This window comes from Sciurus carolinensis, chromosome 16 (genome assembly GCF_902686445.1).
Source record: "Sciurus carolinensis chromosome 16, mSciCar1.2, whole genome shotgun sequence".
Lineage (NCBI taxonomy): Eukaryota > Metazoa > Chordata > Mammalia > Rodentia > Sciuridae > Sciurus > Sciurus carolinensis.
The window spans coordinates 46,858,405-46,930,493 of NC_062228.1; the positions used below are offsets into that span (position 1 = coordinate 46,858,405).

The 72,089-nt window shown below is 39.8% G+C and overlaps 4 pseudogenes; 3 read left to right on the forward strand and 1 right to left on the reverse strand.

The window, feature by feature from the left end:
- The first annotated feature begins 10,176 nt into the window (after positions 1–10,176).
- LOC124966090 (lysine-specific histone demethylase 1A-like) lies at positions 10,177–12,628 on the forward strand (annotated as a pseudogene).
- Positions 12,629–17,938: 5,310 nt separating this feature from the next.
- Positions 17,939–24,753, forward strand: LOC124966091 (elongin BC and Polycomb repressive complex 2-associated protein-like; annotated as a pseudogene).
- A 2,445-nt stretch (positions 24,754–27,198) lies between these two features.
- LOC124966092 (fructose-2,6-bisphosphatase TIGAR-like) lies at positions 27,199–28,033 on the reverse strand (annotated as a pseudogene).
- Positions 28,034–32,390: 4,357 nt separating this feature from the next.
- Positions 32,391–48,273, forward strand: LOC124966093 (sal-like protein 4; annotated as a pseudogene).
- Positions 48,274–72,089: the final 23,816 nt, after the last annotated feature.

A 72,089-nucleotide genomic window follows, 5' to 3' on the forward strand; every position in this document is an offset into this window, starting at 1 on the left:
AGAAATGTGGGCTTAAGTCTAATTTGTTTCCTAGAAAAATAAATACATAAAATAAGGGAACTTCCTTGTTTTCAGAAAGAGGAAAGAGTTGAAATTATTATAAGTATAAAAGGCAAATGAAAAGGAGATGGAGTGGTTTTGAGGATACGATAAAAATATCTTGGTAGGAAGTTATGCATAAGTGAAAAGGATACTTTGAAATCTTTCCTGGCTGCAAAGGCAAGAGAAGTGAATAACAGTACCCAGCAAGATTGTGGGTGTGATTATATTCATGGGTACGCTGGACTTGGACAATGGACCAAGTGACAACATAAACCTTAGAAATAGCATACTTGTTTTTGCCAAAATCATGACAAACTCATCTCTATTAAAATGCCAACATTGTGTTTAAGTTTAGATACAGTTATGCATGTAACGATACACACACACACACACACACACACACATACACACACACAATTTAGAACTATAAAGAATTGTCAGTGTAAAGAAATACTATGTATTTTAAGATGCCTATGCAAATCCTCTGTTCTTGACTTTGTTTAGCTCTTAGATCTTACCACTACACTTGCTTTCATTAGGGATCTTAAGACTGTGATATGAGCTCCTCTCATTAGGAGTTAAATTGTCACAAACCACACTTTGCACTTTCTAAGCAGACAATAGTATGTTCACAGACTGTGTCTATCCATTATTCCATATAAGGAACCAAACATTTAAAGATGAACTGAGAATTCAAGATCGTTCCTTTCCTAATTTCAGTTTCTTATAGCCATTTAGATTGTTTATTATTTATGTAACATTTTTGTGTCCTGATACTACATGCTTATTGTAGAACATTTAGGAGACATATACAACTATAATAAAGAAATAATATCACTAATAATCCACTATCCAGAGACAAATATGGTTATATTCTGATGTGTTTTATCTAGTACTGCTTTTTCTTTTCTATAAAATTTTTTCTCTAGTACTGTACTTTTTTTATTGTTTTTACCTTGTAATTTAACATTCCTTTATGCACACTTTCCTAAGTTGTGAAAAAATTTTTAAAACTTGTCTTGATGATCATAAAATTTCACCATATGGCTACAACCATACTTTAATTCTTCCTCTGGTATTAAGTATCTGAATATCCCCAATATTCTGTTATCAGAACATTCTTTTTAAGATGAACATTCTTTTAAAATGATCTTTGATTTTTTCCTTAGATTAGAATTCTTAAAATTGGGCATGATCAGTTCTTAGAAAAACTTACTATATTCCTTTCCCTCAAAGTTGTACCAATTAAACTCTCATCAACAGAATATGAGATACCTGCTGGTTCTAAAATTAAATACAATAATTTTAAAATAAACTTTTCTTCTTTGGGAGGTGAAAAATGATTATCTCACTGTTGTTTGCATTTGATTATTAATTAGACTAAAAACTTCAATATGTTAATTGGTTATTTGTGCTTCTCCAGAAAATTGTCTGCTCTTATCCTTTGCCCATTTTTTCCTATTTCTTTGCCATTTTATATATTTGGACACCAAAATATCATCCTTTGTTTCCAGTAGTAATTAATACAACCTAAGAGTTACAAAAGATGTTTATGATAGCAATATAAAGTACCAAGAAGGATTTTATGAAGAAAATATTCAGACTTCATTAAGGAAACTGATATATGGAAAACTTGCTCCAGTTGCCCTTAGGAAAACTTAATACTCTATAGATATAATTCTCCTTTATGTTATAAACTAAATGTAATTAAAAAACATTTATGGGACTTTTTGGGACATCAACAGCGAATTGATTCTAAAATTAAAATGAAACAATGATGTACCCAAAAATTTTCAAAAAAATTGAAGTACAAAATGTAGTAGGGTAGTGAAGAGATCCATTGGAAACCAAGATACATCAACAAATTACAGCAAATAGAAAATAATTATATTGAAACAGGAATAGACAAATAATTCATTAAACAGAATAGAAAGCCCATCCCAAACAACTTTTGATAAATAACATGGCTTGCTTCACAAATCAGTTGGGAAAAAACCAACAACTACAACTTTATGATGAGGGTTTTTTTTTTTTTTTTTTTTTTTTTTTTTGGTACTAGGGATTGAGCCTAGGGGTGCTCTACCACTGAGTCAAATTCACAGCACTTTTAATGTTTTAAATTTTGATACAGGGTCTCTCTAAGTTGCTGAGACTGGCCTCAAACAAGATCTTCCTCTTAGTCTCCCAAGTGATCAAGATTATAGACATGTGACATTGCACCTGGCTAAGTAAGTCTTGAAATAAGGTAGTATAATTTGTACAACTCTTGTTCTTATTTTTTGGTACAGTTGTAGTTATACTGTCCTTTTGATTTCTACATAATTTTTATAATCAGATTTTCAATGTCTAGGAAAAAAAAGCTTGCTGGGATTTTGATCATGATTGCAAATGAATAGATCAATGTGAGGAGAATTACACATTAAAAAGATTGAGTTTCCCAATCCATGAAAACAGTGTATTTTCCCATTTATTTAGGTCATATTTAATATTGATAACCAATATTTTGTAGTTTTCAGGGTATATTCATTGCACAAATTTGTTAAATTTATTCCTAAGTATTTCACATTTTGATGCTGTTGGAAATGGTAATGATTTTAATTTAAATTGCCAATTGTCCATTGTTGGCATACAACTAAATTTGTATATTGACCATGCAGCCAATGACCTTACTAAACTCATCTATTAGCTCTAATGGCTTTTCTATAGATTCTTTAGAATTTTCCACACATTTGATCATGTCATCTGTAAATTAAGGCAATTTTATTTTTCTTTGCCAGTTTGCATTTTATTCCATTTTATTGATTTATTTTCACTAGTTAGGACCTTTACTATGAAGTTGCATAGAAGTGATGAGATTAGACGTCCTTCCCTTAGCCTGGACCCTTGGGGGGTAAACATTCAGTTTCCCCCATTAAGTTTGATGTGAACTGTAGGCTTTTCATAGATATACTTTATCAGGTTAAGGAAATTCTTTTCTATTTCTGGATTGCTGAGAGATTTTATCATAAATGTGTATTCAATTTTGTCAAATATATTTTCTACAACCATTTAATGAACATACAGTTATTCTCCTTAATCTCTTCTTGCAGAATTGTTTTTAACAGTGAAAAATTAGAAACATCAATGTACCTCAATAAACAAATCATGTTGGGCTGGGGAGATAGCTCAGTGGGTAGAGTGCTTGCCTTGCAAGCATAAGACCCTGGGTTCAATCCCCAGCAACACACACACACACACACACACACACACACACACACACAAATCATGTTCACATAATGAAGTAGTTTATAGAAAAATGATAAAATATTTGTATAGATATCAACATTGATAGATCTCAAATATTCAATACTTAGTCAAGAAACAGGATGATACTGTACCATTTGTTTTATTGGGGGGTATACTCAACTTTCAAATACTCTATTTTAGTGGAATCCCTAAATAGCCTGAAACAGATAGCACATGAGTAATTTTAACAGAAGGGGTTTAATTTAAAGAATTGTTAACCAGGTACAGAGAACTGAAAGCAAAAAGGAGACATCAAAGATTACGACCCCTAGGGATGGAAAAACAAAGGGAAAAGTTCGGAATTTTGAAAACTAAGAGACTTGTAGGAGGGCCCTCATGGCGCATGGACTAGTACATCTGAGGAGGGCAAGGGCTGATTGGTGGTACTGGTGTTTTTGAGCTCAAGGGAGCATAAACTGGTTCTTGGAGTGTTAGAAAGATTTGTAATTTGTAATCAACTGCTACTAATGGCATGAATCATCACTGCTGGAGTAAGGAAGCATTGGTAAAGTAATGCTAAAATGCATATAGGTAAATAGAAAGAAGCATTGATCTTTGTATCTTCCCCAGCCCTCCAGAGTCTTTTATTGGCACAGTCAATATAGGGAACAGGTGATGAAGGAGAAATGTGGTTATAGAGTTTCAGCCTCAGCATCACAAAGTGACATACAGAAGACTGAGATTGAGGAAAAAAGTTTTATAACTGGCACTTCCCTATTTTGTCTTTGTTTTTTTTTTGTTTTGTTTTTTTTTTTTTTTTTTTTTTTTGGTGACAGTGTCTTGCTTCTCTAAGGGGATCAAAAATACTCTCTCCCTAGTTTTTATGGGTAAAGGGTGACCCAGGCCATTTGGAGGGACTTTGAATCTTGAGAGGGTGATGTCACGTCTCACAAAAAGTTGAAAAATTACTCATAGTTGAAATAATCATATTGAGAGTCCAGAAGTAGTGATGTTTAATGTGCAGAGGGGGTTGGACCAGTGGTGGCACCTAATAAGACTGTTCCTCTGTCATAACTTGCCATGCCTCCTATGGTCTGGTTGCCTTTGCATGTGCCTGTCTTAGGAGACCATCTCTATTCTTCCATTTTATATGCTAATAATCTAATAACCCATAAATTTTTCTTCTGCTTACTTTCAGCCAAGCACTCAAGCTGATAAAATATTATTTATGTGAATGTTAACAAATGAGTGTAAGCAAATACTAAAAATACTGACTTTGTTAATATTAAAGTTGCTAATTCTGGGTAATAGAGTTAGAAAATTTAGTTATTTTGTACTTTTATGTTTCTAAAAATATTAAAAATTAAAATTTAAGCTAGGCCTGGTAGCATATGCCTGTAATTCCAGTGCCTCAGGAGGCTACAATAGGAGGATTTTAAGTTAGAGGCCAGCCTCAGCAATTTAGCAATGTTTTGAACAATGTGGTGAGAACCTTTCTCAAAATTTAAAAATTTAAAAATTTAAATTTAGCAACCATGTAAAAATTATTTTAAAAATGTCACAAGAGGCAGAAATCAACTAAATGCCCATGTATCCTTCTATATTTTTGAAAAGATTCATTTAACTCTAAATATATCTGAAAATTAATTTGTAGATACAAGAAGTTTATGTCTGGGTGTTTTGCTACAATTAGTTCTTCCAATACCTAACTTCCTTGTGCCATTTACCAAGTAGTACTAACTTGAGTTAGTTTTTGAAAGTTGTTCTGCATTCCCCTCCCCCTCCTCCTCATTGAATGCAGGGGTGCTGTACCACTGAGCTACATTTCCAGATTTTTTTTTTTAATTTTGAGACAGGGTCTTACTAAGTTGCTGAGGGTCTTGCTAATTGTTGAGGCTGGCCTAGAACTTGTGATCCTTTTGCCTCAGCCCCCATAGTCACTGGGAATAGAGGTGTGCTCCAGTATGACCTGAACTGCTCATTTTTTTCTCTGTCTTTTAGTAAATAGGTTTCAATAAATTGTATTAGTGCCAGCCAGAGCTACAAATGGTTTTAAACCTCAAATTCTAACCATTTATTTATTTCTGTATTCTCTTATTGCAGGTTGGGTTCCCTGGGGAGCAGGCTAGGAGACAGAATTTAGTGGGCAGGATGTTTATTAAATATACTCTTGGGGTCAGCATGTGTGGAAGGGAGGAGACAGAAACAGGAGTGACCAGAGAAAGAAATTCACCTGTGAAAGGGGCCCAGTGACAGTTTAGGCCAACCTCAGAGGGAGCTGTGTGACTAAAATGACCCATTAAAGCTGTCCTGTGCTGGGCCTGAATGGTTAGGACTTTATACCTCCTGTCCTGGAAAGGGTATGCCTTGCAGCCCAAGAGTCTCTGTGCCACTGAGGGTGTTCCTAGAGAGGCTGAAAGCTGAAGGCTACCTATTGACAGCACTCCCCACAGTTGAAGCAATGAGCTTTCCTCTGAAGGCATCTTGGGTGGTGAGTTCCAAGTCTAACATATGTTGTAATATTCCAGAAGTACTTTCTACATGTCAGACCTCTGCTAGGGCATGTTCACATTTGTTCTATCACGAAATTCTCACAATGCTCTGAAATATGTATTGTGTTTTATACATGAGGAAATTTGGCTTGTCTATGTTTTTCGTGATGAAAACTTGGCATGGGGCAATATTTCACAGGTGGCCAACTGATTGCAGTAGTCTTCCTGCTTCAGTAGAGGAAGAGAGCCAACTCTTTATTGGGGAGTGCTGAAAATTTGGACTGGATGTTCTGCTTTTAACTTCCTCTTGTGCTACATTCACAATTACCTCTTGTGGTAATTCACTCTTCTCTTCTTCCTCTCATTTTCTTCCCCCATATATATTATATGTATGTATGTATATATATATATATATATATATATATATATATATACACATAAACACACACACACACACACATATATATATATATACACACACATTGATGTATATATATACATATACTTATCTTCAAACAAGACTAGTAAAAGTTACAGGTAATTCTCATTTGTCCTTTCCTTCTGAAGTTTTTGCAGTGGAATGGGTTGCCTTGACATGATAGGTATAACCAGGTTTATAACAAAAGAACTGATGTACTGTCCTCTGACTTGTTGCCCCAGAATTACTTCCCTGCCTTTCACAGAATTTCTCTTTGATTAGCAACTGAATGTCCTAGTCACATGGAACACAGAGGTGACTCAGTTTATTATCTGATGATCCAGAAAGTTAACATGAGCAGGGCAGTGCTTAAGTGTCATTAGAAGAAGCAAATAGGTACCAATTAGAACTTTGAAAGACACTTCTGCTAGGGGAATGGTGGACACAGTTTTCTTTGAGCTGTTAGATAGGAAGACTTATGAAATTCAGGTTTCAGAAGAAAACAAATAGGAATGAGGTCAGCCCAAGACTGCATGGAGCAGGAGAAAGAACTGGAGAAAAATTTTAGGACTGTCTCCCTTATCCACTTACGAGGCCAAACCTAGCTCTCTGGGCCTGTTTTTCTCTTTTTTTCTTTTTGGCGGTGGATGTGGGTACTGGGGATTGAACTCAGAGAGCACTCAATCCCTGAGCCATATTCCCAGCCCTATTTTGTATCTTATTTGGTCACAGGGTCTGAGTTGCTTAGTGCCTTGCCATTGCTGAGTCTGGGTTTGAACTTGTGATCCTCCTGCTTCAGCCTCCCAAGCTGCTGGGATTACAGGCGAGTGCCACCACGCCTAGTTTTCTTTCTATTATTTTCTCTTTTTTTCCTTTTTTGCAAAAGTTCTACAAAGCTCCATCTCTCTGTAGTTACTTGAATAGAGAGGTAGAGCCAATAATTAAAAAACTATATAAAAGCATAAAAAGATGAAGCAAAGTACAGGAGTTGTGGTTCAGGGGTAGAGAGTTTGCCTCACATGTATGTGGCACTGGGTTTGATCCTCAGCATCACATGAAAATAAATAAAATAAATGTACTGTGTCCATCTACAACTAAAAATAATTTTAAAAAGATGAAGCAAAGTATTAAGTGTTCCTATTACTTAGGTTTTTTTTTAATCATGTAAAATAGCCAAGTTGGTTTCATTTCAAGATTTAATGATCATTTCAACTGATGCTTGGGAGGAGGATTCCTCAATATTTCATAAAATGATTGCCTTAAATCAATTTTCTTTTGGCAAGTTTTATAAAGTTGAGAGCCTTGAGGTGGCTATCTTTATACTTGAAAAGGTAAAGCTAATCTCTTTATAATGAAAGGAATATTTTGAAGGACTTGTCACATTATAGAGAATTATAAATTCCTGGAAATAGTGGTTTGGGTGTCATGTTTACTAAAAATATTTTGTTGGCCCAAATAAAATGGTGAAAGCATAATTCAGATGAGCAGAGGCACAAGAGGTAAAATTAATTTTGAATTAATAAAGAATTAGTAGACTTTGCTACAATAATTGAAACGAAATGGATACCTCTACTTTTTATTTAGAAAAAGTAATATCAATGAGCTCAAGGGCATTAGTGTGCATCATCAGATTTATTAGCTCCAAATTTACCAACTTTGTGTCTTTTATTTAAAAAAATCTTTTTTTTTCCCCTGATAATATCCACTAATTACTAGGGATTGTTGAACTGGTACTCATACACTGAAAAAATATATATTTTTGGTTCTGGGGATGGGGATTGAACCCAGATTACTCTACCACTGAGCTACATTCCCAGTCCTTTTTATTTTATTTTGAGATAGGTCTTGCTAAGTTGCTGAGGCTGGCCTCAAATTTGTGATCCTCCCACCTCAGCCTCTCAGCTTGATAGAATTGCAGGTATATGCTATCCTGCCCGGCTAACTTTGTGTCTTTTTGAGAAACCTACTGAAGCCTCTTGAGCCTTAGATTCTGCTGTTTTGAAATGAAGAAAATATTAGTACCTTTTAATCCTTTTGAGGATTAAAAGTGCCTGCACAGTGCCTGACACAAAATAGGAGCTCAAAAACAGAAAACTATAAATCTGAAATAAATGTGTTCCTTTTTACAAAGCCTTTCTGAAAATGACAGCAATTACTGGGAAGAGAGCTGCAAAATGAGGACATCTGACAGATGTAACTAATGTCATCTACAAACTCAACCACGCAGATTTTAGCACAGAAGAGAAGCCAAGACTCAAAATTCCCTGTTCTAAGTCATGATGCCATTTTATGTGAAAACTTGAAAGCTTCATTACTATTTCCTGTCACTTTAAATATTTCACTAATTACTACAGCCTCTAAATTAACAAACTTTTGTCTAGACTTGTGAGTGTAGAAATCATCTTATTTTTATAAAGATTTTAAATTGTCACATCACACATACAGCAGGATATTCATATAACTGATTCTCTTAGAAAAAAGGTTAATCAAATGCTCTGTTTGAAAAATAGATAGAAAACAGTCTTTACTGTTTGTGCTTTTTTAAATGCTTTCCTGGCATTATCAGTTGGTTGACTCAAATATGACCTTATCCTGTGGGCAGTGAACCAAACCCTTTTAGTCTAACTTAAGAAATTGTGTGTGTGTGTGTGTGTGTGTGTGTGTGTACAGGTGTGCATGTGTCTACTCCCCCTTTGAGGGCACTTTGATTATTAAACTCTATAGTATACCATGCTATACCTACTCTGAATTATCCAGAATGGAAGATTTATTTTGGTTCCTTCCTTTTTCCTTGTTGCCTAAATAGTTTTTGATGTAAAAATATGCATGTATGACTGTGGGTATGAATAAAATATTATAATGACACCTCATCTCAAATGAATGCAGTGATGTAGCAACCTGACCTTTCAGGAACTTAGTGCAGAACTAATAAATAAATAAAACAGAGCTCTGAGTAGCTAAACTAGATATCACCCAATCCTTGCAAAAACGCAGATGCACCTTCTACTAGGAATGCTTTCTGGTCCCGTCTTCAGAGTTTATTTGTACTTAGCACACTATTCTTATCATGAAGGTTATCTGCCTTCATTCCTATCCACAACAGTTCACAGCAGATTAGAAGCAGCTAGTTAGAAGTGTCATTTTGGAAAAGTGCATTCACAGAGGGAATGGATGTTGAGAGGTCACAGGAACAGGGTGGAGTAGGGGGAGAAAATAGATAAAGCAGATACAAAGACTAAAATAGGCAAGTGAGTTGGGATCATTTCATGTAGGGAAAAATACAATCAATTTTATATAGAAGAGAACAATTATTAGAATTCATATTCTTTTCAAATCCCAAAACAATAAAGGAAAGATTATGTGTAGATGTAGAAAATTCAAGATGGTGTGTAATAAAATTTCAAAAGATTTCAATCTGAATTAATTTAAAAATTTTTTAAAAATGGGTTCATTGAAGCATAATTTACATGTAAAATTCACACTTTTTAGGTGTATAATTTTATGAATATTGAGGAGAATATACAGTTGTGTAACTATAGTATAGAGTCCGTTAAGTCTGGCTTCTTTTACTAAGCCTGACGCTTGAGACTCGTCCATGTGAACTGGTTAAAATGAAAAGGTTTGAGCTTTAAACTGGAAGAACTAGCTCATCATCTAAGGTTTCCCAATAGCAGATTTGCTGTACAGAGGATATAAAAATAGTGAGTTCTTTTGAAATAAACCCACACTAGGGGAAAACAGGTAGTGACAGTCACCATTGGTGGGGAGAGTAAATTGGTACAAACTTTCTTATCCTTCCTCAGTTTTTCCTTCTTTCTTTTCCTTGTTTAACCAACACACCAGAAAACCTATGATAAGTGCCCGGCATTCAGTCGGTGTTTAATAAATCCTTATTCCGGTGCGTATGCGGCGGCGGCTGGAGGCGCTTGGGGAGTGTGAGGCGCGGCCGGCGGCTGGGGACCCCCGGAGCCACAGACCCAGCGGCTTTGGCGGCCCAAGATGTTGTCCGGCAAGAAGGCCGCGGTGGGGCGGCCTGGACGGAGGTGGGCCCGGGGCGGCAGGCGGCGCGAGAATGGCTCCGAGGGGTCCGCGCCCTCCGCGTGCCTGTCAGGCCCTGAGGAGGTCGTGCGCCGGGCGGCCGGGTGGGGGGAACCCACTCCCCGCAAGAAGGAACCTCCGCGGGCCTCGCCCCCCACACCCCCCGGGGGGCCTGGCCGAGCCGCCTGGGTCCGCTGGGCCTCGGGCGGGGCCTAAGGTGGTGCCCGGGTCTGCGACCCCCATGGAGACGGGAATAGCGGAGACTCCGGAGGGACGACGAACCAGCCTGCGCAAGCGGCCAAGGTAGAGTATAGAGAGATGGATGGAAGTCTGGCCAACCTCTCCGAAGATGAGAATTATTCAGAAGAAGAAAGAAATGCTAAAGCAGAGAAGGAAAAGAAACTTCCCCCACCACCCCCTCAAGCCCCAGCTGAGGAAGAAAACAAAAGTGATCCTGAAGAACCATCTGGGCAAGCAGGAGGACTTCAAGAAGACAGTTCTGGAGGGTTTGGAGATGGCCAAGCGTCAAGTGTGGAGGGCGCAGCTTTCCAGAGCAGACTTCCTCATGACAGGATGACCTCGCAGGAAGCAGCCTGTTTTCCAGACATCATCAGTGGACCTCAGCAGATCCAGAAGGTTTTTCTGTTCATTAGAACCCGTACACTGCAGTTGTGGTTGGATAATCCAAAGATTCAGCTGACATTTGAGGCTACACTCCAACAGTTGGAAGCACCTTATAACAGTGATACTGTGCTTGTCCACCGAGTTCACAGTTGTTTAGAGCATCATGGTCTTATCAACTTTGGCATCTATAAGAGGATAAAATCACTACCAACTAAAAAGACAGGAAAGGTAATTATTATCAGCTCTGGAGTCTGAGGCTTGGCAGCAGCTCCACAACTACAAAGTTTTGGAATGGATGTCACACTTTTGGAAGCCAGGGATCGTGTGGGTGGACGAGTTGCTACATTTCGCAAAGCAAACTATGTAGGTGATCTTGGAGCAATGGTGGTAACTGGTCTTGGAGGGAATCCCATGGCTGTGGTCAGCAAACAAGTAAACAACTAGACTTCAATGTTCTCAATAATAAGCCTGTGTCTCTTGGCCAGGCATTGGAAGTTGTCATTCAGTTACAAGAAAAGCATTTGATTGAACCTTGGAAGAAGATGGTGAAAACTCAGGAAGAACTGAAAGAACTTCTTAATAAGATGGTAAATTTGAAAGAGAACATTAAAGAACTCCATCAGCAACACAAAGAAGCATCCGAAGTGAAGCCACCCAGAGACATTTCTGCTGAATACTTGGTGAAGAGCAAACAGAGATCTGACTGCCCTGTGCAAGGAATATGATGAATTAGTTGAAACACAAGGAAAGCTAGAAGAAAAACTTCAAGAATTGGAAGACAGTCCCCCAACTGATGTGTACCTCTCCTCAAGAGACAGACAGATACTTGATTGGCATTTTGTGAATCTTGAATTTGCTAATGCCACACCTCTTTCTACTCTCTCCCTTAAACATTGGGATCAGGATGATGACTTTGAGTTTACTGGCAGCCATCTGACCATGAGGAATGGCTACTCCTGTGTTCCTGTGTCGCTGGCAGAAGGCTTAGACATTAAACTGAACACAGCAGTGCTTCAGGTTCGCTATAGAGCTTCAGGCTGTGAAGTGATAGCTGCGAATACCCGCTGCACAAGCCAGACCTTTATTTATAAGTGTGAAGCTGTTCTCTGCACCCTTCCCCTGGGCTTGCTGAAGCAGCAGCCACCAGCTGTTCAGTTTGTGCCACCTCTTCCTGAGTGGAAAACATTAGCAGTCCAAAGATGGGATTTGGCAACCTTAACAAGGTGGTGTTGTGTTTCGACCAGGTGTTCTGGGATCCCAGTGTCAATTTGTTTGGGCACCGTCGGCAGTACACCGCCAGCAGGGGCAAGCTCTTCCTCTTCTGGAACCTCTACAAACCTCCTATTGGCACTGGTGGCAGGAGAAGCCGGGGGCATCATGGAAAACATCAGTGATGATGTGATTGTTGGCCGGTGCCTCACCATTCTCAAAGGGATCTTTGGTAGCAGCGCAGTGTCCCAGCCCAAGGAAACTGTGGTGTCTTGTTGGCGTGCTGACCCCTGGGCCCAGGGCTCCTTTTCCTATGTAGCCACAGGATCATCAGGAAAGGACTATGATTTAATAACAGCCAATCACTCCTGGCCCCTCAATTCCAGGGGCCCCACAGCCAATCCTATGACTCTTTGCCAGAGAGCATACAATCCACAACTACCCAGCCACAGTCCATGGTGCTCTGCTGAGTGGGCTGCGAGAAGCAGGAATGATTGCAGACCAGTTTTTGGGAGCCATGTATAGGCTGCATCGCCAGGCCAGGCCAGGTGTCCCTATGCAGCAGTCTCCAAGCATGTGAGACAGATGTAGCCTGACGAGGCCTGGTGTCTTTTTTGCCATGTAAGCGAAGCTCTTCTAGCAATGCTAGATGCCACTGAGAAGCTCCCATCCTTTCTGGACTCACCATCAGCTGGCAGGGCTCCTGATCTGAAGGAGGGCACCTCCTCTGACTTACAGGACAGGGAAGAACTTGCCCCCTAATTTGGAATTGTTCTTCATAAAGACAAGTGATGTGAGATAACATCTTGATTTTTTTTATATATTTTGAGAATAAAACTTCATATAAAATTTAAAAATAAATAAATACTTATTCCTTTACCCTTAGCTTTTCTATTCTCTGTTTATATCTCACTCCCCTTTTAATTCTCTCCCTTCAGGTTACTTTATAGGTCAGGCAAGGTGAATAATTATGGTAAGAATCGCTCATCATCATCCCAATTTCCTTGACTTTGGTGGATGCCCTGCAAATGTTAGTCTTATTCCAGACCTCAGGGAATTAGTTACTCATTGAAAACTTATCCAAAGAGAAATGGGGCTCACAATCCTGTCCTTTCATATTGTGTTTATTTACACATATGTGTCTGACTCCTTTTGAGATGCCAACTGAACTCACTCTTCTTTGACATTGCCCTTGCTGAAGGGGAGGGTCCAGGCAGTCATGTTTCTCCTGTGTGACTCTTGGGCTCAATTGATTGGGATGGTAATAGACATCTACAACCAATCCAAAACTGAACTGGCTTAATCTGATCTTTTTTTCTTGAAAAATGAAACAGAAGAACCCAGAGACAGCCCCATGATGGATTCTTGAAGTGAAAATTCATGTAGAAATGGCTCTCAAAAGTGATTCCTGAAAGAAACTGGAGTCTGAAGCAGACTTTCTGAGAGAGATTTGGAGACCAAGAGAGGTTCCAGAAATAATCTTTCTATAACATACCAGTTGCTCCCTCTTCATGGTCCAGCAAGACTTCACTTTTTCCTTGAATGTCTGCCTCTGGGATTGCCTATTGTGTCCTTGTAGTTACCATTTCCCCCTTTACTCATGAAAATGTGACTGGGTTCCAGTTTACTGCAACAAATGTCTGTTAGGACATTTTCCTTGCAGTTAGGATTTTTTAAAATCTTCTAATAGAAACGTGCTTATATATAAGAGTCTTCATGGAACACATATTTCAAAATTGCAACTTGACAAGTATATTAGTTTCTTATTGCTGCTGTAAAAAATTGCCACAAATTTAGCAGTGTAAAAAGTCCTATATTTATTTTCTTACAGTTCTAGATATCAGAAGTCCAGAATCAGTCTGATTAGGCTAAAGTCAAGATGTTGGCATGATTGCATTCCTTTGCAGACTTCAGGGGGGAATCTGTTTCCTTTCCTCTTTTGACTGCCAGAAGCTGCATTTTGGAACTTGCAATCTCTTCCCTTCTTTCCAACTTCTTATTTCTGTGTTTGCAACTCCTACTGCCTCCTTTTACCTTGTCTTCCCTTATGATTATATTCAGGGCCCACTCAGATAATCCAAAATAATCTCACCATTTCAAGATCCTTGGTTTAGCAATATCTGCAAAGTTCTTTTTGCTGTATAAGGTAACATTCATAGATGCTGGGATTAGGATGTGGATATTTTTGGGGGTCATTCATCAGCCTACCACAGGGAGAATTTTTTTTTCCAGTCTTAAAGGTTAGAGCATATTAGGAGGACAGATGTATTGATGGGGTATGTGAAACTGAGTGAAAAACGGAGGAGGAACTAAGGGACAAGCAGCCAGAAGTCAGATGGGGAACCATATAGATTGGGTCCCAAAGACTACAAGTGGGGAACTGAAAGTATAGTGTCCTGAGTCTCTTATGCTATATATGAAGTATTATATTCCTGAAGGTGGATGGTGGGAAGTTGAAGAGGTATATTGTGAACCCTGAAGCAAACAGAAACAAAGAGTTTCAGTTAATAAACTAGACAAGAGAGAATTGAATCATTAAAAACAAAACAAAACAAAGGAAAACAAACCTCAATCCAAAAGTGGGGAAAGGGAAAAAAGAACAGATGAGATAAATAGAACACAAACAGTATGATGGTATACTTAGACCCAACTATATCAACAAGATTAAATGTAAATAATCTACATACTCCAATTGAATGGAAGATATTGTCATATTAGATTTAAATGAAAAAGCAAGAGTCAATTATGTCAGAAATATGAGGATGGCACATCAATTGTTTGATGTTTTAAAAATTGTTTCCTTTCAAATATGGCTAAGCATTCTAGATATAACATCTTCTGTGCATATTTTTTATTGAAATTTTATTCATCAGGTGAAGTTTACATGTATGCCATTTTAATATTGTAAAGTTTATTAATCTAAAATACAAGTATCAAGAACTCTAAAAATGATGTAATAAATGCACAGATAATAGAAATATGCTGAGAGTTTATTAGCTCAATAACTTTAGAGACTTCATCATATCATGTTTTAGTTGATAAATGCTTAAAAGTGTAAATAAAAACATAGAGAGAGGGTTGGGGCTGTAGCTCAGTGGCAGAGCACTTTCCTAGCACATGTGAGGCACTGGGCTTGATACTTAGCACTCCAAAAATAAAAATAAACAGAAGTATAGAGGCATGCTGTTCATCTACAACTACAAAATAATTTAAAAACTATATAGGGAGAAACTCCAAACTCACATTCAACAGCATTCATGATGTAGCATCCTCAAGCCCTAACATAATGAAAAATACAAAAAATATGAAGAGAGAAAATTGTGTTAGAAAAAAATGAGTTACATGAACATAAGTCTTCCACCCACCTAGCTGAAAGTGAATATTTATTGAATATCATAAGTTATTGTTTGTTTATCATAATAGTAACTTTAAATTTTTGACTAGTACAATTTTTATAATAAAATTGTAATTTTAGTTAAATTTGGGTAAAAGTCTTGATTTACTATTATATCCCAGAAGTTCATTCTGTTATGGAGAGATTTTTCTGGCAAAATATCAATTTTAACACTCATCCATTTAATGCTGATTCAAAACATGTATCCACGTGACTATATTATCTGTATGTATGTCCACATCCTGTTTTAAACTAAACATTATAATATGAACATGAAGTGCCTTAAGTCCCCAATAGTCTTTTATCATGTGATTTTAAATAACATATAAAACTTAATCATTGAAATTTATCATGGTTTAAATTCCCTTTTTATTGATGATTCAGTTTTTTTCCAAATTTCTGAGTAATTATAAATGTGCTGAATGTCTTGTACAATATATCTTTGACTTCTCCTCTGGATTTTTTTCCTCTCATAAAGTCTTGCACTAATTTCAACTCCCACATCTAATATATGAGTGCCATTTTCCTAAACTTGCCAATGCTGACTATTGTTAGTTTTATGATTTCTGACAATTTGATAGGCAAATTGGCATTTCATTATTATTTTAGTTTGCAGTCTTTTTGGTTAGTTGGTCCAAATTTTTCTTTTGTGAAGTTTCTATTTATGTTCTTTCCCTGTTGTGCAGTTGGTGTTCATATTTTTTGTGTTTACATGTCCTGTTTATATAGTAAGGATATTGACATTTATTTGTTAAAAATGAAAAGTGTTGACTTAGAAATGCCTTCCATATTCTCATGTGCTAGTACCATGATAGGCTCTGATGGAGTGGGTGGAGAGAGAATGTGAGGGTGTTTACTGGAACATTATTAATGGGGAGCATGTACAAGTGAGCAGAAATTCAGTTCATCTTCTCTACACCTCCAGACTATTTTTCCTAAAATAATACTGTCACTATGCCTTCTTCCGCTCAAAACCTCCCAATTTGTCTTTATCAGCCTGAAGCACAATTTCATCATCTTGGCAGTCACATTTCTCCATATTTGGACACCCAGTATTTGTTTTCAAATTGTGTCCAACCCTACCCAATCTAACCCACCTATGTCTAGGTTAGACTAATGCATTGAGGATATAGAGATGAGAATATCTCTTTCTTTAAAGTGCCTGCAGATGAAAGAGGGACATATAAACAGAAGATTACAATTCATGATAAAAAAAAAAAAACTCATGACAGAAATGTGCAAAAGACATTATCAGGGAAAAGGGGACAGACAGCCTGGCTGGAATAGAGGGATCAGGGAATCTTGCCAGAAAAAGAGGATGGCTACAATGCATCTTGATGAATGAAGAGTGGTCCAGCAGTTAATGTCAGTTCAGGGAGGAGAAGGAATATTTGAAGAAGAGAGACTATCATGTGGGTCAAGTGGAGGGATGTGGGAGAAGTGGTCAAAGATGAAATAGGCGGGGTCCAAATAGCCTATTGCATCAAAGGCTTGAGTTTTAACTTTTGAGTGGTGGAGAGTAATTGAAGAATTGTAAACAGAGGATTGATCTGACCAGGGTTACACCTTAGAAAATCACCCTCCCTGCATCTTGGGGAATGAATCACAAGGGAAATATTATAGTGACTATAGATCCCAGTTGGACTGAGAGTTTTGATTTATACCTATTGTCCTAACATTCTGCCCATGTCAGTATTTGTGATAGTGGTTTCATCTTAGAATCAAGTATTCTCATTAATAAACCTTAAAATAAGTCAGAGCAAGTTTGGTAGACCTGCATTTGGTACTTCTAGTTTTTGTTATGGTCTTTTTTAGTAATAAGATGAATATTCACTGAGCAGAGGTCTTAATTTATCATGTAGTCAAATCTGGAATAAAACCAGTAAGCCTGCCTCTCTTTTCCTGACTTTTCAATTATGTTAGTTAATTAGCTACCTTTCAGTAAAGGGGAACATGTAGGCTGCTCCCTGATAAAACAAAGTGGTTCCAACATTAACAGCTTGAAGGATTCTAAGGTCTTCTGGTCTCTGGTGGTAGTGGGAGAAATATTTGAATCTATTGTCCCTGCCAGCCTCTTTATCAGTCAGTGGCTGTGGCTCATGCCATGGTCTGTTGAGACATATGTCATATGTAAAGCTGCATTGACCACCTCTTGGCCGTATCAGTGGGAAATGTGGGACATCATTAGTGAGTTTTGTGTGAAATATGTATAGGAAATAAAGGTTGAAAAATGCTACTGGAGGGTAGAAAGGGTCAACTGAATGCTTTTGCTACAGGGATTTTTGTCATTTATTGTACAGTACAAACTAACATCTATTATTTATTATATTGTTAGCTAATGCTTAATATTTTTGTTTTTGCAATAAACCCTTTTGGCAGCAATGAGCTCAGGGGAATGTTTGATGAAATACTAAGTCATAATTTTCACCTCTCAAGACCACTGATATTGACTGATATCTGACCTGCACAAAGTTTTGTGGACATTTATCAGCTGCCATGGAGGCAATAGAGGTATAACTAACCACACGCTAAACAGAGGACATAAAGTTGCTGAAAAAGCATTGTCATTTGCTTCAAAAAATAGTTGTCAATATGAGAAGCTTCCTGGAGATGGTGATTTACCACATGCAGTGGCAGATGATGTGTTCACATCACCCTGGACATTTGTGGGCCTGGGGCAAGAGAACAAATGAAAGCCCACATTCCATTAGGTTTAAATATTTACAAGTTATGACTCAAACTAGCAAGTTATTATATATGTCCTATGCTCCTACTTTAACCAAAATATCTTCATTATGACAAAATAAACAAGTGCAAAGCTGTACTTTTTGTATGGAATTGGCAAAAACCCAAGATGACTGCACTTATGTATATCTGAATTCTGCCTTGATGGGCTGACAAAGTTTAGATGATTAATACAAATAATGTAATGTATAATTCACGAATTTTTGTATATTTATTACATACAAAATAGTGTCCTCAGGGCTGGGCGTGTACCTCAGTAGTAGAGCATGAGGCCCTGCATTCCATTTCTAGCACTTTCCCTACCCCTGCAAGATTAGTATTATTTCCTTCATTTTAGCAAAATCACTAATTATATATATTTTTAAATTTTATTTTTGCAGACTGCATTTTGATTCATTGTACACAGATGGGGTACATCTTTTCCTTTCTATGGTTGTACACAATGTAGATTCACACCATTCATGTACATAGTGGACTGAGACAGACATCATTACCCAATCTTTCCTTCTCTCACCCCCTCCCACCTCATTCCCCTCTATACAATTCAAAGTTCCTCCATTCTCATATTTTTATATTCAAAAAATTTATGTAATTTGTATTATATTAACAGCAAAGATCTAAAGGATTAAAAATAAAATCTAATTATATTCAAAATATAAAATTTGCCTATATGTTCATTCAAATATAAAAATATAAAAAATTGTTATTTTCAAGAATGATATTTTCCTAAATATTCTAAATTATCAATTAAAAGGTAAAATATAATTAATGAATATCATAAATTTTAAAATCAATTATGTACAGAAGAAAATTTCATGAAGAATTCTATAAAAGTAGAATTATAAACAATTCTAGTGTTTAATGACTTTCTAAATGCCAATTTAAAGAATTTGAACCTCAGTTCACCCAAATTACAACTGCATTATATGTATCTGTATGGATATATGGTCATGCATGAATTGAAAAATTTGAACTGTTTAATATTGTAAAATAGTACAAATACATGATAAATCACTAGTAGTTAGAGAACACTGGAGGGGAACAAAAAGAAAAAAATATTCTCAGCACTAATGGGAAATGATACTTGCTTATACATATATCTGCTGCAATCTTTCTATCTGTGGGGAAACATTTAATTAATAATCTTTTTATGTAAGTCCCTCTACTTCCCATCTCTTGCCTGTAGTCTAAAATTGTTTCAGTCTCTGATTTTGAAAATAGCAACACTACAACAGAGCTGTGGAAAAGATGTTCCTTAGCTTTGAAAGATATTAGAGTGTTGGCTCAGTCTCTCAGTTTGGGATCTAAGTGGCAGAGCTGCCCCCTGGGTTTTAAAAGGTACTTACTTTTATAAAAATAGTATTTGAATATTTTTTCTTTTTTATTTGTTCTTTTTAGATACACATGATAGTAAAGTGCATTTTGACATACATATGCAGAGTATAACGTATTCTAATTAGGATCGTTACTTTTTGAGTACATTTATGCTATGCAGAGCCTGAGGGCAGGTGTCCTCATCCACATTTAATGGTGTTTGCATATGGATTTGTGTAGTATTTATTTTCATTTAGATCTAAACTTCATTCTTTGTGTGTGTGTGTGTGTAGGTGTGTGTGTGTGTTAATACAAAAAGTGAAGCACTATATGTCAATGAGTTGGCTTCATAAGAAGATGAAGAAGTTCACAAAGAGTTACATGGCATCAGTTTTATATTAGTGTCTTCAGATGCTTGGAATATCAGTTCATTCCAGTTATAGCTTGATATTTTCATCCAATTCATGGATCTAAATAAAGCTTTTGTAGCTTCATCCTGTCAAAGGTGTAACATCTGCCATGATTGGGAATACTATAGTAAATTTATTTTAAAAGTTTAACACTTGAAGATAAAATCATTTGTTTTAGAGATAATGATGAAAATATAAATTTTGGTGCAGCCAAACACTGCAGTGAAGACAATGGTCTTAGTAAATCAAGAAATACATGGAACTGAACTATATTTGGAATTAGTCAAGGTGCATACATAATTTATAATTGTATAAGGACAAGATATAATACTATATCAATTAAAATAGAAGCTATAATTGTCAAAATTTACAAATGTTTCTATTTATACAGTGTTATAGTACCTGAAATACAAAATTTTTATAACAAAATATGTTGAGTCAAAAATACTTAGATGGCAGTATGTGTCATCAAATGGGTTTTAGAAATGTTTGAGGCTTAAAGAACTACTTTGTAAATCAATCAAAGTGTCCCACATTGGCATTGAACATCTTTTGTAAGTCCTCTAAATCTTATTTCTTGATTTCTTAAAACCATTTGGATATCTTCAATCAAAGTATTCAAAGAAAGTTCACATTTGAAGGTTTTGGAAAAGTAAAATAATTGAAAACAAAGCTTTCAAACAGACGTTAGATTTATTTCTTTAAAACCAGAGAACTAAACAAATTAAATGATGTGAGTTCAAATGATTTATAAGACTCAATTTTGCAATTCTGTAATTGAATGTTGGCATATCTTGACTTTGAAGGGTCTTTTGATGAAGTTCCTATCTTTAATTGGATAAATTTATAGTTTGTACCAAAACAGAATGAAATTGAGAAGCCCTGAAATTTTGCAGCATCTGAGTTCTGCAGAGCATTAAAAGAATCACAGCAGAGTCAACTTATTTCAACAGCCTTGTCATATGAAAATATTTGTCAATGAAAGGAACTCTACATGGAGGCCAAAAGTCACTAACTGAGAAAATATGTTGGCTTGTATATTTAAACATATCAGTAAAAATATAACTTTAGAATATCCGTTAGGTACAGAGTTTATATCTCAGCAGCTAAAGATATGTTCTCCCAATCAAAATATTATGCCTGATCCATCCATCTACGGTCAATTGTGTGTCAACAAGGGTACGACAATCTTTCAATAGGGAAAACGGTCTTTTCAAAAAATGGTACTGGGACACCTAGACATCCTCACGCAAAAACTGCATTTTAGCCACATAACTCACACCACATGCAAAAATGAACACAAAATGAATCAAGGACCTAAATGTAAGTGCTAAACCTATAAAACTATTAGAAGGAAACACAGGCATAAATATTAATAATATTTGATTAGACAGCAATCTCTTAGATATGACATCAAAACTCAAGCAATGAAAGAAAGATAAATATGACTTCACCAAAATCATTAACTTTTGGCAAGGTGCAGTGGTACATACCTATAATTTCAGTGAGTCAGGAGGCTGAAGCAGGAGGATGGCAAATTGAAGGCTAGCCTCAGCAACTTAGTGAAACCCTCAGCAACATAGCAAGGCCCTCTCTCAAAAAATAAAAAGGGCTGGGAATGTAGCTCAGTGGTAAAGTGCCCCTGGATTCAATCCCCAGTACAAAAAAAAAAATCTTAAAACTTTAGCATATCAAAGGATGCTATAAAATGCACAAAACTAACATACAGAATGGAAGAAAATATTTGGCATTTATTTATCTAATGAAAGTCAAATATCCAGAATAAAGAACTCTTAAAATTCATCAATAGAGTGTCAACCCAATTAAAAAATAGAAAGATGGCCAGGTGTGGTGATGCATACTTGTAATCCCAGTGAGTCAGGAGGCTGAGTCAGGAGGATGACAAGTTCAAGGCCAGCCTCAGCAACTTAGTCAGTCCCTAAGCAACTTATCAAGGCACTGTCTCACAAAATGAAAAATAAAAAGGGCTGGGGATGTGGCTCAGTGGTAAAGTGCCTCTGGATTCAATCCCTAGCACCAAAAAAAAAAAAAAAAAGGAAAAGATTAAACAGTTTTGAATACACATTTTCCAAAGAAGACAGGCACATGGGCCAATAAACACATGAAAAGATGCTCAACATCATTAATTTTCCAGGGAGATGAAAATCAAAATTACAATCTACTAGGATGGCTATAATACAACAAATGAAAAGTAGAGAAATTGGTCATCTCATACATTGCTGATAGAATTATAAAATGCCCCAACCCCTTTGAAAAAGTTTGGCATCTCCCCCAAAAGTTTACCATATAGTTACCATTTGACCTAATACTTCCATTCCTGCGCATCTACCCAAGAGAATTGAAAATATGCTTCTTTCATGTACAAAAACTTGTACATGAATGTTCATTGCATCCTTATTTATGATAACATCAAAGTAAAAACAACCCAAATGTTCAAAGGATGAATGGATGAGGAAAATATGATGTATCCATATATTACTCAGACATGAAGAATAAGAAAAACCGATTCCTGCTAAAACATGGGTGAACCTTGAAAACATGGTAAGTAAAAGGAGCAAAAAGTCACATAATTTATGATTCTATTTGTAAGAAATATCCCAAACAGGCAAATATGTAGAGTCAAAAGTAGATTGGTAGTTGCTGGGGCCTGTAAGAAACAGGAGATGCAGTTGACTGCTAATAGGGAGTGTTTTTAGGATAATGAAAATATTCTGGAACTAGATAGTGTTGTACACCATTGTAGGTACACTGAAAACTACTGAATTGTATAATTTGTTTTTTCATACTAGGAATTTAATCCAGGGGCATTCTACCACTTAGCTACATCCCTGGCCCTTTTTATTTTTAATTTGGGATGAGGTTTCCCTAAATTGTGCAGGCTGTCCTTGAACCTGTGATACTCTTGCCTCAGCCTCGTCAATTGCTGGAATAACTAGTGTGCACCACCACACCCAGCCTGAATTGTATGTACGTTTCAAAATGGTGAATTTTATGTTGTGTTATTTATTTATTTATTTATTATTTATTTATTTATTATACTGGGATTGAACCCAGGGTGCTTTACCTCTGAGCTACATCGCTAGTTCTTTTTATTTTTTATTTGGATACAGGCTCTTACTAAGTCGCTTAGGGTCTCTCTAAGTTGCTGAGGCTGGCCTTGAACTTGTCATCCCCTCCTGCCTCAGTCTCCCGAGTTGCTGGGATTACAGGTATACACCCCCCCCCCCCCCCGGGAGTTGCATGAATTTTCTATCAGCACTAAATTGTAATGGCCTTCAGAGATGAGTCTATTGAATGCGTCAATAATCCAAAATTTGGGAGCGGGCGGAAGGCGCCCTCCCCGCCGCCTGGGCCCGGGCACCCGGGCTGGGGTCCTTCCCGCCTCTGGTGACCGCCGGCCGCTTTGTTTTCCCCGCCTCAGCGCTTTGGGCGACTTGGGAGGGCTCCCACCGGGGCTGTGCAGAGAACGCGGCGGCAGGAAGGGCGGCTGACCACACCCGGACTAGCAGGGACCCAGGAGTCCGGCCGCTGGGAGGGCCGAGTGACGAGATCCAGGAGGGAGCCAGAGCCAGAGCGGCCCGGTGTAGCGGGCTTGGGGCGCCCGTGAGCACGGACCTCCCCGTTGAGCCGGGCGATGTTACCCTCGCCCGTGGGCTCTTCGGGCAGCCAGGGCATCCCGCCACTGGGACCAGGGCCCCTCGGTGGGCACCCCCTGAGGCTGCTTCATGGAGACTCTGTTCCCCTCCCCGCCTGGTAGTACCGGCGTCCCCGTGAGGGTCGCCCTGCTCCCCTACACCCCGGAAGCCGCGTCGGGGGACACAGGTCCCTTGCCTTCTGCGCCCTTGCCAAACCCCGGGCGTCCTCTCCGAGCCTGGGGCCTGGGGAGCAGGGGCCACGGGCCCCGGTGCTGCGGGACCCTCGAGCCTCCGTGGGCACCGGTGGCTGGGCCCCGGATGGCCTGAAGTACCTCGGGGGACAGGCCAGGCAGTTCAGTGATCCGAAATCCCCAGCGGGCGAGGATGCCGATGTCGCGGTGTGCCCGGGCAGCTGAGAGGAGGAAGAGGGCGGTGGCAGCTTTCCGCACTTCGGCGCTGGCTCCTGCGCACCTCCGCGCCGCTGCCCCGAGCCCGGCCTCCTCGGGAATCTCCGACCAGCTCCGCCTCGGTTCCGCCTGGGCCAGACCGGGGTCTCGAGTCCCAGCCTGATCCAGCCGCCTGCCCGCCTCAGGATCCCGGCTCCCGGTCTCCGCCGCCACCTGTGGGCCTCTCCACGGAGCCCGCGTGTCCCGGGCGTCTCCCGAGCCGTCCCTGCAGGGCCAGGAGGCTGCAGTGGATGGAAACCCCCCGCTGGCGGCCCCCGAGGCATCAGTCATTACCTCTTCGAGGGTCCTCGCTGCTCGGGCCGCGCCTGGCGATTTCTGGCAGGAACATTTCGATCGTCCGATCCGCGGGTGGAAATTGTGCTGTTATGCGAAGGGCTTCCAGTTTGCGCTGGGGTCCCGAGCGGCCGCCAGCAAAAGGGTCGGCCCGGGGAGCAGCCAAGAAACGCCTTGGCCACCTCCACCCCAGCGCAGCGCGCAGCCCCGCCGCCCGCACCTACACTCCCCACCACCAGCACCTTCGACCTTCTGGACTGCTTTCCCTGCCCTCTGGCCCTGGTTGTGGGGAGGACGGAGATTTAGGGCCTGCATCCTCTCTTCGCCTCCAAGGAGACGCCAAACCCCCGACTGCCCACCCCCTCTGGCGGTGACAGATGGGGGGGCTCGCTGTTCCTGAGTCCACCAGCCTCAAATTCTGGGGGATCAACCTGGAAGAGCTCTAAGCGTGTGATCTTTTCTGCCAAGTGGGGGAAATTGGGGACTACTGCCAAACTGCAGACTTGCGGAGACAGCCTCATTTCTCACACTTGCCTGTTCACTTCCTTTAAGTTTTATGTACTGTGGGCAGAGAGAGCTCAAGTGACAGTGATCCTCAAGCACCTAAGAGGTCGGGGTGAGGTTTCCCCCAACTCATATTTGCAGAGGAACCAAGGGCTGGAGTCGGGAGAAGGCTTGACCCCAAAAGGCTGAATGACACAGATTCCAATCCCTCCTCCACCTCTGCTATCTGGGGCAGGGTGGGGAGAAGGAGGCATGCTCAAAGACTGGGGGAGTGGGGGAATGGTGGGGGAGACCTTGGTGATAAGACAAACCCATTGTTTCTGCGTTGGAGGGCAAGCCTCCGTGTGTGGGGGCTGTGGTAGGGGTGGGAAGGTGTTTGGCAGCACCCACAGGGCATCCCTGCTCCACCGCCCAGGCCTTTAACTCTTCACTTCCTTCAGGCCTTCCCAAGCCTCTTAGCACCACCCCATCTGTAATAGGAGAAGGGGGCAAATCACCCCCTTCCTGTTTCTTTCCTATGGCCCCTTAAGTTCACGTGACCCCTTAATTTGTGAGATCTTCAATATCAGTCACCAGCCTTTCCCTTTTGTCCAGTTTTGGAGTTTCTCCCTTCAGTTATCCCCTTTGCTTTTTGTTCTTAAACTCTTGATGGTGAAAGAGCATCCCCATCTTGGTAAATCAGCCTCCTCCCCAAGTGGCTCCTGGTAGGAAGAAGGCAGTTCTGAGGAACCTCTTCCCCATTGAGGACTTTGCCTGGTGAAGGGCCTGAGACTGTCCCAGGGAAAGTAATGGAAGGTGGAAGAAATCAATAAAGTCAGACCAAACAAACAAAAAAAAATCCAAAATTTGTAACCAAAAGATTATAAGAAACCAAAGAGGATCATAGGAAGTTTTATAAAAAATTTAAAGTTATCCATGTTGAAACAAATTCTTTAGAAAATGCCAATGAGATGGTACTAGAGATAGACATGATGCCAAATTAAAGTATGTTAATATATACTTTTTTTTTACATCTCAATGTTTTATTTCTTTGGGAAAAACAGGAAAGGTATTACTTTGGGACAGTGGGAATGAGGATGTTATTTGTTTTTTTAGGTTATCATTTTAAGTATTTATTTATAGTATACGTCCTCTGGCGCTCAAATTCATACCTTGTTTCCAATATAGGCAGAAAAAAATGGTAGTGCTGTACACACCGAGGGTGCTGTAGTATAGAACTTCACAGCTGATTTAAATTGATAATCAAAGGACATGTATGTCAACATAAGTGATTTTAGCCATAACTGACAGGTTGAGCATTCATCCTCTTGTAAGGTGAGACTCATGGCACTCATTAACATGATCACTTAAAAGAAAACTGTGGACTTCATTTAGACAAGAAGGACCAACCCCAAGTCCACATTAGGTTAGTCAAGATTCCTTTCCTCCAGTCCCATCTGGTGGAAAGAAGAGGCAACTTCATTTGTGCCTTCTGCCCCATGATTTTCAAAGAAGTTCCCTCTTGGTTCTGAGGTTACCACATAGTTCATTATTAACTGTTCCCTTTCTTGGCAGCTTTCCCCAAACTGAAAATTGTTCAGCCTACAGGTTAAATATGAAGCAAGTGAATGGTGGTCTTCACTCTGAGTCAAACTTGTTTTGGGGGACTATCTTGGCTTCCACTCACTTGTATTTTGCAAGATACTGTTTACAGGATGCTGCTCTTTTACCTTCTGCCCAGGGAGTCCATCTGTAATGTGTTTTAGTCAGATAAAGTCTTAGCTTCCTCCCCAAGGTTGCTCTGCACTCAACAATCTGCATTCACCCACATTTCAAACCCTGTAGAATAAAAAATTCCAACGGCTGATTTCTAGGTAAAATGTTTTTTCTGTCATTTTATTGTTTTACTTTACATAAACTTATGAGGGTATGAATTTTCCATTTAAAGAACTTTTCTTTTAAAATACAACAGTCACTATAAATGTGCAATGGAAATATAAATAGTTCTTTCTTTCAAGACTTTGATGAGATAGTAAAAAATACACAGTATCTAACCAAGAATCAACCAATAAAATAGGCTAGATTTTTTCATTAAAGAACAAAAGTTTTTTAAAAGGGAAAAAAACCCAGTATCAAGGTTATGAATCCCCCAACTTGCAATACTGAGTTCCTTCCATTTATAACTCAGAGATGGGACCAAGCAGGGTAGAAAACGCAGGCTGCACTCAGACAACATAAGTCAATTCTAAATGGCTTTCCATTACTGTATGATGTGGCTGACATTCCAGGAGAGTTTATAGTAGACTTTTAACTGTTTCCAAATTAGCACTAGCAAAGGACGGAAATAAAGTAAGCCAAAGGCACATGCTTCAGAGGCTCAAAACTGATAGTAGAATTTTGATGCAGATCTAAACTTTGCAAGTTTTGGTCACTCCATTTAGATGATCCTGAAGGTTCATACAAACACACTTCATTGTAGATTCTTTTCCTTCCTCTAAGCTTATGATGAAGAGACTAATCCCAGTATTGGGACTGACTGAGGACAGTTCAATTTTTCTCGGAGATGCTGGTAAGGAACACTTCAAGTCAGTCAGAAAATAACCAAACAGGCTTCTCATGTAAGCACCATGATTCATGACTGACACTGGCTACTAATCCTGGAGCTCCACCGTTGGAATTAACTTCAGAGCTGCAGTTTTTTTCTAAAGGAAATATCTTTTCCAAAGAAGCGTCCAGATTGTTGCTTGGAGCTCCCGCAGAACACTGTTCTTTTTGACCTGCTTCTTTCAGGATTAGTTGACACAGAAATGCAAAGAAGTCTTTTCCACGCATTTCCACCTGGTCTAATGTCTCTCCTTCAGGCGGTGTAAACACAGGGCATTCTTCCCCAGCTGCTTTGGCCATTGCCCTCAGCTCACTTAGTGGCTTGCCTTCCACAGTCCCACATTTCCTTTCTCGAAGTCTTGAATCATACTTTATAGTCATGTCTTTTCAAAACATGGTTTGCTTCAAAATCCCATGCATGGTCTTGAAGTATTTTCTCTTTGTTCAATCTCGTTTCCCCATGGCAGACAAGGGTCAGGGCGAAGCACATCATCCTCACGTGCCCAGAGGGAAGTGAAGCAATGGCCACAGCTCTGCAACCCAGCCCCGTGTGACTACTGCACTGCGGACTCCGTTACTTTATACTTATGAATATATATTAATTTTTTATTGTGTATTTTTGATAGACAATAGCTTTTGCTGTCATGTGCACAGATATACATAATTTTATTTTAAAATTTTGTTTTTAAAGTTTGTGAATACATCTTATAGGTCTAGCAATATAGAAAAGACAATTTATTGGTCAATGAGTAAACATTCCAAAAAATTATGTAATTTTCCTTTTTAAAAATTCACTTTTTAGTCAGTTGTGCCAGTAAATTATATGACCACACTATGAATGTTGGAGCAGTGAGCCCAGTGAGGTGGCTACCACCTCCAGGTAAGAAATGATGAAGGCTTGAACTAGGCAGAGCTGTGGGGCAAGGTAGAATTGGGCAGGGCTGGAGATATTTAGGAGGACAAAGTGGTAGGATTTGGTAGCTGGTTGGAAACTGAAGCTGAAGGAGAGGAAGACAGAATGATCCTCAGAGTTTGGGTTTGGATAGTTGATGGTATGATTTGCTTTAGGAATACAAAAGGAGGTGATAAGTTTAGTTTTGAATTTGCAGAATTTGAAATGCTTACTTAAAACTTCAATGGTTTCCAAGTTGCTTAAGACTTGAGATTGAAATCCTTCAATTCCTGAACAAATTATATACAAACTGGAAACAGCCCATTCCCAAGTTAGGGAGAAGAGTTGGGAATAAGGCAGTAGTTAATTGCAAGATCATGGTACAAAACTGAAGTGTCATAGAAGAGGGGAAAAAATTAGGAACATGGGTGCTAGGATTGGCTAGGAATGCAGGACCAGCAGAAAGTGTTCATTCTAGGTTGGCAAGCAAATATGTAGTATAAAATGAGGTAGTTTGGAGAGCAACCTGGTAGTGAGGTGGGACAGGGAACCCAGGCAGAGCAAGGACTCCTGCCTTCACTCACCCTTTTACCTGAATGCTAAAAAAGCAGGGCTAGTAGTGGGTGAAGCAAGAGCGCTGCTGAGGGGCACAGCATTTAAGCTGGCATGCAGTTTCAGGTGTGGATAATTACACCTAACACCCCAAGAGCGGGAGCCTCCTTACACTCCAGGTGCTTCTCCTGCCTCACTGCAGTCCAAGCTCTGCTAAAAACATTTTCTCTACACTTCAAAATGAGTTATCAAATCTAGATGAACATTCTAGTCACTTATGGAATTATTCTTTCTGTTCACTTTAAAAATGCATATTTTAAGCAGATTCCTATACTTCTACTTGGAATATAATAAAGTAGAATATCTGAGGATAGATTTCATAAATACACACACACAAACTTAGGTGATTTTGGTATATGAGGTCTATAGAATCCACTGTTTTTTAGCACTTAGATGTTGTTCCTTCATACACCTGATCTCACAGCTTGATAATAAGATCCTTGTAGGTAATTGGGTTGACTAAATAACAACACTTTCTCCCAAAACTTTACTGGTGATTTCTACCAAACACTTAAGTTATAATACCACTGCTATAACCAAATCTTCAGTCAAATAGAACAGGAGCAATATTTTCCCAACTTATGAGGCCATCGTTACCCTGATATGAACACCACACAAAATCTAACAAGAAAGGAATAGATTAACATTCCTCATAAACAAGAAAATTTAGCAAGTAAAATGCAGCAAGATATGAAAATGATGTTACACAATGAAAGAACGGGGATCAATCCAAGTTATGCAAAACTGGTTCAACATTTCAAGAGAAAACAATGTTAATTTATCAACATATTAAAAAGAAAAAAAAATGATACTTTTGATAGATGCAACAATTATTTTTGACAAAAGTCCACACATGCATTTAGGATAAAAACCCTCAGAAAACTAAAAATAGAAGGAAATTTCCTCTATCTGATAAGGGTTATCTATGAAAACCCAACAGCTAAACTGAATGGTGAAATACTAGACTTTTCCTTTTGGACCAAGAACAACACAAGTATATTTGTTCTGACCATTCCTGTTCAATATTGCATTGGAGGTCCTAGACAGTATTAGGCAAGGAAAAGAAATATAAGGCATAGAGATGGGAAAGGAAGAAATGAAGTTGTCTTTAAGAATAGGTTAAATGATCATCCCTGTAGAAAATGAAAAAAGGTCTACCAAAATGCATTAAAACTAATGTTAGATTAGCAAGACTTCATGAAAAAAGTAAAAATATAACATTCTAGCAGTGAATAATTGAAAAATCAAAATAAATATTAAAAACTTTGACATATTTATGTATAAACCTAACACAATATATGCAAGATTTTAATGTCCAAAATATAAAACACTGCTAAAAGAAATGAAAGAAGACCTAAATAAATGGAGAACTATATCATAATTATGGATTGAACCACTCAATATTAAGATGCCAGTTTGCTCTGACTCAATTTGTAGGTTTATTGTGATCTTGATCAAAGTCCCTGCAGGAATTTTTGGTTTGCAAGTTGATTCTAAAATTTGTGTTCATGTGCAAAATTATAACATCAACTTTATTGTTAGATAAAATTGTGCTGGGAAACATTTATTGACTGTTTATTGTGTGCCAGGTATTACTTCACATTCTTTGAATGCATTGAGAATTCTAATCCTCACAACTCTCTGAGGGAGGTGAAATTATGTTATCTCCTGTTTGTGGATATACAAACAAAAGCCCAGAGTGTGAAGAGCTTGTCTGTGGTTATCAGTTTTGATTTGCAGAGTTTGCCATTGCACCCAAGAAACTGGAATCCAACTGGAATCAAGAGTCATGGCTTTAACTTACTTGCAATCACCAGTTTCTGTATCAATTAGCTATTGTTGCAAAAAACCACACCATCTCAGTGGCAAATTATAATAAGCATTTAGTATCCACTAATCTGCAGGTTGATTAGAGTGGCTTTTCTGAACTCAATTGGGCAGCTCCAACTGTAGGTTCAGTTCAGATCTGCTTCATGTGACTCTCATCCTCCTTGTATTATTGGCTTAGTCATGACCTATTCTCATGGTAGCAAAAGAAGCAAGAATGAGGGGCTTCCATTGTAACTAAGGCCCATATCATTCTGTTTATTATTTCCATCTTTAATTACTTAAGTACAAGGGGGAGGAAGTAGAAAACTGAAGATTTTTCTGCAGGTCACGAAAGCCCCTCCTGTTTTGTTTTTTTTGTGTGTGTGTATGTGTGTGTGTGTGTGCGTATGTGCATTTTAGATGTTGATGGACCTTTATTAATTTATTTATATGTGGTGCTAAGAATTGAACCCAGTGCTTCACACATGCTAGACAAGTGGTCTACTCCTGAGCCACAACCCCAGATCCTCTGTTGTGCTTTTAATGCAGAAGCAACAGGCCTATGAGCAACTTCCATAGGCAGGCTATCTCAAAAGAAAGTTAAATACAAAAGGAGAGATTGTTTCTCTTCAGTGACATTTAGACCACCTTATGGAAGATAAAGGGATTTTAGACTTTGATCTATATTTGTTAAGGGTCTTCTAGTGGGATGAGTGGTGGGTGAAAGCTTCTGTCTACCACTTCTCTGAGGAAGAAGAAATGTTAGGATCAAGGAAGAGTATACAGAAAAGAACTTTTTCTCTCATAGAAGGTAAAGACTGGGTTCTGTACTTGTTGGCATCCCTTTTCTAGTACTTAACATAGAGCTATTGATATAGAAGGTGTTAAAGAATTATTTATAGTTGAACAATAAAATAAATAGTTGCATTTTTCACTAATGAAGAAACTACAAACTTCCCTCTCCCAAACGTGACTCCCTGGGGCTTCTGCTTGACTTGGCAATAGACATACATGTTTGCATTCTGAGACATATTTGGACATTTGTTTTGATTGCCCTGAATTACTCATACAGTCCAGGAGAAGCTTGTTGTGCTGGGGTTTATCACTGATTGCAAAACTAACCCTGGCTAGCAAAATGGGTAAATTCCATTTAGTGCATGTGTGTGTTTTGTCATGTTTGTAGTGTGTGGTGTGTGTGTGCGCACCCATGTGTATTTGCTTTGAGCAGTTTCTACAGAAAAAAAAGTTAAGATGTTGCCCACCTGCACTGTTCTGGCAGGATTTCTTCACATAATCCTCCTGGAAGTTTCTGCAATGCTCTTCTCCCTTCCTGTCATCCTGTTTTTGCAGAACTGTGAAGATTTGCTGAGTCTCTCCAGTTGTCATCATCTAAAGTCATCACTGAGACATTTTCATATTGCCCATTCTGGAGTGGGAGGATATAGGACAGGATGCAGTGAGGCCTGTGACCTTATTATATAAACCAAGTATTATTGGAAGAAAGCTAAACTCATCAAAATGTTAAAATGTATTCTTTGACCACACTCTCAGAAGCTGGCACTACTGATTATTGGTAATAATTACTGGGGCATGCACATGAAGGGAATAAATTTCCTAATTCCTTGAACTTGTGGTGGAGAGGGCAAATAACCTTGGTTCTCCCAGCACCCAGATTTTTGCACCATGTCTAGGCACAAGTAGGTGAAACCCCAATAAATCAACTCTGAGAAGAACCAGAGCAAGCATCTAACTGCAGCCAGAGTTTGCAGATTTCACCCCAGCAGTGCAAGTGTGCTCCAATGAACCATCTAGGAAACGGTGATGGAGGGAATGGGGAGAAAGCCATGGTGAAGTGGTTCTGTTGGTAGAAGACTCACATCTGTGAGAAATGCTGTGCCAAGTTCTTAATCTCTCTGAATTCTTGCAACACAAGAAAAATTGCATTAGAATTTCACCTGGTCTCATCATTAGTGACAGTGAGGTGTGAGTACCTTCAGAGGACTTCTCCAGAGCTGTACTGAGCAGCCAGCTATGGAGCCCAAGAAGTAATAATGGTCACAGGGAGAGTAGTAGTACTAATAGGGGACATGAAGGAGAAGTTGGGTCTAGAGTCTGTTGTGTACTTGAAGGCAGAGACTGCCCTACTGCCCACACCACAGGACATGAGCTATTTACCCAAAAAGTAAAGTGACTAACACTGATGCACCTATGCAGGCACTCCTGGTCACCAAGGTGGAGGTGAACCATTGGAGTGTGGATGTGCTGCCAGCCAACCCTGGTGCCTGGTGCTAACAGCATCCCGTATGGGTCCTCAAGCAGAGTCTGTATCTGCAGCAGCAGCAGATCCAGCACATGGAGGAGCTCCACATCCAGGTAAACATGTGGACTGCACATGTCCTCCACTCCAGTGTGGCAGGGGCTGACACCCTGAAGAACTTAGGCAGCCACTTTCCCAGTAGGTTTCCACTGCAATGATTGCTCAGCTAGAGAGATGGAAGACAACGTCTGCTTCTGTATGCCTTGAAAGGAATCAAGCTGTCTCATGCCAATACCCCTTCCATGGCCAATTCTTTGTCATCAGGACTGACACCCTTTCCCCTAAAGTCAGATGTATTTTGGGTGCTCCTGAATGTCATGTCTTGCCTCAGAATGCTTTGCTACCTCAGGCCCTGGACTCTGTGTATTTTTCACCATGACACTAATCCATCCAAGAAAGGAAAAGGGAAGTCAAACATCTCCACTGTGGATCCCTACAGTACTTTTTTCAGAATTGATAACTCCTTGCAAACGTACTCTGCACCCATATTGGAGAGAGGCTCTTTGTGTGCCCTCTCTGTGGTCATCACTTCACCACCAAGGGCAACCTCAAGGTATAATTTCATCAACACCCCAGGTGAAGGTGAACCTCCAGGTGTTTTCTGAATTCCAGGACTAAATGGTGGCACACAATGGCATCCCCTGTGCTCTCAGTTCTTGTCCTTCAGATAGCAAACTTGTCCTTGTACAGGGACCCCTTCTGTAGGGGTCAACAAAATCTCTCTTTAGGGACTAAAACTTAAGGACCTCATAGGTGGTCCATTGTCCAAGAACTGGCAGCATAGGCCTTCTCCAGAAAGTGAGCCCATGCTATGAACCGGAGCCAAACTATAATTCACCAGTGGTTGGTGGCTTGCAGGGGGAGTGGAACCTCTGAGCTAGGTTCAGAGATCTGAAATTGCAGAAATTAATGGTGAACATGTATCGGGTCCCCTCTGGCCACAGAGAGAGACACGACAAATGTCTGAAGCTTTGGAAGTTTATTGTGCACAGTTCCTTTCCTACGCTTCTCTTACCCCTAGCTTCTTCGCACTCCCAGCCTCCCTTCCCCCAGCCTCTCCCACTCCCACGTACTCCCTCCTTCCAGCTCAGCTCCAGCCGCTGCTGCGGCTGCTGCTGCTGCTGCTGCCGCCGCTGCCGCCACCGCCGCTTCCGCTTCTTCCGTTCCGTTTCCCCTCGCTCTCCCACCCACCAGGCTTATATACACTTCAATCAATCAGGGGAGAGTACACGAGATAAACGCGGACAGCTGCAGGCACAGGATGGGTACACGAGGGGGCATGCTCTAGTCACATCGTTAACTAGCCAATCATTGGAATTCGCTGGTTGTTTACTGTATAGCTGGCCGCTTTTGGCTCAGCATCAGGTGCCATCTTGACCATGCCCAAGGCTGGGGGTCCCGGAATCCCCCACAGATCCCCCTTCTTTAATATTAAACTAAGGCTCCGGACCGTGTCTGTCTTAGGCTGAGTGGTCAGCATATGTCCTTACCCGTCATCAGAGCCTGCAGAGCATGCTGCAGCTCCTGTCTTAGGTCGGTACACAGCCACCTCCTTCATTACCCGTCTTTGACTACCGATCCAGCATCAAGAGCCATACTAATGGGGGGCTGTCGGCCTTCAGGGCGGTCATGGCCTGATGAAAAATAATTTGATCTCTCTATTGGCTAGCTTGCAGATGCATGCCAAAACGAATGAAGAGAAGAAGACCAAGGCAGAGGGGTACCACCATAGCTCCTAAGCTTGCCCACTGTTTGACAAATCTATAAACAGAAGAAGAACCATATAGCCATATTAAATACAAAAACAATATACATCCCAATGGAGTTACAATATGGGTAACACAAAACAGCTCTCAGGGAATAAACGCATCCCAGTCCCAAAAGTTCTTGCAGGGTATCCACTTGTTCTTATAATGAGTCCATTCTCTGATAGAGTCTCTATGGTCTGTAAGGCTGCAGCTGCATTCTCGGCCAAATGATCGTCGTTATGGTTGTGTCAATGCTGCTACTGCAAGGACTGTGGTGGCAATGATCACGGCTGTTGCAATGTCAAAGCCTCTCCTGCTTCTTGATAATAGCACTGGCAATTCTATATCTGCAACAGAAACTAGGACTGGTAGGAAGATAGAAATGTGCAAATTGCACAGGTGGCAAAAGAATCATTCCAGTATTGTGAAAGATAGCACACAGTTAGTGAAGAGTTAAGAGGTATTATTAGAAATGTTAGCTGGTAGAAACATAAAAGGGAGGAAACACACAAGCTGACGTAGGAGGAAAAGCAATATCACAGCTAGGGTCAGCAGAACGAGTTGCTCTACTCTGGGTCTGATTTGTAGTATGATTCCAACGGCAAAGTACAGAAATTCCTCCTGTTAAAGCAAAGAAAGGCTAGAAATATCCTTGTCACCAAAAACAGCACGACCTGAAAAATCATCAGTAGAATTGACAGACTTGTAGAGAAATTGGTGAAAAACAAGAAAAGGAAGGATAAAAAACATGTTAGTCAGAAATGAAAAATATGGCCAGGCTAACAATGGCCCATAGGTTCCGGGTTTGCCTTTCCGTCTGAGTTTTTGTTATTGGAGGAAGGCTCAGACTCGCCATTGTGAGGAGGAGCAGCATCATTTGCATGCTGTAAAACTCTGATTAGCCTTTCTGGAATCCAGACTGGAGTCTGTTGATCCTGTGGGAAAATACAAACAGACCCTCGGACCCAAGGAAGGACTGGATCCGGTCCTTTCCAACAACCTGTCAGGATGTCTTTCCATTTTGCCCATACTTGAGGAGTATTATGGGGATTATAATGTCGATCAGCTGCAGAATGGCCGTCCCTATCCAGAGTTAAGAAATTTAGAATGAAAAGAACTAAATTAAGTTTATCTTTAGGAGACTTGTAGGAGGCTCCTATTCCCCCTTTTTGTTTATTTAAACAATTTTTTAAAGTAAGATGTGCTCTTTCCACAATGCCCTGTCCCTGAGGATTATAGGGGATGCCAGTGACTGATTGGATGTTAAATGTTTGTAAAAACAACTGGAAGCTTTTGGAAGTATAAGCGGGACCATTATCTGTTTTAATAACTTTAGGTATGCCCCAGCCAGCAAATGCTTGTAGGCAGTGTTGAATGACATCTTTCACCTTTTCTCCAGAATGAGCGGAAGCCATAATGACCCCTGAAGCAGTGTCTACTGACACATGTACATACTTAACAGTACCAAATTCAGAAATATGGGTTACATCCATCTGCCAAATATGACCAGGCAGCAGTCCCCTGGGGTTAACTCCAAAGGATTGTACTGGAATTAAAGGAGCACAATGTTGACAATTTTTTACTATTTGTCGAGCCATACATTTAGATATAGGAAATTTTCTGCTCAAAGTAGTGGAATTTACATGAAATTTTTCATGAAAGAGTTTTGCTTGTTCCTCTATGGAAAAAACAAAAATTGATTTGGTGGCCATATCTACCAAGTCATTAGCATTGGCCAAAGGTCCTGATAAATTAGAATGAGCTCTAATATGTCCTACATAGAATAGATGTTTACGCTGTAGGATAAGGTTTTGTAGCGTTGTAAAATAAGAAGCTACCGTGGACATGGAAGAAATATGAGGTACCGTTTCAAGAACCTGTAAAGCGTTAACGATATATAAGCTATCAGATAGAAGATTGAATGGCTGATTATCTGCTAATTTAAAGGCTAATATTACAGCTGCAAGTTCAGTAACCTGTGCGGAGTTGGGTGGAACTATTATGGTGTGAAGTTGTTTACCGATAAGTACTGCACCTACTCCATTTTTGGAGCCATCAGTAAAAATGGTTACACAGTCTTTAAGAGGCTGGACACTAGTCACTTTTGGAAAAACTATGGGAGTATTTTTACAGAATTGAATCCAGGGATGTTGGGGATAATGGTTATCGAACTGAGCTGAAGTGGTACAATATAATACTGACCAATCATCATCATTATTAATTAACCATTTAATTTGCTGAGTGGAATAAGGAGTTATAATAATAGACGGATGGATTCCAAAAACAGTAATGCAAGATTCTATTCCCTTGAATATTACCTGAGCAATAGCTTGGGGATATGATTGCAATGTTTTAGCCGGAGAGCTAGGGAGATTTATACTTTGCAGAGGTCCAAGCTATGCCAAAAGGGGTATGCTTCTCTGAGATTATGATTAAACTTAATGGTTGAGTAGGATCACAACGATCAACGTAACACTGCTGAAGTCTATTCTCTACTAGCTGTAAGGATATCCGTGCTTCGGGAGTAAGTTTCCTAGGGGAATTCAAGTCAGGATTACCTTTTAATATATCGAATAAAGGTTTTAATTCCCCTGTGGATAATTTTAAATAGGATCTGATCCAGTTAATGTCACCTAAGAGTTTCTGAAAATCGTTCAAGGTATTCAGTTGATCTGTCCTGATGGTCAACCTTGATGGTCTGACTGTAGTAGCAGTGAGCCTTGTACCCAGATATTCTTGGATCTCCTCTAATTGTAATTTTTCAGGGGCTATCGTTAGTCCTCTTTTTTCTAATGCTTGAGTTATAAATTGTAATGCTTCTAACAAAACTTCTTTTTCTGGATGGCAAATAAGTATGTCGTCCATACAGTGATAAATCAACAATCACTTAAACTTTTGTCTAGTAGTTGTTAACGCTTTATCTACGTATATTTGACATATAGTAGGACTGTTAGCCATACCTTGAGGCAACACAGTCCATTCGAATCTCTGGTCAGGCTGAGTGTGATTAAGAGAGGGCAAAGTAAAGGCAAATCTCCAACAATCATTTTTGTGTAAGGGTATAGAGAAAAAGCAATCTTTTAAATCCAGAATAATAGTAGGCCAATTTTTTGGTAGTGCAGTAACAAGAGGGAGTCCACATTGGATGGGTCCCATAGAGTACATTTGTTCATTTATGGCTCTTAAATCATGTAATAACCTCCATTTTCCTGATTTTTTCTTTGTTAAGAATATTGGAGTATTCCAAGGAGAGGTAGAATGTTGTAAATGACCTGCTTGTACCTGCTCTTGTACTAACTTATGAACTGCCTCTAGCTTCTCTTTTGTTAGGGGCCACTGTGGAATCCAGCGAGGCTTATCATCTTTCCATATTATAGGGATTGATGGTTTATCAGTGGCCCCTAGGAAAAACCCAATCCATGAGAATCATTTTTTGGTGGAAGTAAAGGCAGTGGTTGGGTAGATCCTTGGCTATGTCTTCCTAATCCTTTTTTATCATCATAATTCATATTTTGTAACATATTTCTTACAGGAGTCCCTTGGTAAATCTGGTCAGTGGTGAGTTTCATATCCATTTGCTGCAGGACGTCTCGTCCCCATAGGCTAATAGGAACATTACAGACATATGGCTAAAATATTCCTGTGTGTCCCTCTGTATCTTTCCACGATAATGAGGAAGCACTTTGATTGGGGCTCTCTGCTACTCCTAAGCCTCTCAAGCTCTGAGCTGCTGTGATCAATGGCCAGTGCTTTGGCCAGACCATTGCACTGATAATACTTTTGTCTGCTTCCGTATCTAATAAACCTGTAAATTCCATATTTCCCACTTTTAATTTTAGGAGGGGCCTCTGTTCCATATCCATAGTAAGGTTTATTAAAGTGGTTCCTGTTGATCCAAAACCTCCTTGTCTTTTATTTGTATTTTCACTGGGCCACAAGGAATGTCGACTGGGCAATATAAGCATTTGTGCAATGTGATCCCCTGGAGAGATGACCGTAATTCCTTTTGGTGAAGAGACCAAGGCTTTTATTTGTCCAGTGAAATCAGGATCAATAACCCCTGGGTGTACTATAAGTCCTTTTAGTGTTGAGGAACCTCTACCTAGTAATAGTCCTACACTATTCTGTGGGATTTTTTCATGCCAATCAGTATCAATCATCTGCACCCCCATATCTGGGGTTAGTATGAGTCTGGAGGTGGCACAGATGTCCAATCCGGCACTTCCTGAGGTGGTTCTGCGCTCCCCTTCTCTGTGGGAGGATACCACCGTCGGGGAACTTGTTGAATTACCCCGTATATTTGTTGCGGGCCCCGGGGAGGGCCCTGTCTCCCGTTTTTTTGAAGTTCAGGATTCGACCCTAGGAAATTATCCTCCCTATCTCTAATAGGCTGACAGGCACTATTCCGATGACTTCCTCTTCTGCATCTTGGACATAGCCCAGGTCCAGTTCCCAGATTATTCTTTGTATAGATGTTCCCACCCCGGGCAAAAGGTGGCCTTTTATTTGGACAAGTGGCTTTTAGATGTCCCTTCTGTCCACACACAAAACATGATCCTAAAGACTCTTTATTAGTTCTTGAAGGGACCCTCCCCTGGGCTTGTGCAAGTGCAGCAGACAGCAAGGTGGTTTGTCTGTCTATGGCTGCTACAAAGGCACTGCTCTGCTCCGAAGTATCATTTACATCTCTACACACTTTTAAGTAGGCGGACAAGTCTTTGTTTCTCCATGGTCTTATGGCCTCCCTACACCACCTGTTAGCTTGTTCGTAAGCCAACTGTTTCACTAGGGGCATGGCTTGCTCTGCATCTCCAAAGATGCGTGACGCTGTCTGAATTAGCCTATCGACAAAATCCACATAGGGCTCATTATTCCCTTGAGTTACCTTTGACAACTGGCCCTGCAAATCTCCTGCTCCTTGTAATGTTTTCCAGGCCTTGGTTGCAGCCACGGCAATTTGCGCATAGACTGCTGGATGATAATTAAGCTGTGCCTGAAGGGTTTCATAAGGTCCTACACCCATAAGCATGTCCCTATCGATTTGGGGATTCCCCGCTGCTGCATTTCGGCGGGCGGTGTCCGCAGATATTTCTTGCCATGATGTTTTCCACATAAGGTACTGTCCCCCAGACAGAGCAGCCCTAGCAAGATTAGTCCAGTCCTGAGGCACTAAGTTTAATGATGTCAAAGTATCTACCAAGGCTATAGTAAAAGCTGACTGAGGACCATATGTGCTAACTGCTTCTTTTAACTGTTTCGCTATTTTAAAGTCTAAGGGTTGGTGGAATCTTTGATTTTGAGCATCCTCAAAAACAGGATACACTACAGATCCAAGATGACTCCATTCTGAGCGTAACCCGAAGCCGGATGCTTCATGAGGGAGTTCCCTATTTATGGGAGGTGCACTAGGCAACACGGACACTAGAGGGGGCTTTTTATCTAGTCTTAATCTTTGTACTCTTTTTTCCAATTCCTCTCCCGATAATTCCCCTTCCGATAATTCCTCATCTGAGTTAGTTCCTTTTTCTGAATTTTGAGAAAGATATGAACGTTCCTCTTTTATTTCTTCCAAAACCTGTCTTCCCTCAGCTAAAGGTTCGATGAGTGAAGGTTTTTTGTTTTTATCTTGCAGACAGGATTTAATAAGAGACCAAATAGCCATAGTGCCTACTGGCAAAGGATTTTGCCTATCCGCTATACGAAGGTCTTTCCCCAGCTGTTCCCACTGTAGGGTATTCAAAAGGCCCTCATCCAAAAACCAAGGGGAAATCCTTTCCACAGTATCAAGAAATACTTTAGCTGTTTTTTCCTTCAATGGCGTCCCATGGTTTTTCAGTAACTCCCTAAGGGGTTGCTGCATTCTGAATTTAGACGTTTCAGACCCCATTGTTACTAATTTGAATAGCTTTAGTTATGGTAATTACAATAACAAACAGTGGCCTAGCTGCCAGGAGCAACAAAATTACTGAAGGGAAAACTATCAAGTGCGCATTAAAATTTTTATAGCGGCTTTTCACGTACTACCTAATTGGACCGCTCCAAGCGTGTTTCTACTTTCACTTTAATTAGACCGAGTTCCACGCGCCAGGACCACTGATGGTGTGTCCCGATACCCCCTCGACCCGCGTTCTACGCGTTAGGATCCCGGTACCCTTCAACCCGCGTTCCACGCGTCAGGACCGCTAATGGCGCGTCCCGATACCCGCGTTCCACGCGTCAGGACCCCAATACCTTTCAACCCGCGTTCTACGCGTCAGGACTCCTGATACCTTTCAACCGGACCGCACCCCGCGTGTCCCCAGGACCGCCAATGGCGCATCCTGACACCCTTTAACTTTTTTATAACCGGTTCAACTTGTATACAAAAAAAATTCTTTCAAATATCTTACCTTGTTTTCTTTTATAAGGCCTTCATCTTCCCGGGTTTCGGCACCAGTTATCGGGTCCCCTCTGGCCACAGAGAGAGACACGACAAATGTCTGAAGCTTTGGAAGTTTATTGTGCACAGTTCCTTTCCTACGCTTCTCTTACCCCTAGCTTCTGCGCACTCCCAGCCTCCCTTCCCCCAGCCTCTCCCACTCCCGCGTACTCCCTCCTTCCAGCTCAGCTCCAGCCGCTGCTGCTGCTGCCGCCGCCGCCGCCGCCGCCGCCGCCGCCGCCGCCGCCGCCGCTTCTTCTGTTCCATTTCCCCTCGCTCTCCCACCCACCAGGCTTATATACACTTCAATCAATCAGGGGAGAGTACACGAGATAAACGCGGACAGCTGCAGGCACAGGATGGGTACACGAGGGGGCATGCTCTAGTCACATTGTTAACTAGCCAATCATTGGAATTCGCTGGTTGTTTACTGTATAGCTGGCCGCTTTTGGCTCAGTGTCAGGCGCCATCTTGACCATGCCCAAGGCTGGGGGTCCCGGAAACCCCCACAAACATGAACAACCAACCCTAGTGAATGTCTCATTTGCCACTGAGTCCTGAGCTGCCAAAGCTCTCAAGTTGCTGACACTGGGGAAGGCCATTCCAGTGTAAGATCTATGTCCAAGTTTTTTCTACCAAAGGCAAAAGCCATATCATTGAACCAATGCATCTGTAAAGATTCAGCATTCATGCCCCATCTGCCAAAAGAAATTGTTGAATGTACATGTGTGATCAGATTCCCAAAACACCTTTCTGGAGACTCCCTCTCACTTGCCATCACTCACTCTGTGGTTATGACTTCCCTAGATACCTCTGGAGGAAAGTGGGCCTTACTTTGGGCCTGCAGTGCTACAACAGCTGAGAAAATGACTTGGTGGAGATGCCTGACAAATGACTTGTCCTCACACGTGGTTGACTAGGAGTATCAAAGCTGAAGCCCAGGTGCTATGGAAATCATGTCCTTCCAGGCATTGTCTCTGGCTAATAGCTATGCAGAAGCATCAAGCCAAAGTCTCCTGATGCTGGGGGCAAAGCTAAGAGCTCTGAGAATAGCTTCCCTGAGATGGAAGGTTAGAGCAGTCTTCTGTTATTGTTTATTAGAGCACAGCCTACCATGTCAAAGTTGAAGTTCCCAGCATTTGTAGGACCCTTCACCAGGTCCCCAGTCTTGACTCCTTTGTTGACCCAGGCACACTGATAGACCTAGCAACATAGTGTGACACAGAGTGGGAAGAACTTCTCAACCAAAAGTTACCTTCAGATTCATGAGTGGACATGCACTGGAGAGAAGGCTTTGTGTGCAATGTTCATGGGCCAGCTTCTACTACCAAAGGCAATGTCCATTACATCACCTGGAGCAAACAATTGTGGAGCAAACAATAACTCAGCTTACTATGACAGGAAGCTGGCCATCAAGAACACAATGCCTCTGTTGGGTACATATGGAAGATGTCTCAGCAATGTTTTCCAAGGAAAACTTCCTGGCCCTGTTAGTGCATGTACTCTATTGTGTGGAGCCAGTTACACCAACATGCTCAATAGTGGCTAGGTCATGAAGACTAAGGAGATATCAGTGGTTCAAAGTGGTGACATTCCCACCTTTCCAGTTTTCCTGAGGACTAGCTTTGTGGCAAATAATGCCACTATCTCCAAGATGGATGATTTCCAACCAGGTACCACTGCCAATGTGGAAAAACCATGTGTTACTGAGAGTATCGCCAAATGCCAATTCCCTTACTTCAGAGAGAAAACACAATCTTGTTCAGTTAAGCTTAAGGAGAACTTGCATGGAAGAGGAAATGCAGACAAGGCAAAATTGCCATTATCTGTGCTATTTTTGGCTTTAAAGTACCCATCTTCTCCTCCTGTTTTCTTTTTTCTATTGATATGCAAATTATGTTTATAGTTGTGACCATGACCTTGGACAATCCTACAATCACAATTGTTGAGATCCTTCTTTGCAAAGAATGAAAACACATGAAAAAGGGAAAAATTGAAAACTAAAAAATGCATACCAAATAATTTTTTTTTGTTTTTAGTGTATTTACTAGTGCTTTATTGTTGTAGACATTAGTGGAATTCATGATGACATATTCATACTTATGCAGAATATAAGTTGGTTTACTACAAATTTGAAAAGAAGCAGGTCTTGCAAAGTAGATTTGTTACTTGCGACAAAATATGTGGAAGACTTGTACAACTTAGAGTGACTGTTTTCAAAGATTACTACTTACTTCAAGGTAAAACAGTTGGAACCATGGTGGAAAAGACAACTACTTAGCCTGATCCAGTGTGTGGAGTACTGTTTACTTCTATGATAACCATATTCAGGTGAATGGACAAGGTCCATCATCTATTTAAAGAACTGTTTTGTATGCCCCACCAATCCTATACCTTTTGTTTTGGTTTCTTTTTAAACATACTTTTAAAGATCAAAACAACAAAAACTAAGGTTTTAGAATTAAGAAAATTCCTTCAACCTTAAGTAGTATACCCTCACATGGACTTATTTTAGTGCTTAGGGAGTCAGTGTGTGTGTTATTGCTAATCTAAATACAGTTCATTTGAGTGCCAGCCACTCCACACAATTCACAGATGCCTTTGTCTTCCTGAACACCAGAAGAGGTGGCACCTGACTGGGGACTCTCATATGACTTAATGTAGCTCTCTAGTGCCTTCTCTATTAAAGAACTGCATTTTTATTCTTTTAAAATGTTTCCCTCCTCTACTCTCTTCCCCTGTTCCCATTACTCTATTCTATTGGTCTCCCTTTTATTTATCTATAGTTTTTATAATTAATTCCTTAAAGATATACATATAGGTGAAATTAGCTGTGGTACATTCATATATGTACATGGCATAATTTGTTCAATTTCCTCCCATGGTTCCTCCATTTTTCCATTCCTCTTCCCTCCCCCTCAGTTCCTTTCCTCTACTCCACTAACCTCCCTTCTATTTTCATGGAATCCCCCTTTTTATTTCCTTATTTCTCTCTAACTTCCCTCTATGAGAGAAAACATTGATCCTTGACTTTGAGTATGGCTTATTTAACTTAGCATGGTGTTCCATCCACTTACGAGCAAATGTCACAATTTCATTCTTCTTTATGGCTTAGGAAAACTCCATTATGTATAGATGCCACATTTTTATTCTCGAGAAGAAACTCATGAGAGGGCATATTTCCTATCATGGGTTCACTTACTTAAAAAACATTGTTTCCCTTGGTGCAACTTATGCCATGTAATAGTGACTATTTTAATCCTCCCTCCCCCGAGTATTACATGCAATTGGAACAGGCAAATCCTGGGTGTAAAAGATTTAATTTATCTACCTCACTTATTTTTAATTTTTGTAGCCATAGTCTCTGTTTTCCTATTTCATGACCATTGAGATCATTCCAGGCCCTGGCTTAAATTTAAGAGTTGATGTGTTGTTGGTAACAGCTGAACATTCAAGATATCTTCATGATTCCTCTTTTCATAATCCCCTTTTGTACATGAAATAATATATAACAAACAATGAAACATTGCTCTAATGGTTTGATGAGGAAGAAGAAACAAAGACCCCACTTCTGAGTCAAGAATTCTTTCCCACTATGAGGCTTTCTCACTGCTGAGCTCATAATTCCTTGACAATGTGATCTATAGAGGAACCCCTGTAGGACCTGCTGATGCTGTCTGTCTGTTGGAAAATAAATTTTGGATGTTTTCTCCACCAACCCCTCTACCTCCAAGAAGAAGCTGGCACTATTGTTCTGGGTCAGGAGCAATAGCACTTCTTGTAAACCATGTTTAACCTCCTTTGAACCCTCAGCACAGCTGAATTTCAGGACCCAACTACTGTGGATTCAAACTAAAATGACCTTCAACAGAAATGCATGGTCAGAAATAGGCATATTTTCCTCAAATTTGGAGTGGGAAAAGTTTCACTCTCATATAACTCTTAGAAGGAATAGTCCACAAATATGTAAAATATTTTGACTTGTGCCCATTTAGTTCCATTTCTATCATTCTGTGAGCCCTCTAGGGTGAAGAAATGTGCCTTGTTGTAATTTGGCACTTAGGTGACTGCAAGAGACACTTAATAAACATGAACTGAATGAATGCATGAAATAATGAAATATCACTTTTTTAATAAAGCTACCTCCCTTAAGCTACTAGCATTTCTGGGAATTTTGTCATTTTGTATTTATTTATATAAATTGACAAAATTATACATATTTACAGGTACCATGTTATGTTTTTATACATGTATATATTGTGTAATATTCAAAATAGGGTAAACATCCATATCTCCTTAAATATTTATCATTTTTATGTGGTGAAAACTGTTTATTGCAGCACTATTCACAATAACCAAGAAATGGAAACAACCTAAGTGTCCCTCAACTGATGAATAGATAAATGGTCATACACACAGTGGAATACTATTCACCTATAAAATGACTGTCATTTGTGAAAACATGGACAAGACTAGAGGTCATTTTGTTAAGTGAAGTATGCTAGGCCCAGAAAGACAAGTACTGCATAATCTCACTTATATGTGGAATCTAAAAGAAGTTTATCGAAATCAAGAGTAGAATGGTGGTTACCAGAGGCTGAGGAGAGTAGAGTGGGGAGAGGGATAGGGAAAGTGTGATCAATGAGAATTTTTCATTTAAAGAAACTCCACTAGAATTGTCAATTACTATAACATTTACAAATTCATTACCACTCATTTTCATTATCTTATTATGTCAGTGTAACAAACTACCCCAAAACTTAGTAACTTGAAATAATAACCATTTATTCTCTCATGATTTTCTGGGTTGATGGAGGCTCAGTTGAGCAATTCTGCTCTGTGGTGTTGACTAGGTTGTAGTTGTCTGGGGACTTCACTGGGTTGTGCATCATGATGGCTCCCTAACATGACTGGCTGGTAGTTGATGCTGTCTTTTGGTTGGGCATTCAGTCAGGATTGTCAGGTGGAATGCCTATTCATAACCCCTCCATGTGACTTGGGCTTCTCATAGCATGGGTGATGGCTTTGAGAGTGTCTATTTTGGGGTGTGGAGTGTGTCGGGATGGGGATTTAACCCGGGGGTGCTTAACCACTGAGCCACATCCCCAGTCCTTTTCATTTTTTGAAACAGGGTCCCACTAAGTTACTTAGGGCCTTACTAAGTTGCTGAGGCTGGCTTTGAACTGCCATCTTGTCTCAGCCTTTGGAGCTACTGGGATTACAGGCATGTGCCACCATGCCTGGCCTCCAAAGTATCTTAAGTATGAATGTTTGAAGAGGCAGGAAATAGTCCATTTTAATGCTAGGTAAAAATATTGCTCAGTACTATTTTGACTACATTCTATTAGTTAAGCAATCATAGAGTCACCTTTGATTCAAAGAGAAGGAACATAAAATAAACCTTTTGGTGGGAGAGTTGAGAAAGAATTTGTGATCATCAATCACCATATTGCCAATGTATTAATTAACATGGAGGACAAAACAATGCTAAAAAGCAACAGTAATCTAGAATGAGTAAAAAGATTACATCAGGAAAACTTACTAAGTAGTTTGGTTATTGGAAAACAATCAACCCAAATTGATTGAAAGTCAAGACTGAGATAAATATTGTGAAAGAGATTGCTGAATGGTCAATAAAAAATCTTTGAGGAAATCCAGAGATGTGTGAATGTCACTTCTATTTTTAGAAATGGGAAGAAAGTGAATTTACAGCAAAATTTGATTTTGATATCAAGCAAGGATGCTAAAAGATATTATTAGAATGATTAAGTTTAGCTACATGTGTTACAAATTCAAAAAAGTATAAAAATATGAAAGATTATTTTTCTGTACATAAATAAAATATAGAAGTAGGCAATATAAAGTTGTTATGGTAGCTTCATGATGTTATTGGAATCCATCCATGTTTTTTAAGCTCATTAGTTGGCCACCCCTATCCTCATGGTCCAGAATGGTGGCTAGCATTCAAACCATCACATCCATATTTCATAGTGAAAAAAATGGAAAGGGGAAATAGTTTATTATCTCATATTTTAGAGAGGTTTTCTGGGGGCCATATATGATCTGCTTATATCATTGACTAAAACTTAATCACAGCCATGCCTACCTGGAAAATGTACTCATAATTTTGGGTGGTCATTAGTTCATATAAGAATTGGATGTTTTGTAAAAAAAAAAAAAAAAAAAACAAGGGAAGGGCTGTGGTTGTGGCTCAGTGGTAGAGCACTTGCCTAGCTTGTGTGAGGCAGTGGGTTCAATCCTCAGCATCACATAAAAATAAATAAAATGAAGGTATTATTCCATTTATAACTAAAAATATTACAAAAATAAAATAAGGGCAGACTCAATTTTGGAGTGGCAACTAGTAGTTCCTACCTCAGATGTTTTGTGACTATCAATAGAATTCAGTGTGAGTTTTCTAAGAAATCATGTCAGAAATGCTATGGTTTTAGGAATGTGGTTTCCTCTCCCTTCTAAGTTTTAGCCAATGGTTTATGCAGGCTCATTTCATATCAGACCATCTTATCTACCTTCTCAGACTCTCTTAGCTTCTTTGTATCCTGGTTCTGTTGCCATTTGTGTTGCAGTAATCTCCATGTGGGCCCAAAAGATCCTTGAGGCTGAGGCCCAGATTCTTGGTTCATCTTGTCATTTCCCAATGCAAACACAAGCATAGGGTGTGGAATCTAGTTTTGCCAGTAACTTTAAGGAAGCTCAGGTGATGCAACAGAAAAGTGAGTGTAAATAAACTCTACATGGGGTGAACTTTGAACTATGGGAAAGAGGAAGCAGGGGTTAATCAGCAGATATATACTCCATCCCTCGCTTCCATGAACTATTCTCAGCCTCCACTTTATGGCATGGTCTGTCCAGAGATGTCTTGTGTGGGTAAGTGACTGGCTATGTCTCTAAGAAACAGTGTCAGTTCATTGTTTTACATTTTCTACCTGTCCATTGGTCTTATTTCCCCTTAACTCTCACTCTCCTGTGATTGAACAGGTTGGACAGAGAGTGACAGACAATGCAGGGATAGCAACAAGGGAACACCTCGTTTGGTATTCCTTATCCATAGAAAAAGAGTGACAAAGTGGGCAAGAGCTGAAAGAGCCCATGCACTTGACTCTTAGCCAGTTCAAGGGAAAGAATAAAGGGAAAACACTATTGGATGAACTTACTTCATAATAGCTGACAGCAGAGGCACACCCTGGTCTTCCTGTCCAATCCAGTTGGTAGGTAATAGAAGAGATGGTGTGTTGCTGTGTTATGTCACAGGCATGGTGGCCCTGTCCAGTGTTGAACATGGTCTGACTAGGCTAACACCACTCCCAATTACCCTTTCCTCTTCCCTTGGAGCGGAACAAGGGATGAAAATTGAGAGGGAGAATGGAAAACCCATTCTCTGGGAAATCTGAAAAGAGAAGGATAAGGACTGATTCTCCAGGAACAGAGGATCTCATTTCTTTCTTTGAAAGAGTAACTAGGATTTTAAATAATCAGACACATATTAGAAACAGCCCATCTAGATTTCAAGAAGACAAGTGACAAGGCCTTTCATGATATCCTTTGACCAGGATTTGTTATCCTTGGCACAGCTGACATTTTGGGTAGGGTAATTCTCCATTGTGGGAGAATTATAGCAGCTCCCTGGCCATTACCCACTTGATCCTAGTAGCACTCTCTCCAGTTATAACCAGAAATGTTTCCAGAAATTGTGTAGTGTCCCCTGGTGGGCACAATCTCCCCTGCTTAGAAACCTTTTCTTTAGATGTTGCTGTGAACTTAGTATTATCTCTGATCATTCCATTGTCTCTGTACAGTGGTTTATTCACACCTCTGGATTTAAACATTATCCCTCCATGATGATTCCTACATCTGTCCTTCGGCACTCAAGATTCTTAGGTCTAATTATCTATAAGATACGGATAATTGGATATAAACCATGTACCTCAAACTATGTGCCAAAAATGAGGTATACTGTCTTCCCTTCACAGCTAGTCTTCTTGTATTCCTTCTTGGTAAACAGCATCATCGGATTACTCAGTTGCCAAGGTCATGTTGAGCCTTGTCCTTTGTCACCACTACACTGAATTAGTCAACACACTTTCCATCCTGTCACCTCAATGGTTTTTTAAGCATTCAGTACTCTCCAGTCCCACAGCTACTGCCTTAAAGCAGGTTTTTATAACCTCTTGCTTGAATTCATCTCCTTGCCTTCAGTCTTCCTTCCTTCCAGTTTGTTCTTGACAAAGCAGCAAGAATCAGCTTTCAAACGTGATTGCTTTTGCTCAGGTTGGCTCAAAGCTTCCTTATAGCCCTCAGGATGTAATTCAAGTTCCTTACTTTGAAAACAAGGCCTCTTGTGCACAACTGGATGGAAGCAGAAGGAGACAAGAAAGTTGCTTTGGGTATAAACTTAAGAATGTACTCACTCCCAGGTCTTTCAAATGCAGGGTTGTCATTTGAGAGCAAGTGTCACTTTAAATGTTACTCTGGAGCTGGCTTGCATGCCCTACCCAGGTTGCTTTGCCTCTGCTATTCTGATTTCCTGTCTTATCACTTCCAAAGCCAAGTGCTCACTTGTAACAGTTTGCTGCTGTAAGACCTTTGGACTGCTACCATAATACCTATCTTACCAGCGGACTCTTCCTGGAGCTTCAGGGTAATGACAGAGGGCCAGAAATCCAGATAATGTTGGCCTCATGATGAGTCACAAGTAGCAAGAGAGTAGCAGATGTGGTTGTTTATTTCAATTATTTTACTGTGGTAAATACACATGACATAAAATTACTGTCTTAACTATTTTAAATGTATAGTTCAATGATAGTAAGTATATTCATTTTGTTTTCAAACATTGATTTCCAGAACTCTTTTCATCTTGCAAATTGAAATGTTTATATCCATGAATAAAACAACAAACTATCCGTTCTCCCTCCTCCTCATCTCCTGGACACCACCATTCTACTTTGTGTCTATGATTTTGACTAACCTAGGTACCTCGATGTAAGTGGAACTATACAATAATTGTCCTTTGCAATTAACTTATTTCACTTAGCATAATGTCCTAAAAGTTCATCCATGTTGTAGCTTCTGTTGCATTTTTAACCTTCATTTTCAAAGTTAAATAATATTGTTGTATGAATATACATTCTGCTTATCCATTTATCTGCTGATGGACTTAGGTTTCTTCCACAGTTTAGCCATTGTTAATAATGCAGCTATGAACAGGGGTGTGCAAATCTCTTGAGTCCTGGATTTTTTTCACTTTTTTTGATTATATACTCAGTGGTAGAATTACTGAACCATGTGGCAGTTCTATCAAATGTCACATTTTAAGCCTAACTCAAAGGCATTCATTTTTTTAAGGGAGGTTAGGTAGGCTTTATTCCAGGGAACTATTGGTATTGGGGTCATCACATGGGATTTTTTTCAGTAGGAAACACAGATTGCTTTCATCTCTGAATGTAAAAGAAAAAGTAAAAATCTAGAACTAAGGAGCAGAGCAGGGGTCAGTGGACAGAAATTACTAAAAAGAAACATCAAGGTAAGGATGACTCTGTGCAGACCAGCCTAACAGGATTCCTTAAAGAACACTTCCTTGCATCTGTTTTTTTTTTTGTTTGTTTGTTTGTTTGTTTTTTGCTTTGTTTTTTGATGTATGAAGCAGAAAACTCATTATTTTGCATATTTTGTCCTGGTTTTTATTTCTTTGTGGCTAGGAGTAAAGTCTTGTCCTTTCCTCTTGGATAGAAGACCAAATCCTTGCATTCTTTATATGTACATAATAAATAAAAATAATTTAGGATTAAACAAATGCTTATTTCTGGCTAGTTTCTAAAACTGGAAGCCAAAAAGCAGAATTCATTGTCAAAAACATTCATTTTGACAAAATCTTGTACATGTAAACCATATAAAAATCTTAAAATATACATTCTATTACAGGCATTGCTATAACATCATACCTCATAGCATGTGGTTGCTGTGATATAATTTACTTTAAAGTAGTCCAGCAAAGATAATATGACATTTTTTCATGTTACTTTTAACCTATACCCTAGGGGCGGTTAACATTTGAAGTCTAATTGTGGATGTTCATTCCAGGGATTGTTATTAGCTCTCCAAAACTTTAATCAGAAACCAGCATTCCCAAAGCACCTACTATAAGCCTTCAAGTATTTTAATCTCAAATCAATATCACGGGTTTTGTTAATTAGTCTTATGGATGTTAGAAATGATTTTTCATTGGTGAAATGAGTGATACCCAGAAGGATACTTTAGTTAGAATTATCTATGAAGTCCTGCCTTTGTATAATGGGGGTATAAGAATCTAGGGAGGTCAATTGCCCCTAGCCCTTTAAAATGACCCTCTAGACTCAGGATTCTAGGCTGAGCCATTGTTTAACCATTTATTGTATGTTATCTGATACTGTCTAGAAGGTTTGATAAATTTGAAAGTTCCAAAATTGTACATGTAGCTAACCTTTCATGCAAGATATAGTAGGAGCAGCTCAAGGATCACAACAGAACTTCATTGAATTTTCATGGCAAACTGCATGGCCATGTAGGTGTCTCCTTGTAAGACTGTTTATAAAAGTGTCAGAATCTGGTCTGATCCTTGCTTCTCATTGTTCTTCTTTTTTTCTTTTTTGGTACCAAGTATTGATCCCAGGGACACTTAACCACTGAGGCACATTCCCAGTCTTTTCATTTTTTTATTTAGAGACAAGGTCTTGCTAAATTGCTGAGACTGGCTTTGAATTTGTGATCCTCCTGGCTCAGCCTCCCAAGTTGCTGGAATTACAGGCATGCACCACCACATCTGCAGTAATAATTCCTTCTAACACACTACCTGGTAGTGAGGTTGTTGGTGAGGACATCTACAGCCTTCACCTATTTCAAACTATTGAAGACTTCTTCTATCCATCTCCCAAAAAATTATAAAATAGGCGAATCACCAGTTTTCTTAGGTCAAATTTTGCAGCATGTGTCTTTTTGGAAGCAAGTGGAAGGGTAAACCTACCCATGCTATTTTTATTTCAATTTGGAGATACTTGCCTGCTAGTAGAGGAAATCTTACCCATCCTTTGGCCCTTAGCATCTTGTGACATACAGTCCCTGTTGAAAAGAACTGAAAAGAAACTCTCCCATTGGAGCTGGGTACTCAAATACCTCACCAACTGGAATTTCACTTGCTCCAATATATGACTTCCCCAATGTCCAGCAATAAAGCTCAGGTAAGTTTTAAGAATTACATGTTGATAAAACATGAAGGTGCACTGTTCTATCACATTTTCCTTTTATGGTCTTGATTCTACAAAATAAAAGATGTTGGATGTATGTAAGCTAAATTGTGTCTGGCAGAAAAACACAAATATTTCATGATACAACAGTCAAGGATCATTGACTTATTTAAATAGGAAATCATAGAATTTTTAATAAAAATTAAATAGAGAAAAAGCAATATTATGATTGTGTAACAGTTAACATTTTCTTTAATTGTTAAGTCATGACTATATTTTATGAGGAACAAAGTAAAGACTGAAAATTCATGACCTAATTATAAAATGAGAAGATGAATCTTCACATATTGTTCATAGAGTAGGTCTCATGAATTACTATCAAATAAAAATTAAAACCATACCAACAGTACATATTTTAAATGATATATGTGTAATTTTTATTGTATTGAGTAGTGATTTAGCTTAAAAGGTAAACAGAGCACTTAAATTGTCACTGAAGCAACTTTTATGCTTTTCTCTTTTCACTCTCATGTAAATTATAGACTTTGGAGAATTAAGACTGACAATTTTCCCTCATCTTTAAATCATCTCATGTACACACATGAAATGGTACCCACTTAGGGTCTGTAGGTGTCCACATTTTCTTATTCTCCACTCCTCCAGGCCCCAAGGTGAAGACTGTCAATGTTCCTCAAAAGAGTTCCTATGCTGCCACTCTCCCCACTTGAGGACCTTGTATACTTTCCTGCATAAGCTGTAGCATCAAGGAAGTTTTAAGGATGTGAGGACTCTGGGTCACAGACTGAAGGCACAAAAGTTGTGCTGTCATAAGAAACAGGGTGCAAGGGCTATAACCAGGAGAAGGAAGAACATGAAATGTGAGCAAGCAAGAGTCAAGTAGGCCCTCTCTTCTTGCTCTGTTTTGACTCTTCCCAAACCACCTTAGCACCAGGGCAAGGAAAACAGGAAATGAAATTGAACATTCAGTGCACTGGCTTGGCAGTAAATTGCTGTAAAAAGCTGTCAAATTTAGAATTTTATGTCAATGTGTTTTAAGTTATTTGTGGATAGATTAAGTCTCTGGGTAAGTTTTTTTTAGGGTTTCCTATTATTTAAAAAAACAAATGCTTCCCTGGTGGCTCTGTTGGGACTCCTACTCATGGGTCTCTGACTATATTCTCTGAGGCACTCTTTCCCACTCCAAGACTGCCAGTATAGGCAGTTCACTTTGGCTTAATGCCCTGAGTCCATAGTCTCAATACCTCCTTGATTCTAACCCTAACCCTGGGCAGAGAGTTGATTAAAGGTTCTCATGGTAGGGAATGGCAGTGTAGTTGCCCCTTTGAGGAATATTCAGAGTCATAATTCTGGGCCATAGAGGGTTGGGGAATCCAGGGCAAGGGAAGCCCAAGGTTAGGGATGTTTAAGCCCACCCTTAATTATTAAGTGGGTGCTATTTTGTGTGTAAAACTGTGGTGAAAGCCAAAGAGAATAGAAAGGAAGGTAAGAGGGTATCTTTGTATTGCTCTTCTACCACAGAATACCCAATGGAAACACCCAGTGAATACATTCCCAAGAACTGAACTTAATTGCATGTTCTGAAACTAGTATGGCATCCTGAGGTTAGTGGATTGAGCACTGTCTTTGTATTTAAGTCTAATGGAATGACTTTGGAATAACTCCTTATCCTCTGTAAGCTTCTCTTTAATAAATCAATAAAATGGGGATAAATCTGGATTTAGTGAGAGAATATACTCCTCTATAGTCTAGAGGAGTCATGGTAGTCTCTTACATTCATGGCCCCCAGGAAACATATGTCTCTACATTTCTGCCCTTGTGTGTCCTTGAATCAGGATTGAATTTGTTATTCAATAGTGTGTGTTCAGGGTCTAAGCTTTAAGAAGCCCTTGAAATTTCTGCCAGTTTGGTCTTGGGAACTTTGAGCCACCATAAAAGTCTGACTATTCTGCAAAAGAGAATCTGTGGGGAGGCTTATGTGAAGGGAGAAAAGGGAGAGAGGAAAAAAACAGGGAGGAGGACAGAAAGAGAGAAAGGAGAGAAAGGTCTTGAGACTACATGGGAGTTGAAAGAAAGAAAAAGAGAAAGAGATAGAGATAGAGATAGAGATAGAGATACTGTAGAGAGAAGAGAGAGAGAGAGAGAGAGAGAGAGAGAGAGAGAGAGAGAGAGAGAGAGAGAGAGAGAGAGAGCCCAAGCTTCCTAATGTCTCAACTGAGCCTATTTCCCAATCAACCTGCCAGCTAACTGCAGGCACATGAGTGATTGCTGGTAAGACCAGCAGAATATCTGTGTAGTAGAATCCAGGCTAGATTGTGGAATTGAGAGTAAATAAAATATTCATTAATTTAAGACACTAAGTTTGGGGATATTTTCTTTTGCAAGAATAGATAGCTTAAACAGAAGAGATCATTACTGTTGAGCAGATATTATTTATATAGAATACATTCATCCATGAGGGGTGCATTCTAGGCCCTTATTAAATACATTATGACATTTAAACTGACTCATTTTAGACTGAGTGATGATTTTTAAATGTAGTTTATTTGTAGTCTATTTGTAAAAGACCTTGCCACTTTTTCACTTTCAGCACCAATATCAACAGATGCTGTCATCCAAGGGAAGTTTGAACTAGGGAGTAAAGTTTTCCTCTTACTGAAAACTTTCTGTGTAGATGCAGGAAAAAGCAAAGTTGCTCTGAGATGTGGTTGACAGGTGGTCAGCTAGGCTCATTCATTTGCTAAGCACTTTTCATGGCTCTTTGGCTTTCTACCATGGGCAATGTGATATTTTAGCTTAGAACAATTATGAATTCTGAGTGTCATGAGTGCTTAGTGTGACTCAGGAATAGTTGGAACTGAGAATATGAAATCCACAAATGAAAGTGAGTGAACTGAGGTAGTTGGAGTTATAGTCCACCTGATATCCCTTTCTCCTCAGCTGCCTTCTTACAGCACAATTTATTTTGATTATGGAAAAATTTATTCCAGATGGAGAGGAGTTGACCCCTCCTCCTTGCCACAGGGTTGAAAACAGACCAAACCTGTCCTTTCAGCAAATGTTGGCTTCTCTTGATAGATGTTGGGAATCTTTAGTAGTTTGCTCGTGGAAGTCATGTGTCCTTTCCCCAGAAAACCATTCCTAGGTAGCATCCTTGCAATCAAGTCTTAGAGCAAATAACACCCCAAAATATAAGCATTTATTAGCAAGCAGGTCCCAGACACACCAGTGGGTTCTGAGGTTCAGGAGGTTCTTTTCTTTCCTAGACACTTGAAAGAACACTTTGTGTGAGAGTTTCTGGTTGGTGCTAAAATATTCTGTTAATAGAATGGGCCAGACCTGTAAGTGGGCCAGGTGACAGGGCTCTCCTGAAAGGGGAGAAATGCAGCATAGTGGGGTTCCAGCCTCAAGAGCCACTTACATTATTTGACTGCTGGGCTTGCTGATTCCTCGTAAGGCAGGGGTGGTTGTACATTTTTCCAAACTATTTACTACAAATATTACTCATATCACCTATAATATTTTCTAACACTCTTTTATGTTAATTAGAAAACACTCCATGTGGAAATTTTGATTTTCAGCACTACATCCTCATAACTGCTGTCGAATATTGTTTGCCCCTAGATGCCACCATTGGCCTTTCTCCATTGGCTCTCTGGCCCAAGAGACCCACCTCTATGGACTGATCCCTGACTCTTAGAGCTCCAATATCCTCCAGCTTCCAGAGGGTTTGGCCGATGGTTAGCCCAGGAGGTGTCTGGGATGAGAGGAGAGTGGGATTAGGGTATTTCTTAACCCAACCCCATTCCTGCAGGGCTACCTTGCCTGGCTGTGACTCTCACAAAAGTCACAGCTCCTGTCAATGTGGCATTCTCTACATGACCTTTTTTGCTGGGTTCATGTAACTACCCTTTTCCTTCATCTTGGTAACAGTTGTTATCTGTGGTCACAGTCCTGTTACTAGCTCCTGAGCACTACACATCCTTTGGGACTTTTGTCTCCCTTCTCCACACTCCTCCTTTAATTGTCTTGATTAGAGTGAGGTAACTTTTTTCTGCTAAGACCTTGCAAAGTTGCTGATTCCTGATTAGATGATTTCAAATATAACCACCCCTAGAATGGAGATCAGACTTGATTTATATACATATCTTACTTTTTTTATTTGGAAAGATTTTAAAAGTAACTTGCAATGTAGACAATTTAACACTAACTTCCTGGCAACAGTGATTGGTTAAATATGAAACTATAATCCTAAATGGATCAATTGGAACTCCTCCAGAAATTTTTGCTGGGACAAATATCTGTTTCTGTGATTGATAGATATAGGGGTAAATAAACATCTAAACGTCTAGTGGATACTTTCACTATCCAGAGAAGAATGATTACCAGAGTCTAAAAGTCAACAAAAGGAAGACAGAATTAACAGATGGATAGAAAGGGGACCAATTTCTCATTATTGGACTCCCCAGATATGGCTATGCCTGAAGCTGGAGCTTTTTTCTTTGAACCTTCAAGTTCAAATATGTTCCTTTTTGGTTTGTATGTCTAGGTTAATTTGAGACCCAACTAAATGAGTCTTGACAAATATACAAAGGATCTGTTTTCAAAATATTTTTTATATGTTTTGGGGCAAAAGATGCACCAACAAGTTACCTGAAATGAGTTCAACCAATGTAAAACCTGCTATATTTTTATAGAGGAGGTAGAGGTATTATCAAGGAAGATTGGCAGCCCAAACTGAACTTCTGTAGGCTACTGAGATCTTTATGAATCTGCATGTTGATATTTCAACATTGCGGACTTAGAATATTTATTCTGTTAGTGCAATTGAGACTCCCCAAGTTTGAGGCTTCCACTAGTCATTGTATCAGATGCATACATCCTAAGTGAATTCCCAATGGAAAACCTAAGTTCTGAGCAGACTAAAAAGTTTGTGTCTCCTTATTGGTGCAGTCTCTCTTTTTGGCAAATCTAGAAAAGCAGCCAGATTTTTATCCAGAATCCTAATTGGATAACAAGGAATCTGAGCTACAACAGCAGGGCATGAAGGGCCAAGGGGCAGGAAGAGGGTCAATTGCCTGAGTGTAATGGTGTGTGTCCTCAAGCTCAAGTTTCCTGCAGCACTCACCTTGACATGGAGGTTGTGTTAGTTCCCAGTGCCTACAGTAACAATTTCCCAGGCTGGTTTAAAAGAAGAGAAATGTATTCCCTTACACACCTGGGGACCATAAGTACCAAATCAGTATTGCTAGGCCAAAATCAAGGTGTTAGCTGGGCTGCACTCTTTTGGAGGCTCCAGGGGACTATCTTATTTGTTCCCTCCTCCAGATTCTAGTTCTGCCATGCACTCCTTAGCTTGTGGTGCTTGAATCTCTGCTTCTGTCTTCTCATAGCTTTCTCTGTATGTCAGCTCTCCTTCTCCCTCTTTCTTATAAGGATACATGTGATGGAACTTAGGCCCACTTGGATAATACAGGATAATCTCATCTCAAGATCCTTAATTTAAGCACATCTGCAAAGTCACTTTTGTCAAAATAGGTAACATCTGCAGGGTTCAGGGATTAGGGTGTGCATATTTCTGGGAGGGTATTTTACAGGCTACTTCAGGGGTGGAAGGCTCATTTGGGCTGTGCAGAGCCCCTTCACTCCTGGTTGGTTATAGAGACACTAATGATCCTTGCTTTCTGAGTCTTCTTTATAGAACCCCCAATATGAGCATTTTTCTGCTATTAATATCTCTTTTAAAAACAGTATAATTCAATCAGCATTTTTTAAAATTCCAGTCATATTCCAAAGATATCTCTTTGAGGCCATTTCCAAAATCTTTTCGGTGGGACGTGGGTGTCCCCAAATTTCCAGCCATGAACTGTAAGGAACTATACAGATTATTTTGGTGAATGCTCATCCATTACTTCATCCCTTCCTGGATGTGCCTAGATGTCACACTTACTTCCTTCCATTTATTGGCTGCAACAGACACTCTGGAATAGCCACATACTAAATTCTCTTCTCAGCTATTTTACTTCTCCTGCCACACATCCCAGTGCACACAAGCATGCGCACACACAAACACAGAGTACATTTCTTCTATTTCTGGAAGCTTCTGGATAATTGTCTCACTTTCATTACTCTTTGGGCATGTTTAGATATGGGCAGGACTGAATTTTTTGCCTCTTATTAAATGTCAATACAAATCAGATTTAGCTTGCTTAGTGCTCCCAGCCAGCTTTGAATTAGTTAGGACTACAAGTATATAAAACAGGCAGACTTTTAATGTGTTGATTTTCTCTTACTTAATATAGAACATTTAGAATATCTATGATGCTGGGCAGCTTTCTGAAAGCCACAAGCCATTTCTTCCATTTTGCCAGACAAGAGAACTGCAAGAAAACTGTCAGCATCTGCTTGAAAATGTAACTCATGCATTTGACAAGCTCTTTATATTCCATGCATAAGGGCTAGTGATAACCAAATCATTATTGAACATTAATCCTTGGCTTTCAGAAGAACATATTTAATTCTACTCTAGTTGTAGATTACACTTCTTGGGACCCATGCTTTTATTTATCAACATAAAGCAGATTTGATTTAATATTTAACATGTAAACACATGGCTCAGTCTCATAGGTGACCACTTCTGGTCACCAGGTCCCAGATGAGTACAACATCCCCCTTCAACTGAAGTCTTTGTGTTGGTTTAAGGTGGTTGAGGGACTTGAGTAAAATGTTTTCTCTTTTGCTACATACTATTTCCTCTATTAAGTAAATGATAAATTTTATTCAGTCTGCTTTAGTATACATAAGTGTAGTAGTGTTTTGCCTGTTGACAAAAAACAATTTCCAGAGGAGAGCTTATCTGATGCCAATTTATTGCATAAAATATTAATCTCTGCCTCCTTGCAGAATTAAGAGTGAACAAATTTTCCTATAGTCATGTCTCTCTACCACCTGCTCCTAGGAAAACTCTCCAATCTTATCACAAACCATTTGCTGTTATGAAAAGATCCTTGAGTGTGTTTCATTAATTTGTACCTCCTTCTCTCCCTTTTGTCCTTCCTCCCCTTCCATCTCTCTTTTTCTCCATTTCTTCTTCCTTCTATCCTTCTTTCCTTCTCCCCTGCCCTTTCCTCTTCTTCCTCTGTTTGAAAGAAACAGTTGTTACTCATTATATGCCTACAGTGTGGTGGGCACTGTGCTTGACATGGTGGGAAAGATGAACTCAATAATGCAGCTCCTAGTACTCTGAATGCAGCACCTGACTTGAGAGGTCAGAAACATCTTCAGGGGGATGACAGCTTTGAAGGAGAGTTGGGACTCACCAGGTAGATAAGGCCAAGGCACTGATTGTCAACAGAGGCAATAGCACAAATACAAGAGCAGGGGTAAGAAAAAACATATTCATTTTCTCTCCCTTTCCCCTTTCCTCCTTGTCTTCCTTGTGCACATATTTGTTGTGTGCCCATGGTGTGGCAAACACTGCTCTAGGTCCTGAGACACAGGACCAGATAAGAAAGAAAATATCCTTGCCCTCTGGCAAATTATTTGCTATAAGTTGGAATGGCACATGACTTTCTGGGATTGATATGCCTTGTAATGTATTCAGGGGCACCCTTGTTCCATGAGATTGTTCAAAAATTGGGAAATTGTGCATTCTGAATGATGCACAACAATCCATTTCATAGTCAAGACCCTGGGAAGTCTCCATCAAGAAACCTGTTATTTTCATTTATTCAGCATTTCTCCAATATGTTTAACCAAGGGTACCTTATTTGAAGTAGGAGTTATTAATATCATGCAATGGTAATTTTCTAAGAGTCTCTACAGGAAATGCTCAAGCATTTCATTCTTCCAACCTCTTTGCCCATTATATCTGTTATATATTTTTGGGATAATGTTGCATAAAAACAGTCAGAAAACCTTCATGGCATATAGCAATAAGTACTCAGTAATCACACACCTTGGCTGAATTTGCTTATAGGTTGGTCTGGTTAGTTCTTCTCTAGGGCAACTGGGGTGAATTAGCTGTGTCCTGCTTGTCTCAATCTCCAGCAGACTAGACTGGGGTTATTTTCTTGGTGTTGGCTGATGTAAAAAAGTGGCATCATGCATTTTTCCAGATTCCTGCTTTGTCAGGTTTTCTAACATTTCAATGTCCACAACAAGCCAAATGGTTAAGTCCAGAATCAAAATGACAGTGTCAAGGAGCTGGTGCATACCAAGTTACAGGGCAGAGATCAAAGATACAGGCTGATGGTGGAAGGGGAAACTTAGGGCTGTTTTAGTATTTGCCCACACCTACCAAAGGCCTCAACTCAGGTATCACCTCTTCCATCAAGACTCTTCTGAACTCAAAAAACTCTACACCAAGAATGTAAATAATCCAATCGACAAATGGGCTAACGAAATGAATAGACACTTCACAGAAGAAGATATACAAACAATCAACAAACATATGGAAAAATGTTCAACATCTCTAGTAATAAGAGAAATGCAAATCAAAACCACCCTAAGATTCCATCTCACCCCAATTAGAATGGCAATTATCAAGAATACAACCAACAACAGGTGTTGGCGAGGATGTGGGGAGAAAGGTACACTCTTACATTGCTGGTGGGGCTGCAAATTAGTGCAGCCACTCTGGAAAGCAGTGTGGAGATTCCTTAGAAAACTTGGAATGGAACCACCATTTGACCCAGCTATCCCACTCCTTGGCCTATACCCAAAGGACTTAAAATCAGCATATTACAGAGATACAACCACATCAATGTTCATAGCTGCTCAGTTCACAATAGCCAGATTGTGGAACCAACCTAGATGTCCTTCAATTGATGAATGGATAAAGAAAATGTGGTATATATATACAATGGAATATTACTCAGCCATAAAGAACGATAAAATTATGGCATTTGCAAGCAAATGGATGAAACTGGAGAATATCATGCTAAGTGAGATAAGCCAATCTCAAAAAACCAAAGGAAGAATGATATCGCTAATAAGTGGATGATGACACATAATGGGGGGTGGGAAGGGTTAGTGTTGGGGTTGGAGTTGGGTTTAGGGAGGGGGGCAGGAATGGAGGAAGGAAGGGCTGTATAGATGGAGGGGAAGGGTGGGAGGGGAGCGGGGGAAGGGAAAAAATGGCAGAATGAATCAAACAACATTACCCTATGTAGATTTATGATTACACAAATGGTATGCCTTTACGTCATGTACAGACAGAGAAACAACATGTATCCCATTTGTTTACAATTTTATAATAAAAAAATTATCATATTCCATAAAAAAAAAAGACTTCTGAATTCTTCTAATCCATACCCATTTTTTTCTTCTGAGATTCTTTACTATGAATCTAGTCCTTCCTGCTAGGACCAGGAACTCTTTAATTCTCATCTTGCTTTGCCTTAGCTCCCCCAATTAGATGATAAACTCCTTGAGGGTAGAGACCACTCTGTTTTCTTTTTTCATATCTCCCAGAGCACCTGATATGTTGCTACTCATGCAGAGAGAAATGGACATTTACAGAAGACTAATTCATTGTTACCCTAAGTTTCTAGACTCATGGAAACACCATTTGACCCAGCTATCCCACTCCTTGGCCTATACCCAAAGGACTTAAAATCAGCATATTACAGAGATACAACCACATCAATGTTCATAGCTGGTTTCTGGGGATTATCCCTGAAACATAGTTCCTGTACTACATATTCATCTCAGGTTTATGCCTACTTATAGGGCCTGGATCATCTCCAGGAGGTCAAGCTTTCCTGCCAAAGAAATATCAGAAAAGCCCTGTAGCAGAGCCGGAAGTTGTGCCTGTGTGTTTTTGCTCTTGTGTTTTCATCCTTTGCAGGGACTATAACCACTTCCTCTGAGCTTCAGGCTATGTGGGCATCTCACCTCTCTTGTGGTAGTGGTTCCCCTAAATTTGGGCCAGTCAGCTCATTCCTTCCTATATGTGGTCTTCCTGTCTGATCTGGTCACAGGGTCTGCATTTCTGACACTGTGGTGGCCTGGTTGGAAAGGAAAGTGGTAGAATGAGCAAAGCACTCTGGAAGTGTGCTCCTCAAAGTATGAACTCTGGGCCAGCAATGTGGGCTTCAGGGGAGAGCTTGTCAGAATGGTGCTACCCCAGACTTCCTGAACTAGACTCCAATTTTAACCAGAGCCCCAGAAGAATCTACTCTGGTTCCCTTGTTCCCCAGCTCTGCAACCTGGCAATTCACTTCCCTACTATTTTCTCATTCATAAAACTGAGGTACTTCGACACATTCATCTTCTCCCTAGTGTCAAATTGGATATATTTGATTATGCTTGCAGTCATCTGATTACTTTGTTGCTTTGTTAGAGAAGTACAAAGTGTGGGAATTAGGGGCTGGGGAGATAGCTCAGTTGGTAGAGTGCTCACCTCACAAGCACAAGGCCCTGTGTTCAATCCTCAGCACTGCAAAAAAAAAAAAAAAAAAAAAAAAGTGTGGGAATTAGTAGAAAGTCATATTCTGCACAACACCAAGAACTTCTAGAGTTAGAAGGAACTTTATTGAACATCTCCCCTAGCTCCTTGTTTTATGGCCACTTAAGGCTAAGCCTTTAAAAGGAGAACATCCATCTCCTGCTGTCTGTACCCTTAATATGCAAAGTGTGGTCCCTAGACTGGCATCATGGTCATGGGGATGCATGGAAGAAATGCAGATTTTTGGACCCCAAGAATTAGAACTTTTGAGTAAGAATCCACATTGACCAAGACCTGCTAGGTGATCCATACAGACAAGTTTAGGGAATGCTGGGCTCAATGATATGGACACTGGGAATGCTTAAAGACAATTGAGGCCCAAAATAGAAGGAGCACTTCACAAGCTATAGGAGCACTGGTTTTAGAAACAAACCTGGATTTGGATCTCAACTTGCCACTTCTAGACTTGTGGTTTTGAGAAAGGTACTTAACCCTCTGAGCTTCAGTTTCCTCCTTCATAAAATGCATAAAGCATTTAGTATGGTATGTGGCACTAAATAAGTGCTTGGACAATGTTAGAACATGTTTTATGGTTAAAAACACAGATTCTACAAGAAGACTGGCTGGGTTTATAATCCTGGATCTGCCACTTACTAGCTGCATGAGCTTCAGCAAGTTACGTCTCTATGCCTCAGCTTCTTCACCTGAACAATGGGAAGAATGATAAGATTGTGATGAGAATTTCATGGGATAATATTTGCAAAATATTTAAGTACAGCTTGGCACAGAGTAAGAACTAAGCATCTGTAAAAAAAATTATAATATTGTTATTTGATAGACTTCATGAGATGAGGAGAATCAGGCACACATATACTTTTTTGTGTGCAGTGTTGGGGATCAAATCATGGCTCACACAGGCTAGGTAAGTGCTCCATCACCAAGCTATATCCCCAACCTTCATGAACAGTTTTAAATGTCAGTAAGAGAAGGAGCTAGGTCTTCCTCACATAAAGAAAACCAGAAAGTATGCAGTCCCATGCTGGCTTTCTGGTGTCATCAGGATCCAGATGCCTCTCTTTTGGTTTTGCTCTCCTCACCATGTGGACTGTAATCTCATGGTGGAGGATGGTTTCTGCAGTTCTAGCACTCATTCCTGTGCACCAGGCCAGCACAATGAAGAAGGTAAGGAGAGTCAAGGGGCTTTGCATTAGTTATAGATTACTGCGCCATACATAACCCTCGAAAAACTGGGGCTAGAAATAATAAATGTTTACATGTCATATGACCCATGTGTCTGTGGGTCATAATTAGGAGCTGCTTAGTTGTGCAGGCTGTCCCTCAGGCTATCACAGGCCACAATCAGGGCATCAGTGGGGCTGCAGTCATCTCAAGGCTCAACTGGGACAGGGTCTGCTCCTGAGTTCACTTCTGCACTTGGCAGGCCTCAAAAGTTCCCTTTTAAACTCACTTATGTGGGTCTCTCCACAGAGCTGCCTCATGACATGATGACTGGCTTCTTTTTTTTAATTTATTTTTATTTATCTTTTAATTTTTTACAGACTGCATTTTGATTCACCATTTTGTTTCTATGATTGTACACAATGTAGATTCATATCATTCGTGTAATCATACATGTACATAGGGTAATGATGTCTGTCTCATTCCACCATTTTTCATACCCCCTCCCTCTCATTTCCCTCTACATAATCCAAAGTTCCCCCATTCTTCTCTCACTCCCCACCCCACCACTCCCATTATATGTCATTCTCCACTTATCAGGGAAAACATTCAGCCTTTGGTTTTTTGGGCTTGGCTTATTTCACTTACCATGATATTCTCCAATTCCATTCATTTATTTGCAAATGCCATAATATTATTCTTCTTTATAACTGAATAGTATTCCACTGTGTATATGTATCAGAGGTTCTTTATCCATTCATCTGTTGAAGGGCATCTAGGTTAGTTCCACAATCTAGCTATTGTGAACTGAGCTGCTATAAACATTGATGTGGCTGTGTAACTGTAGTTTGCAGATTTTAAGTCCTTTGGGTATAAACTGAGGAGTGGGATAACTGTGTCAAAAGGTGGGTCCATTCTAAGTTTTCTAAGAATTCTTCATACTGCTTTCCAGAGTGGATGCACCAATTTGCAACTCCACTGGTGGCTGGCTTCTTGCATCAGAAGTCCAACCCTCACTCAAGAGGAGGGAATTGCATAAGTGCCTGAATACCAAGAGGTGGTATCAAGAGGCTACCCAGCACAGAGTCCTTCCCAGGGACTCTGCTGACTTCAAGCAGCCTTTCTGGAATTCCTACACAACACTTTCACTTATAGTTCATAGGCCAGAATTCAGTCATGTGGCCATACAAATTTGCAACAAATGTTGAGAAATAGACTTTCAGTTAGATGCATTTTTTGAAAAAAAAAACATTTATTTTTCATTGATGGACTTTTATTTCATTCATTTATTTATATGTGGTGCTGAGAATCAAACCCAGTGCCTCACACTTGCTAGGCAAGCACTCTACCACTGAGCTACAACCCCAGCTGAGTTACAACTCCAGTCCCTAGATGTGTTTTTACTCTGAATGAAAATCAGAGTTTCCTTGCTAAAGAAGAAAGGGAGGATGGCTAGTTCATATTCTATACTTCTAACTAGTTCCAAGCTGGTGCAGATGATGCTGGTCTCAAAGTGTGGTCCAGAACCAGCAGCATCAGTATCAACCAGGAAGCTGGTTAGAAGTGCAAATGTTTTGCCAGTTTCAATGATGCATGCTCGTAGTCCCAGCCATTTGGGGAGTTGAGGCGGGAGGATCACAAGTTTGAGACCAGTCTGGGCAATTTAGCAAGATCCTGTCATAAAATAAAAAGAGCTGGGAATGTATCTTAGTGGCAAAGTGGGTTCAATTCCATAGTACCAACTTGGGCTGAACTGCAGGCTTGCTGACTCAGAAACTCTGGGGAATGGGCCTAGAGATTTATTTTCACAAGCCCTCTAGGGGATTCTAATACTTGCTCAAATGTGAGAGTCACTGCTATAGAGAATAAGTTAATTGTCATTCTTTTAATAAAATATGTAAATTTTTGTAAGAACTGACAATTTGATACTGTCTTTATTAGCATGGTCATGAGTAGAGAAACTTTTAAAGATGAGTTGTGCACTACCTAATGATTGCAATTCACTTTGTTGTTTCCATCTTGAAGTTGCAAGGAATTTTATCAGATGGTAAGCTGTATTGAATGGATAAAGCTTGAGGGTATATTTGGCAAAGGGGATCATAAATGAAGTTTCCTTTATGTTGGGCAAAGAGCTGCACATTCTCAGTGGCTGGAATTTCCATACTTAAATAGTAGAACCAGAGTAGGCTTATGTAAAGTACCACCTACATAATTAAATCCAGCACAATTCCAGTTGTCCATGTGCCCAAATTTCAGTAAGACAGAAGACCTCTGATTTTCCTTTGCATCCTAAAATGAGGATGGTAATAAGTACAAGTTTACTTGGCAGATGTAAAGCACTGAACCCAATCTCTGATTCATATTAAAGGTCAGTATTATGATGTAGTCTGTCTTTTTTGTCTTTATCTAAATAATGTATCAATGATTTGTAGTAATAACACTCTTAAATGGTTTCAGAACTTACAAGGAAAGAAAGTGTTCTAAATTTGGTTCTGGATTCCTTGAAAATCTGTCTTTTGTTTTATTCCATTTCTCTTCATTATGTCAGTTTACATCAAGTTACATAATTCTAGTTCTATTTGGTGTTGATTATCAATCTTCATTTTCCCCTTATTATTGTTACCCTCTTTTGTTTTTTGTAAATGGGTTTTGCAATTTAATCACTCTGGTTCTTTTTTGTTTTGCTTTGGTTGTTTGACTTTCCTTTCAATTAATTATTCCTGACAACTTCTTGCTTCTGAAGAGAAGAGGAGAGCAGTCATAACCCATCACTACTAGTGCACCTGTATCACAGAAGGGAAATATTACATCATGCTGAGGTGATACACTGCTGAGAACAACCCTGTCTTTCTACTCCTGCATCTGTTTCTATGTAAGTATGTGTGGGTCTGTATGTGCCTACATTCCAGCATCCTCTCTTCTCCCTCTCACACCTCTGCTTTAGTACAATGTGCAGCCTCTCTCTTTTGGCTTGTTTGAAATACCTGCTTCTATGGGGATAAGATCCCCAGCACCCCCTTTTCCAATGCAAGAGGAGAGAGAATCCTGTTTGTTTTTGAATACTAGGTTTCTTCACTCTTAGTGGAACTAGATGGTGACACATTTTCTGGGGGCAGAAATTCAACAGTGAAAACTAGCAGGCCTTCTGAGGGCTCTGGGCCACACAGGAGCCAGCAACCCAGAAGTGTCTTTTTTGGCCCTCTTCTCTGTGGTTTTAGCTTAGGGCTTAAAGACAGTTGGCTCATAATCTCAGGGAGAAAGGCCTTTACTTGGGGGCTGTGGAGTGTGTTATTCTTTTTAGGTTTTCCTTGTGGTGTGTAGGGTGCAGTAGAAAGTTGTCAGGTTGCCCCGGGGGCAGACTCTGGACTACTTTGGTGTATTACCTTGGGGTCCAGTCAGGGACAGAAGCCCTACTAGCTGTTTTAACAGGGAGGTTTGTATATAAGGATATTGTTAATGAGATAGAAAAGTTGTTATCTAGGTAACCCAAAGAACAAAAAGGGAAACAAAGGTGTCATGAAGTAGCAACTTCATGAGGGAGACCAAGGGATCAATGGAGGAGGCTAGAAATGACAAAACTAGAAACCTAGAGGATGGGCCCCATTTGCTGAAACTCAGACTTCTGAGGACAGGCACTGCCTAACTGGTGTCAAGCTCATGAGGGTCTCAAGGACCTGAACACAAACCCCCAGTGAGAGGGGTTTTGACTGACAGAGTCACAAAGGGTGCAGGTGCTTTGTGGAAACTCAGGACCAGAATCACCCAGGAAAGCAGAGAAGTGCAGGTTTGGGGCCGAGAGAAAATAAATTAATAATGGAACAACAACTTAACAACTGGCAACAAGTCTAACAAGTCAAGTTTCCAACTCCCCACTATTAGGCACATCCTAGGACAATGCTTATCAACCTTAAAGTGTATTATGATCACTTGGGGATCTTGTTAAAGTGTAGACTGTCTGGAGTGGGACCTATGACTCTACAGCTCTAAGAAGATCCCAGGTGATGTGCGTGACTTGAATGGTAAGATCCTAGGAGGCCTAGAAGAACCCAGAGCTTCTGCTTTTGTGTTATGTGTGGAGAACAACCCTTTGCAGGGATCCTTGTTGTATACCTGTGTTCTTGGGACACCCTCAAGGAAGACAAGTGTGATACTCTGCTCACCCACATTCCTTCCTGTCTGGAACTTTTTCATTTCTTTCCTCCATATCAAATTTGCCAGAACTTGGTTAACTGTTGGAGATTATGAGTGGTACTAGGGTCAAGACTGGGCCCTTTTAAGTGACAGTAACATTTGCACCTAAGACTTTTCTTGCCTTAGTCAAATAGGGATGTAGGAAAGGGGCCTACTTAGGTTGCTTTTAGGTAGTTTCTGCAAAGGACCGGAAGATGACACTCAATGGATGACCACCATTTTGTGATAACTCTAGAGGGTGTTTATTGTCCAATGTCCAGTTTGCTGTTTAAGAGTTAAAGAAGAATCATAAACACACATATGATGTCCCCACAGGTTTTCAGTACCATATGTTTCCTGGGGGGATTATCTTGCCAGATCAGAGTGAAGAGAAAGTATATTGTCCTCAAACAACTTGAGATGACAAGACCATGCTTCATAAATTGAAGGTATAACAAGCAAGGTGGAAGTCTCAGCCAAAAAGCAGAAATCTGGGAACATCTTGAGAAAAACAGCAGCCAAAGAATAAACTGAAAGCACCCCTGGCCACCATCAACCTTTGGCAGCTTGCTACGGGATGTACGTAGGCACTGAGCCCAGCAGCTCCATAAGTGGACTCAGCCACTGAATTCCCTCTGGTGCAGGGAAGGGTGGTTTTTAAAGCTGGCTTTATGCCTCCTTTTTACAAATGAGCTTTCCCATCTGGAAAGAGGGTGCAAAGGTGAGTGGACAGTTAAAAATAAATACCACAGGAGAGAGAAGATGGAGCACTAGAGGAAGGGAGTACTACCCAGCAGTTTCTTAGCACCAGATTTAATAGTAGAAAGACTGCTCCTGAGCAAGGTGAGTAACTGAGGGGACTCACTGAAATTCAAAAGGACCATAGAGACACAGAAAATCAGAAACTTAAATGTAAGAAATGATGCATTAGAGATGCTCCAGCTTGGTTGCTGACGAGAGGGAGAGCACAGGCAGAGAGAGAGGAAAGCACAACAGAAAAAAAGAACTGTCTTGGGGAACCTGTGGATTAGAGAGGGAATCTAGTATTAGTAGACCCAGAGTCAGTGGGGGAAGTTCCTGAGTAAAAAGCAACCAAAACTGCTTAGCCTATGGGTGGATAGTTAGGTGGAAAGTGGGGTTGCCAGTGTGGGAATCATTTATAAGCACTACATGGCAGCAAGCAGAGGCAGAAGACCAGGAACTCATAAAGGAAGTTGCCAATTGACCCACCAGTTGCCTATTAGGGGCTGCAGAGTGTGCCTAGACAAGTGTGATTGAAATAAGCACATGGGGATTTGTGCCTAGTCATTCAGGCTCCATATACTGAGCAGACAGAGCTCTCTTTGTTGCTAGCACCCCCAAGAGCCATTGGGAAGATTTCTATAATGGTCAGACAGGAGCATCTGGACTCCAGAGCTGATGCTGGGTAAGTCACATCCATATCAGTGAATGTGAAATCTGTGGGGGTTTAGATCCTACACCCTAAAAGTGGAATTTATAAAGAGGCACCTGAGATCCAGATGTCCAGCAGAGATCAACATCTCCCCAACAATAGGGGGTGTGGATCCAACCTCAAATACCCACCAACAGAATTCCAAAGATCAGTCCAGAGCCCCAACTACAGGAACTTCTAAATTAGAACCACTACAGGAGTACACAGTTTGTCAGCACTCCCCAGTCTATCCTGCCCTATACTGGCAGATGGAAAGTTGAGAGCTGCTACAACCAGCTTGAGCTCCTAGCCACATTGGCTGGCAGCTAGATGAGGAACACAAAGATGTTGGACCTAGTAACTCACAGCCCTTGACACAAGGATTACAGAGCCCCCAAATAAATACAAAGAATGAAAATTCACCCATGTCAATAGTTTTGATCACCTCAGTGGAAAGAAATCCTTTATTTGTCATTTAGAATTTTTATCTTGTTTCCCTGTATTACTCTTTTTATTTCAGTTTTTAAATATCTTTCAAATTTCATTTCCTGATATTTTTTTTCCATCCTCTGAGACTCACTGCATGGATAGACACTAACACATATATATGATATATATATATTTTTCCATATAATTTCACTTTCATTTTAATTGCTTTCTTCTTAACCCATTAATTGTTTGGGGTTCGATTGACTTAGGTGGGTTAAAATTATGTGCATTTGTTTGTACCTTGTTTTTAAATTTTTTTAAGGTTGTTGACTAAACTTTATTGTATTCCTCTATTTTATGTGATACTGAGGATTGAACCCAGTGCCTCACACATGCTAGGCAAGCACTCTATCACTGAGTCACAACCCCAGTCCTGTACCTTGGTTTTTGTCCCCCTTATTGTCCTTCTTCACTCTCTTTCCCCATTAATAGTCAAATTTTCCTGTTTCTTCTTCCTCTTTTGTTTTTTATTACTTTTGGTTATCTTTTTACTCCTCCTTTATAGTTGTCATCTGTCACATATGTACTGACTCTCCTCTGTTTACTTTTTAAATATATCAAACTTTCTCTTGCCTTCCTATTGTTTTCTCTGCACTTAAACTGTAATCCCACTATCTGATAGAATTATATGGTTTATATAATTTCTACCCCTTTCATGTTGTGATGATTAATATAGTGGACAGCATAGTAGACACCTGCTGTTTAATACCTGGTCTAGATTATGGTTTTATATTATTGGGGTTGATGTTAAATGTTGACCCCACCATTCCCATACAGGTGGCAATTAGTGTCAGAGATGGCAAAGTAAATACCAAATATTTATATTTGTTGCTGATAGTAGTGCAATTCCTGGATCCTCTCTTCCTCTAAGAGGGCTGGGAAGTGATCAGGACACTTCAAAGTTCTCAGAGCAGAGATACTGCTGCCTAGCAACACTCACAACTTAGCCAAGTGACAGTGATTCTCACCCCGCAAACAATCTAGCCCCACCTGAGCCTCAACAATACATCAACACATAGAATAGGGGAGAACAAATTCCCCAACCAAAAACTGGGTCCCAGGCAGCAACATACAGATAGGAACTCAGGTCTCTCCCCTAGACATCTACTCATACATCAAAAATAGCAAGAAGTCCCAGAACAAAAAGATTAACTATACACAAAATCAACATGTGTATAAAAGAAAAAAAAGAAATCCATCTCAACTGATGCAGAAATTGAAGACCTCTGAAAACATGAGGAAATGGGAAAACAAATCTCCTCCAAATTTCACAATCACCCAATAAAGAATCCCACATATATGAAAGTGAATAAAATTCCAGAGAAAGACTATTAAAAATTGATTATTAAAATGTTTGATCAACTAAAAGTAGATCTAAGGAATGAATTAAGAGAGCAAATACAGTAAATGAAAGACCACTTTAATAAACAAATGGAGATCATGAAAAAAAGAAAACCCAGTCAGAACTCTTGGAAATGAAAGACACAATGAATCAACTAAAAATTCACTTGAAAGCATCACAAACAGATTAGACCCTGGATATATGGCTGCTAAATTCTGAGACCCATACTTTGGTTAATACACTTTTTCTGTAAAGGGATAGATAGTAATTATTCCTGAGAATATTTGAGAACTGTATGGTCTCCGTTGATACTACTGAATTCTGCTGTTATACCATAAAAGTAGCTTTAGACAATACATAAACAAATAACTTTGGCTGTATTCCAACAAAATATTTATAGAAACAGGCAGAAGGTTGGGTTTTCTAGTATACTGCGGTTTCCCGATTTCTGCTTTATACTCATGACAAAAATTGAAAACGTGATACATGTTCTTGGTTTAATTCATATATAAGTTGAGAAGGATAAAGAATATGAGATGTAAAGGAAGAAGACAGAAGGGAATAAAAGAATTGCATGAGGAT